Source organism: Bos indicus, chromosome 8 (assembly GCF_029378745.1).
Source record: "Bos indicus isolate NIAB-ARS_2022 breed Sahiwal x Tharparkar chromosome 8, NIAB-ARS_B.indTharparkar_mat_pri_1.0, whole genome shotgun sequence".
Lineage (NCBI taxonomy): Eukaryota > Metazoa > Chordata > Mammalia > Artiodactyla > Bovidae > Bos > Bos indicus.
The window spans coordinates 54557173-54629261 of record NC_091767.1 but is presented as its reverse complement, the minus strand read 5'-3'; the positions used below and the strand labels follow the sequence as shown (position 1 = coordinate 54629261).

Below are 72089 nucleotides of genomic sequence, written 5' to 3'. Positions count from 1 at the left end.
ATGGATGTGAGAGTTGGACTGTGAAGAAGGCTGAGCGCTGAAGAATTGATGCTTTTGAACTGTGGTGTTGGAGAAGACTTTTGAGAGTCCCTTGGACTGCAGGGAGATCAAACCAGTCCATCCTAAAGGAGATCAGTCCTGGGTATTCATTGGTAGGACTGATTTTGAAGTTGCAACTCCAATACTTTGTCCATCTGATGTGAAGAGCTGACTCATTTGAAAAGATCCTAATGCCAGGAAAGATTGAGGGCAGGAGGAGAAGGGGATGACAGAGAATGAGATGGTTGGATGGCATCACCAACTCAATGACATGGGTTTGGGTGGACTCCAGGAGGTGGTGATGGACAGGGATGCCTGGTGTGCTGCAGTTCATGGGATTGCAAAGAGTTGGACACGACTAAGTGACTGAACTGAACTGAAGAAGATTTTCACAAGTATTTTTATTGAAATTATGAAAAACAAAATATACAGTGGGCTAAACTGTGCCTTTCCAAAAGACACGAATCACAAGTACCCCAAAAAAGAAATGTCAGTGACTCTTATGTTAAAAGAAATTTCAAGTTTAAGAACAGTAATTCTGAATTCAGATGGAACAAGGCTGGAACCTTTCTTACTGACTTGGACAACTGCTGAACTTCTGAGCTTGAGTCTCATCATTTGCAGAAATGAAATAATAATATAATAAGAGCTGGGATGCTTGTAACCTCAAGAAACAGAACCACTAACCCAAAATAAATTAAACAATTAGAAGCATGACATTATATTCAGCTATGTCTAAAGGAAAAGGAAGAAACAGCCTCTTCTTGGGCTTCTTTATTTAGGATCACAGAATCACTTCAGAAACTCCAAGCCAACTCTCCTTCATGTCTCATTGTCCAGGATTGAGTAACCCTCACATTGCTGAACTAGTTACTACTTGTTGTAATGGAATTATTCTTGTATCAATCAAGCCCATCCCTAAAGATAGAGATAGGACAGTTTTCCTGAGATGTAGGTTGCAAAGAAGAAAGGTGGATACTTTTAAAAGCTGCAGTTCTATTAGGAAGTAAGGAAGGGAAATAGAGACTTGATAGATGTTCAGCAGTATCTCCTATGAAAATTACTTTATGCATTTGATACAGAGATGAAATGAGAAAAAAAATGCACCTAAAGTATTTTGTATAAGACTTAGTATATATCAGTTCAATCACTCAGTCGTGTCTGACTCTTTGCAATCCCATGGACTGCAGCACTCTAGGCTTCCCTGTCCATCACCAACTCCCAGACCTTGCTCAAACTCATGTCCATTGAGTCGGTGATGCCATCCAACCATCTCATCCTCTTATCCCCTTCTCCTCCCACCTTCAGTTTTTGCCAGCATCAGGGTCTTTTCCAATGAGTCAGTTCTTCACATCAGGTGCCCAAAGGACTGGAGTTTCAGCTTCAGCATCAGTCCTTCCAATGAATATTCAGGACTGATTTCCTTTAGGATGGACTGGTTTGATCTCCCTGCAGTCCAAGGGACTCTCAATAGTCTTCTCCAACACCACAGTTCCAAAGCATCAATTCTTCAGTGCTCAGCTTTGTTTATAGTTCAACTCTCACATCCATACATGATTACTGGAAAAACCATAGCTTTGACTGGATAATTGATAAATTATTGATAAATTCTCAGTAAATACTGGCTACCTAAAATTTTTCATTATTCAAAGACTTGACCTCTATATCATTCATGAGTTAGATTTCCCTCAGGCCTCTAATATCTTAGAAAAGAAAAAATAAATGTTAACCATAATAATAATGATAGTAACAGTAATTATGCATAGAGAGAATGTGAAAGTATATATCAGATCAGATCAGATCAGTCGCTCAGTCGTGTCCAATTCTTTTCCACCCCATGAATCACAGCATGCCAGGCCTCCCTGTCCATCACCAACTCCCGGAGTTCACTGAGACTCACGTCCATCGAGTCAGTGATGCCATCCAGCCATCTCATCCTCTGTCATCCCCTTCTCCTCCTGCCCCCAATCCCTCGCAGCATCAGAGTCTTTTCCAATGAGTCAACTCTTCTCATGAGGTGGCCAAAGTACTGGAGTTTCAGCTTTAGCATCATTCCTTCCAAAGAAATCCCAGGGCTGATCTCCTTTAGAATGGACTGGTTGGATCTCCTTGCAGTCCAAGGGACTCTCAAGAGTCTTCTCCAACACCACAGTTCAAAAGCATCAATTCTTCGGCGCTCAGCCTTCTTCACAGTCCAACTCTCACATCCATACATGACCACAGGAAAAACCATAGCCTTGACTAGACGGACCTTTGTTGGCAAAGTAATGTCTCTGCTTTTGAATATGCTATCTAGGTTGGTCATAACTTTCCTTCCAAGGAATAAGCGTCTTTTAATTTTATGGCTGCAGTAACCATCTGTAGTGATTTTGGAGCCCAGAAAAATAAAGTCTGACACTGTTTCCACTGTTTCCCCGTCTATTTCCCATGAAGTGGTGGGACCAGATGCCATGATACCAAAATATTAAAAATAGTTTTCTCTAAGAGGTCAGATCATAAATGGTTTTAATATACAATTTTATTTTTGCTACCTTGGTTTTAAGCATTCTATACTGAAAATATAGAATAGAATGAAAAATGGAATAAAAAATGTTTAAAAATGTTCATTTTCCTTCCTCACAGATCCTACAGTTGTGTGTATTAACAATTGGTCAGTTTATCAAAATGTTAATATATGTTTGTCTCCTCCTGATTTTCCTTTCCTATGTTTCAAGCAAATAGCCAGGTATTTAGTATTTCCTTACTCCAGCAATATTTTTTATGTAAAGCAAAAGCTACTTGAAGATAAAACTCTTCCTATCCTTTGTAAAATATAAAATTCTTCTCAGAGATTGTTTGTCTTCTAGATAAACCTCTGGCGACAGTGAGGGAAAGACGAATGTCTTTCAGAATTACTAGAAAAGATAAAATAATGTTAATCTCTTGGATTGTTGAAAAAGACCAAAGTGTAAGTCCCATGACAGCAGAAATCCACTATGGTAGCTTTTTGGAAGGTGTCCCAGAAGGAAATGGCTTTATGATGGAAGAAGGACTCTAGAAACAGCTCCCAGCCTCAGAATTAGAATCTATGCCTTAAGCTTGATCCTCTGAAACCACGGGGAACTGTGCCTTCACGTCAGGAGAGATAGTAGCATCCTGATGTTGGCTAATATATATAGCCCTATAGCTGATGAAAGGAAGGTCTGCTGATATTCTGGCCCCAAATACAACACTGAGATATAACCACAGTTCTGTGTGGGAAGTGTTAATACCAGTAATGTCTGAGATAGAACTTCATCTTAGACAAATGAGCGCTCAGAGTCACATTTCAGTTCAGTTCAGTTCAATTCACTTCACTTCACTTGCTCAGTCGTGTCCGACTCTTTGCGACCCTATGAATCACAGCACGCCAGGCCTCCCTGTCCATCACCAACTCCCAGAGTTCACTCAGACTCACATCCATCGAGTCAGTGATGCCATCTCATCCTCTGTCGTTCCCTTCTCCTCCTGCCCCCAATCCCAGTCACATTTAAGTTGATTTAAATAAAAAAGATGAAATTAGGTCTTATATAACTGGTTTTGAGAACTAAAAGGGATTCCTTTCATTTAAAGTTTTGTAACCTGGTTATAGAACTGGTGGAAAAAAACTGATCATCAGGTATATAACCCACTTGCCTTATGGATAAGGATGCTGATTCAGAAGGATGTAATATCTTGCCCATAACTGCACAATTTATTAGTGGCATTGCCAGGGCTGAAGCTCAGGTATCCTGACTCTCATTCCAGAGTACTCAGCATTACATTCAAATGCCTCAGACCCGACAAAGATAAGCTATAACAGAAAATGTGTGCATTCTTTTAATGTGTACATTCTCTTTTTTTTTTTTTTTTTTTTGCTAAAAGATTACTCACTACTCAAATAAAGTGCTTAAATTAGATCTATAATTGTCTGTCCTATGCTTTTGATGACAAAAGCATTTTCTCCCTGTTTGGATGTGATCTCATCCAAAGATCTCATCACAAAGATGTCACAGGAAGGAAAGGATATCATTGAATGCTTTTCATTCTGTCGCCAGTTCACTTTCCCCTTCCAGCATCAAATGGCCTCTTAGGAGATGTAGCTGCTCACAGGCTGAAACCACAGGAGCCAGACGCCTTTGCCTTCTATTCTGGGATCTGACACATAGACTCCCTCAGTGGCCTTGGTCAATCCCTCCACTTTCTTGCTTGGTTCATCCTGGACTTCACAGTAATACGGGCTGCAGAGGGGTGGTCAAGGGATAAGAGGTATCAAGAAGGGTTATATGCCATCTCCCTTTTGTCCTTTAGGCAAATACATTCTTCAGTGTTTAAATTAGAATGATCAGACAGGGATATTTGTCCCATTTTCTGGTTTTTGAGTAATCATTTTTTATGCACAACAAGAGTCAAAGACTTTGGTATTGGAAGGCTTTGTATATCTCAACAATCATTCAGATGTGTTCTACTTGATGGCACACCACATCTTTGATTCATATGTTGATTGTATGGGATCTGTTGTATGGCAAACTGTGCACATTTATCTCTGTTGTTCCAGAAGGCAGAGATAAGAGGAAGAGATTCAAGTTATTAAGCAGCAGAATTTCTTCAATATAGGTGTCTGACATTTACAACAATATTTATCATATGTTTCTCAAAACACTATCCCCTAAGTCTTATTTGGAAAATACCACATAGCATAGCACTCTTCTAGAAAATCACAATGTTCATGAAAATATGAAGGGCTCTAAGAAGTTGTATATAAGAAAGAAAAAAAAAATCCTGTATTACTTTGTCAAAGCCCATAACTTTGAAAACTTCTTTGACCATAGAACACATTTTTCCTTGAAAGTGTGTGAACCTTATTGATAAACTGGTTCTCTAAAAATGCAATTCTGGGTTGAAAAGGACTTTCTAAAAAAAGGAAGGAATTTTTGTCAGTAGAGTTTCATGTGAATGATTATATAACCAATTGCGAGGAAGTTTCTGGGGATTTCTACATTGGATAGGATAATGGAATAAGAGGCTTCTAAGATCTCTTTCAATTCCAAGCTTCAGTGAATCTACTCCACTCTCAATCAGTAGCATTATTTAGTATCTTTTGTGCCTCTTGTTCCTCTTATTAGACACAAAGAGTTGTATCTTTCTTGTCTACTATTAGACACAGATGCCACGAATTGTACTAGAAAGGCTCCTTAGGTTCCCTATTTCATCTGTGTGATAACTCTCAAAGGAAGGTATTATAATCCCCAATTTATAGATGAAAAAGCAACTGAATGTCAAAGAGTTTAAATAAATTGCCCAAGTGACGTATCAAGGATTGCAACCAAAGTCCAAGAGTTTTCTACTATGTAGTACACTTCCCTAAACAATACCCTTCGCAAAGGAGACCATGGCAGATATGATTGGACCTGGAGTCCTGATGACTCAAAGATATGAAATGATACTGTTGGCATTAGCCTTGTACTCATTAGCGATAATGTAAAAACAAGCCACTGTTCATGGTGCTAACTATCTTTTGCTTACACTTATTTGTCATCTCTGCTACTACTGCTAAGTTGCTTCAGTCGTGTCCGACTCTGTGCAACCCCATAGACGGCAGCCCACCAGGCTCCCCCGTCCCTGGGATTCTCCAGGAAAGAACACTGGAGTGGGTTGCCATTTCCTTCTCCAATGTGTGAAAGTGAAAAGTGAAAGTGAAGTCGCTCAGTCGTGCCTGACTCTTAGCGACCCCATGGACTGCGGCCCACCAGGCTCCTCCATCCATGGGATTTTTCAGGCAAGAGTGCTGGAGTGGGGTGCCATTGCCTTCTCCTAGATTTTAGCAAAGAGTAGTTTACTTATTTTGGATCCACAGCCTTTGCACTGGCTGTTACCTCTTTCTGGAATGTTTTTCACAGAGCTGACTTTTGCTCATCCATAGAGTCTCAAATCTCATGATCTCACTTCAGACCAGCTCTTCCTGCTTCCTGTTTTACTTCCTTCCAGGCATATGGAAAGGCTGTCCTTCCTGGGTTCATTAGGATTAGGTACAGCCATGGGCGCAGGGCTTGCCCATTAACTGTGGACAGGAGTGACGTGTCACTTTCGGATTGGAGTGTTAGTTGCAGACCCTCCAGAGTTTTTTGTGTTCCTTATAACAACCAACGATATTTAAGACAGTAGTAGTTGCTGCAACCTGGACAACAGAAAGACTGCGAGGAGCAGGGTCCCTTGCTGACCCACGATGGGAATGCAACATGAAACTGGGATCTGGAGGTTACTGCACAACCTAGCACAGTGCTTCTCAAAATACAGGTGCATAAAAATCACCTGAAGGTCTCCTACCCAGAGATAAATATTCAAAAGAGCTTGCAACTTTAGATCAAATTTCTAGTAGATCTTTAGAAATGTGGATTTCTGAAGTTTCTAGATGATGCTGGTGCTCCCAGGCCACACTTCAAGTAGCACTGACCTGCCAATTCTGACTCTCATAACTTCTAAAGTTGTTACGTCTCTGTTCTCCAGTCAGGTGCCATTTCATCACCATCTTCATTTGCTCCATGTATTATAGCTGCACACAACTATTATTATCTATTTGTTACCTTACATATCGTCTACCTCCTCCATTATGACATAAACTCCATGCAGATTGAAACTTTGTCTTTTTTTTTTTTTTTAACTGTGTATCACCCATATGCTAAACAGGGCCTAGAATTGTGAAATGAATAAATCAATTAGTCAATCAAGAAGCATGCTTTGAATGTCTACTGTGCATTTTAACTTCTGTTCAGGCTCTAATCTCCCAAGTACTTTCTTTTGATAGTAAAACATGGAATGGAATAAACATATGAACAGATTGGGCCAAATGAAGCCTCAACTCCATCCATCAACTTACAGAGGCAGAACCAATTGGAAAAGGCCACTAATTTAGGTTGCTTAGACTCTGAGTGTAAAATACCACTCTCCTTTGCCCCAACTCCAGAGCCATGAGGGTAAGTATATCCATAGAAGTAAGGACTGCAGGAAAGTTGGATTTTTCTTTTCATATTTTCCTTCCTCAGCTCTCCATGGGGAGGCAAGCCTGTGAGGGCACAATGCCGAGACTCAGAACAAGAGCGTTCCTCAGAATCCTGCCCCCTGGTAGCCTGCCTAATGTGTATTTAAATTACAGGAACTATTCATGAGCTTGATCAAAGTGACTTCAACCTATTATCATCACATAGTCCCTTGTCTGGGAAATAGATTCTTCCTGGGAACTGGGGAAGATGGCAAAGGAGAAACCAGGGTCAAGAAGAGCCAGCATGTGGGCAGTCCTTACCACTTAGGGGTCCACCTACTTCACAAACAGCACTACTTTCCAATATCTGGCACAGAGAGAATAGCATAAAAAGGCACAGAGGGAGCAACACAAAAAAGCCCAGAGCATGCTTACTCCTGGAGGTCTCTGAATCATTTCCTAGAATTAATGAGGAAAAATAATTTGAGTACCTACTACTCATAGGAAATATTTTCTAAAATTGGAATTAGAGATAACTTAAAGTGAGACACAGATTTGCATATAACGATATGTTTAGGGTTTTGCTTTAAAATACTCCATTTCTCTTTAATCACCTTCCCACCAAAAAAAGAAAAAAACAAAAAACAAAAAAAAAAAAACCCAAGGGAGCAAAAGAGAGAACAAACAGGATTGGCCATGAGTTGGTAACTGTTGATGCAAAGCAGATACTGAGGGTCAACTACGAAATTCTTTCTACATTTGTGTATATCTGGACATTTTCCATAACAAAAAGTTTTTTGACAAAGAGATTCTTATCCAGTGTACCACAAAGAAAAAAACCCCAATGTAACCTGCTAGGTGGGAAAACGAGCAGACAGTACATGGCAAAGGCAGCCTCGTGGGGTTCCTGGGATGGAAACGCATGGATATGATATGTTTTAACATCATTTACACTCTAAATGATAAGACAGTGTAATAGAGCAAAGTATACTTTCAACTGCCCGCATAGGAAGAAATTCATTTGTAAAGATTTATTGTCACTGGTGTTTTTTAATGCCTGATATTTTTGAGTTATATTTAGAGGAAAATTAAAAAGTGCTTCTTGTGCTGAAGGTATTTTACATGCTCCTCTAGAAGTGAGATTTTCTTGTTTCCTCTCTGCAATAAGTTTGGTGGGCAGAGTTTGAAGTTGAACTTTGGAAAGACGCATGGCAAGTGTGTTGTTCCTGAATTCTCACCTAAGATAATTAATAATGTAAACATTATTACAAAGATTTAATGTCAACTGCAAATTTTATTAAAAGTAACTTAAACCTAGATGGTGACTTTATATTTTTAAATTTTAAAAATGTTTAAATTGAAAAAAAATCATGAAAATGTAACAGATAAACAGATGTTGCAATTTAGTTTCATGATACCACATGCTTGCCTACCATGCCTCCAAATTGTCCAGGCTTTAGCCCTCAGTGGAAGTAGAGAGTTGCCATAAATTTATAAGCTGCCTTTCATAACTTCTTTGTGCCTGGGGAAGAGAACCAGAATGGGAAAGAAAGAGGCTGGTGCTAGGACCAGACAGACTCAGATTGGAATTCTAGCTCTATTTCTTCCTAGCTGTGTGACCTTGAATGGCTTATTTTACCTCCTTAAATCTCAGCTGTAAAACAGGGAATGATATTACCTCTTCATATCATTGAATCCTGGTAAAGTATTGATCAGAGAAGAATCTATGGTTTGGGAGGAGAGGAGATTATTCAGGAGAAACTTTGCAGGGCAGCCTGTCCTTAGCCGGACAGGGGGTGAGAAGGAGACAAAATAAGGAAAGAAAACAGGAAAACAGAGGGATAGTTTGCATTTGCATTCTTTTACCTCCAGAGGAAGAATAGACAAGATCAAAAAGACAAGACCCTGTCAAATTAAAGCTCTTGGTTCAGTCTGTACTGAACATACTCCAACACCCAGGTGCCCTGGCAAGATGCCTCTGATGCACAGTAATTGCATTATAATGAGGCATCCTGTGAAAATAAAATAAGCTATAATTAAAGGTGGCACCGGAGTCTATTTACCTCCACCTGGAAAAGAATCTGGGGAGAAGTTTGTGAATGTTATAAAGACAAACAAAATGAGTTATCTATTAAAATGTTAAAATTAGGCTATACATCTAGGAGAGAGCTTTATCTGCCATTTACCTGTAACTACTTCTACTGACAATGTTTAGTCAGCGTTGGGGAATAAATTTATGTTCTAGTGTCAAGTCTGTGCCACTGGCATTACTTAGAAGGAAATACCAAAAATAAGCAACCAGGAGCTCAAGAAAGAGGTTTCTCTCTCTCCTGGTGCCCTGCAAAGGATTCAGAACAATCTAGAGGGCTGGATGAAAACAGGGATAGATCAGGACACCAACAGTTTCAATTCCACAGAGCTGTTATGAAAATTAAATTTAATTAAACTTAATTTAAAAATGTATGTCATAGGATTACTACCACCATCATCTGTCACTGTCATCATTGTCACTGGCGCTACTGCTACCTTCTCAATCCAGGTAGTCTTTCTTCTGCCCAGATACTCTATTTTTTACCTTCGACATTAATGCCAACCTCAGCACCTCCTCACAGGCTGCAAAAGTAATGAAAACACACCCAAAACACTCAGGAACAATGGAGAACTACCAAAGACACGGCAAATGAGAGAATTTATATCACATTACTGAGAACAAAGTTTGCAGATTCATTCAGACAAATTTGTTTTCCCCAGTCTGGTTTCTTCCACCTATTCAGCTGCCTCCTCCTTTGCCTTTCCATAAACTGGGTCCAGCCTCCCCAGTTTTATTCCCATTCCCCAGGAGCCTTGGTATTTCTCTTTCCTTCCCTTCTCTTAGGAACCTCCACTGCTTCCTTCCTTTATTATGCAGAGCAAGCCCTCATTTGCCCAAACTTCTGAATCTAATTTGCATCTGGTTTCTTTGCTATCCAGCAGCAAAGAAAAGGTCTCCAGCAACAAGAGACTCTCTTTGAATTACAATACTTTAAAATAGAATGCTTCTCAATAGCAGCACTATTTACAATAGCCAAGACATGGAAGCAACTTAAATGTCCACTGACAGATGAATGGATAAAGATGTGGTGTAATATATAATATATGGAATTCCATATATTCCATATACATATATATACGGAATAGTACTCAGCCATAAAAATAATGTGGTAATGCCACTTGCAGCAACGTGGATGGACCTAGAAATTATCCTAATAATTGAAGTCATTACTAAAGGCTGCTGCTGCTGCTAAGTTGCTTCAGTCATGTCCGACTCTGTGTGACCCCATATACGGAAGCCCACCAGGCTCCCCCATCCCTGGGATTCTCCAGGCAAGAACACTAGAGTAGGTTGCCATTCCTTCTCCAATGCATGAAAGTGAAAAGTGAAAGTGAAGTCACTCAGTCACATACGACTCTCAGTGACCCCATGGACTGCAGCCTACCAGGCTTCTTCATCCATGGGGTTGTCCAGGCAAGAGTACTGGAGTGGGTTGCCATTGCCTTCTCCACATTACTAAATGAATTAATATCATCATTTATATGTGGAATCTAAAAAAAGAGATATAAACGAACTTATTTACAAGATAGAAATAGACTCACAGACATAGAAAACAAACTTGCAGTTTCCAGGGGGGAAAAAGAGTAGGGGGGAGGAATAAATTGGGAGTTTGGGATTAACAGATACACACTATTGCATATAAAAGAAACAAGAAGGTCTTACTGCATAGCACTAAAAAGGGAACTGGAAAAGAATCTGAAAATTGAATATATATAAAATGTATATATTATATAAGAATATGTAACATATATGTAACTGAATCACTTTGCTCTATAGCTGAAACAACACTGTAAAGCAACTACATTTCAATAAAAAGTAATAAAATAGTATGTTTAGTTTCATCATGTCATCATGTTAATTCTAATCTCATTCCACTAATCACTCAACCTTAGAGAGGATTCTTTCACTCTTCTGTCGTCTCCTTGTAACTACTTATTGAGAAAACTTTTATCTCCAATCCTATTCTAAGCGGTGTTCTAGGCCTGTTACAGCTTTCTCATGCTGTCTGTGTCAGTCTTCAACCATCGGTCCTATGGATTAACTTCCCCTCCATTCAGGGTGCAATTATCTAGTCTAGAGATTCAATCTCTGTCTTTAATTGTTGTGAGAAAAGCCAAGGCAAGAAAACTTGATAATGGAATTAAGATACTGCCAGACTTGAAACTATGCACCAAGTAAAGGCTTACCATTTTCTGTTTCTCAATGATGATCGATAACTTGGTGGCCTGCAACTAAATTTCCAAATACCAGCACTCATGTATACCAGTAGACACATTCACTTAAGTGTGCAAAACAGAAAAGGCAATCGTGAGGGCCCAAGTTGAGGTTGAGGAGGGCCGGCTCTTCTGAGTAAATACATAAATAAGTACTAGCCTGTAATCTATGCTAACAGATCTTATATATCTAATGTATGCCTTTAATAATGGCATTTATTGAATTTTATTTTATTTATCATCAAAACACAATATTCTTTCTCATGGAATCTCCGTGTCTTCTTTCCTTTCCCACTAAAAAAGATTCAATTCTAAACACAAGAGGAAGAAAAGGAAAAATGAGAACAGACACAACCCAGTCAAAAAACTTGGATTTATAGAGTTCAACCTTGAAAATAATTTTTTTTAAAACATCAAGCATGTGAGTTAAAGCTCCCACCAGGCAGCTATAATTTATACAGCAAGCACTTGGCAGGTAATCTGAGCGCATTGTGATATGGGCAGCAAGGAGACAGTCTCACAGAAAACCAGACTCTCTTTGTGACAGGCCAGGGGGTAAGAAGTACACTTACTTTGCAGCTATAATAGGGAGTCTCCTATTTAATGGACCTTCAAGAATAAAAGGAACAAGAAAGACCTAAGAAGAAAATGTGCATCCAACCAGAGTGTTAAGCATGAGCCCATGAAAACTAAAAAGCAAAGGGAGTTGGCCCCAAATAGTGACCTCCACCATGGTGACAAAATTGCAGGCAAATAAAGTACAAAAGAAAGAAAGTACAATTCAAAAGAAGGCTTTGATTTTTTTTCATGCTAATTATTTCATTTGATTATTCATTTTTCAAACAATTCATTGTTTTTGTTGGAAATCGGATAAATACATGTATCTTCAAAGTAATACTTATATTTTTATTTCTTGTTCAACTCCAAGCAATAAGGATTAATATTCTGTTTCTGAAGACTGATACTATATTTCACAGCTAGTCTTGAGTCAAACCACACTGCCCTAAAAAAAAAAAAACAAAAAAACTACTTCACACCTGAGTTTAAGAAAAAAGGTAAAACTCTCATACTTGCTTTATAAAGGAGCATAAAATAAGTTTCTCTCTCACTCTACTCTCAATGCTCCAAAGATAGTCACCTAAGTATAGGAACACTGGGGAATCCCTGAAATTGAGGATGAGACTCAAATGATACCAGCTGATTTCATGCAGGCAGTAACAATTATAAGCAGCAACTCTGAACCTGCATCCTATTTTCTGTTTCTATGATGACCTTGCTTAATAATGAATTCTTGATTAGCATTTCCCCTATTCATAAGCATGGTCTCTAACAGCAAGAAGTTACTCTCTCCTGTTCTGGTCACTGTTCTTTCACAGGACATGAGCTCTTTGGAGCACTGATGCCATGTAATTCTCCAGGTTTGTGATTTTTCTCCTCCCTTCTGCTCATTGCTTTTCTTGGAGGAAGGCAGCTGAAGGTTCTAGAGAACCAACAGGCAAGAATCAACCATTAAAATAAGGGAAGAACACCAAAAAAGGAGTCAAAGCTGTAGGTTCCGGGCTGTGCTTTAGCATCGACACAGCTGCATTACATGTAGGGTGCCAATCTGCACCACTGAGGGGGTAAAGGCTCTTCGCCTCAAACAAGAAAAAAAGGCAACAGCAAAGTTATTATCACAAATCAGATGTCATAAACTGGCAACCTGTACTCTTCCTGCGGTAGTGCATTTGGCCAACAAATATGCTAATTTTTTTAATCAGGAGTTTTCAAGTAATATTGCAGATTTACAGATTCTCTTGAAAATTTGCCAGATCAGTAAAAATGCAGATTTACTGAGTCTCTTGAGAATCTGTCAGATCTTATGAAATAAACCTACATTTGTGCTTGTTGAGAATTGTTGTTTGTCAAGAGAGTACAGGCTCTCCAATTTGCTGCATCCTCATCACTCAGAGATGATTCATCTATACTTATCCTAACTCACTTCCTTCCTTAGGTTACCTGCCTGGAAGGTGAATTAAGGCATTTCCATTGGGCTGCCTCTAATCTAGATGAGCCCAAGATAGGTAAGGAGGTACTGCAAGGTAACAAAGAACACGGAGCAACCACGGACACACATCAAAAGTTGAAGGCTTGCATGTGTAGGCACATTTACAAACGGATCACAGCTCCCATTAGTTAGGCAATCTCCCCCTCACTGCTGGATATACAATAGATAAATAAATAGCAAGAATACGTGTGTGATATATATTTAGATTGCACATTAGACTTTAAAATCTGTGCCTAACTGAATGCATTAGCCTGTGTTTTCTGTTTATGTCTCCACAATGCCATGGAAACACAGTGCAGCATCCTAATGGGTCTCTCCTGGCAATAAATAAACAAAGTCTTTGTCTATTCATGTTTCAATTTCTTTTTTTTTTTTTTATGTAATTTACAATTTCAAAAAAAGAAAACAGCTTGGTGGGTTTTTTTTTCCCCCTTACTGCCCCTTCCTATTTCCTCTCTTGCAAAGTACATCTGCAAGAAATGCAAAATGCACCTTCTAGTGGTTGCTGAAATCCACACCAGCATCGTCAGCACTCAGAGAATAGGATTCTCCCAGCCAGACTCATCTTTCCTCTTTATCAAATGCCATGATAATTAAACTTTGTAATGAGGTTCTTCAAGCATTTCAGACTAACCCAAAGAGCACTTAATATAGTTATTTAAGGTTGAAAGCTGATACAAAACAGACATAGAAGCTGGTAGGATTTGCTCCCGTCCTTCAGTCTAAAATGCAATATGCAGTCCATTTTCATAGAGATAGCAGCAAATCAGTCCCAGCCCTTAAATGGCTCCACTATGGCAGCCACACGCCGTCGCCTCCCTGGCTCCACAGCTGGCAGGAGTAGACAAGTCACTCCCCCACCACCATTGTCCTACTGTGCAAGGGCAAGGTGAAACACAAGCTCCAAGTGCCAGGGGTACCACGTCTCACAGGGCAGCTCTCTCCTGTCTGGCACCTGCTGTCCCCTAGCCGGCTGTAACCCAAGACTTCAAAAGGTTGATTATTATCTGCATGGAGAAGTGGGCAGATTTAATTAGGTTGCTCAACTCTGAAGAAGCCCCTGAACCCAGGTGCAGTGACCTCAGTCACAGGGGAAGAAGAGGTGGGCAGACCAAGTACTTCTCTGGCAAGAGGGCACGTGGGTTCCTGCAGGGACCTTTGCTCACTGACTTTAGAGCTTCCCCTTACAGGGTCTGACAATTCAGCTGGCAGTGTTCACTGTCCTGGAATCCTCCAGCTACATCCCAACCACAGACCACGTGCGGTAAACCTCAGGGCCAGGATCTGGCAAGCAATGTCTATTTTCATTACTCATGAAAAGCAGTCCATGGACCAGATTTCAAAGCATTCAGAAAATAGATCTGTCATAGCAGCTGTCCAAGAAGAGACTTTTTTCGTCTAGAATTGCCAGGTATTGAACTTTTAGTCATAAGGTAAAGTATCCATAGAAATGCCTTCCTTAGGTAGTAATCAAGTGTTTAAAGCCTTTATTTTTCTAAAGTGGCATGTAATAACCTATACAACCAAACTATATCTCCATGTCTTTTGCAAAATAACAATAATATTAAAATATAACGTTACTAGGTACTTGTCATGTGCTTCTGAGTAGTTTCTATTATTATCCCCTTATCACCAATGAACTAAAGTTTAAAGAGGTAAGTAACAAGTCCAAGGTCAGAATGCTAACAGCCAAGCTGAGACGAGAACCAGGTCATCTGACTGCAAAGCCTATATTTCTTCCACCTCCATTTTTGAGTATATACTATGATCCCTGCACAAGGCTGGGATGTTTCCTCCCTAGGATCTCAACTTGTGAATACCTGTGATTCATTTAATCCCCAGATGAAAACTCCATCAATACTCATTTTTCCTTTCTGTCTTGGGTTCCAAGAGAAAGAGCTGAAGGACTGCCTAGTTTTCTTTAAAAGGGATGCCAGTTTATGACAGTTTTGTGTCACTGTTTTGTATGTGCTGTTTATACTATTTCTATGCTCTGTTACTATTAGATGATCACTCTTCTCTTAAGCTCTTTTTGCTTTGCATCATGTTTATCTTAGAAGCAACTCCAAGTCATTTACAAATGAGCAAGGTATAAACAAGTAGTTTTGCTTTATTGTTAAAAATGTATTCTGGAAATACCTCTCATTCTGTTGCAGAAACCAGTAACTGAGAAACCAAGCACCACACTCAGAGAGTTGGAGAACGCAGGTTTGTTATGCTGGTGGGCCCAGAGGAGTTAACACTCCAAGCTCTGAACCCCAAACAAAGGGGTTACAGAGCTTTTATAGAGACTATAGTGGGCAACACTGGCTGTTAATAGGCTGGTATAACCTAAGGGGTTTCATACACGCAGGAACAGCAGTCAAGATGGGGAGGGGGATACCTGACCTTTACATGCACAGGCACGATTAAGCAGGTTTGCAGGGGCTGGACAGTTGCAAAGAGCAAGACAAGAGTGAGTGAGATAAGCTCCAGTTCCTAGCATTGTAAGTCCCCACTTTCTAAGCCTATGTGACCTATGGGATCCAGACTTTGCAAGGAGCAAGTTGAGGTACAGAGGAAGAAGGAGCAGGAAGTTATGTAAAATTTTAACTTTTCCTCTTCATCCCCCACTCTTGATGCTTCTATCACTTGTTGTAGAAAGCATTATCTCATGTTTTGGTAGGACACTCAGAGCTCCCCATCATTTGGGGGGCTGTATTGAGCTATTAGCATTTATAACTTTATGGATTTAATCCAAGAGGTCATGAACTGGGTAATTGTATTGAGACTACAAGGGCCAAACAAGAGCACCACAAAGCATGAAGAGAGGAACTATTAAAGGGAGAAGCCACAATGTCCAGCTCCAGGTATTTCTCCAATACACCAGGAATTAGCTAGTTTCTCTCTCCTTTTTATGATTTGTTCCCTTAGCTGTTGGGCCATGTCCCTGACTATTTCTGAATGGTTTACATAAAAGCAGCATTTTTCATTCAAGAAGAGGCAGAGTCTTCTCTTTTCAGCTGTCAGTAAGTCTGCTGCTGCTGCTAAGTCACTTCAGTCATGTCTGACTCTGTGCAACCCTGTAGACAGAAGCCCACCAGGCTCCTCTGTCCCTGGGATTCTCCAGGCAAGAATACTGGAGTGGGTTGCCATTTCCTTCTCCAGTCAGTAAGTCTAGCCCTCTCCTATTCTGTAAAACCACTTCAGCCAGGAAGTCTAGTTGGTCCTATAACAAAAAGCACAGCAATAATACTGATTAGGGATAGAGGCCAGGGTTGACAATGAAAATCCATTGATATTTCAATGGCTGAATCCTCAAGCTTCCATCGTGTGTTGACCGGTCAGCTGCCAGAGTGTGGCTAGTGCAAGGCTGAAGAATCCTCAAGCTTCTGCCGTGTGTTGACTAGTCAGCTTCTGGAGTGATTAGACCAGGGCTCTCGTCCTTCGTGGATGAGAGATGTTGTCTTTGGAACTGGACCTTGAGGAGGTTTTGGGGGTCCCAAACTGCTTTCCAGGTGTCCTCATCACAGGAAGCCACTGCCTTCTTGACTCAGGTGTGGTGGATCCAAGAGATGACACCTGTAACTTTAACAGCAGTCGGGGTTGCCAGGACAATTGTGTGAGGGCCTGTCCAAACTGGCTGAAGTGATTTTTGTTTTTGTTTTTAAACTTTAACCCATACCTCATCTCCTGGCTGATAGGGATGAACCCAACTGCCCAAAGGGGGTGTCCTTTCTGTCCTTTCTGATATGGCAGAAGACTTTTCCAGGGCCCGGAGGTGTTGGGACATCTTCAGGTCAGCTAGTTGTTGGTGGTCTCCCTTGAGCTTTTTTACACTGGGGGTGGTCTCCCATGTAAGATCTCAAAGGCAGAGTAGCCTGAGGACCTCGGGGTGCATTTATGGAGGGAGATGAGTCCACAGAATGATAAGACAGCTTGTTTCAGCGTTGTCTGGGCGTTGGCCAGGAGATATTTTTATCGTACTACTACTTGGAGAAACAAATTTAACAAGACAGTTAAAAATAATATGGCCCCAAGATTAATAGAAGTAGGAAAGCTGCTGAGGCGCTAGCTAGGAGAACCAGGTCCAGACATTGCTTCATCACATTAGTGTTTCTCTAGGTATGAGAAGATGCAAGAATTTGGACTCATAAAAATCTTTACCTGAAAACATCTACCTGAAGGTCTGTTTTTCTGGGTTTTTCCCTTATTTTTTTGTCTCTACCTTGAGCTCCTTTCAAGGGGGTGTTGAAGGTCAGCATCTTGTAGTGGTCATGATTTAATCTTTGTAGAGACAGCTGGCAAGGGCCAACTTCCAGTCAGCAGGGCCCCTTCATAGGCACATATTTGACCGTGTCTTGGGGGCATTTCATGGTAATTTTGTCCCACGGTTCTAGGACGACTCATTCCCTGGCTTAACAAAGATTCCATTGACAGGCCATTCAATGTGCTGTCACTAGGCCGTGTAAGTAGCAAAAGTCTCTGGACCATACCTGTCTTGCCTCCTGGTCCAGGAAAATATTTCCTCTTGTTGCTTCTTCCCATATCTAGAGTTACATTATTATAATTATTGATTTCAAATGGAACTGCATATCAGCATTTTATCACAGGCTCAGTCACACATTTGGTAACTTAAGAAATAATCTTCTGAAGTAAGCTACATTGAAAATAATATAGCTAGCAGTTATTAGTAAGGTCACAAGCAAGAATTTAAGTCAAGAACTTTCATTGGGTGTAGCCCGGTATACCCCAGGTCATCTGACTCAGTTAAATGATTATAGCCAAGTGTTAATCTCCTGGTTGTACATCATGAAGCATCTGACCTTTATTCAAAGACTGGTTATTGAGATAAGCTTTAGAAACAATCTTAGAGTGTCCATTTTAATTACTTAATTAAACCTTTTAGCAATATAACATAACAAGGAACTATTTCAGAAGGGAGTCTTAGTAAGCACAGACCTTAATTAATAAAACTAGTACTTAATATTCAGTGAAACATCATTTTTTTTTTTTTTGAGAACTCATTGTGAGGGCATTAACACTGAAGTCAGGGAAGGCTTTAATCTATCAAATAAAAATGAGATCTTTCAGGGAGCCAGGAAAAGCCAAGTGACCAACTTGGATTTCCCATAGCCCTGGCTCTTTGATTTTTAGCTGTTGTTTACCCATTTTTAGTTTCCTGATTTAGGAGCAGACTATTGCCATGTTTTAAGGACATCAAGATAGCAAAAGTCTAACTGTGAGGGGTTATATTTTGTAGAAGCAGAATGAGCTTTGTCTATATGTACCATAATCTTAAATAATGTATTTACTTTAACAAATTACCAAAAAGATCTTTAAAATAAATATAAATCATTTAAAGGCAAAGAAATTCATAATCTGTTATCAAAAGCTGCATTCTAAGAAAACTTTGTTCTCTAAACAGAAAGAAGACCAAATTCCTGTCTGGTACCAGCTTACTGTTAATAACAAAATTTGTTTATCTGCTTAATCTTAGAGAGTCTTTTCCATAAATTTTGAAGAACTAGCAGCGTTCTTCTAAAGGCATGAGAGTCAAACCATAGAAGGCATGTTTAAAATCTGATTCTATTGCAATTGACAAAGAAACCTGGTCATAGTGCTTTAATATGATAACTAGAATTATAATTGATATATTTTATCAGGGCATATCAGGTCTATATGAATTTCACATAATTCTAGGATATCTATATTAGTAACACCAGCCATACAGTATAACCTGAAAAGATTTATCACCCCTTAAGCAGTACTTCCCATGTAATTTAACATGTCCAATGAACCTGTAGCTTAATAGCTCTTTGGGATGTCTCAGGGGCCCTCTGAAGCATCCCAAAGTTAGCTAGAAGTCAAGTTATTTAGGAAGCTTTGTCAATAAATATCAAAAGGGTTTATAACACTCAGGTAGGGTCATATAAGTTACTGTGAAATAGTTATTTACTTAGCCAAAGTTAACAAAATATTTCAAAGGTAAATATAGAACAGATCAATTAAGAGGTAAAGAAACTTAAATCTATTATTAAAAGCAGTTCAACATCTGAAGAAAGTGTGTCCTCTTAACAGAGAGAAAGGCTGAATTCAAGTTTTGTACCAGCTTACTTTAAACTCAGGTAAACTTAATTAAATTTATTTTAAGCTTAGTCCTAACCATGCACAAAACTTTTCTAGGGTCCACTTTCCACAAACCTTTTAATCACTTTCTGTAATAGCCACCTGTAAGTCAGACCTACTTTCTTTTCCCTTTATAAAATGTAATTTTATTTTTTATATCTTTTTTATTAAAAATATACTTTCTTATTAGATTAGAAAACAAACATTAATACTAGATATTTAATATTGAATATTTCTCAGTTGACGTGAATCTGAAATTTATTTAGGTTAATTTTTCTTGTGTTTAGTATTGTTTGATTTGCAAGCACTTCCTTTTCTTTAGGCCAATTAAATTAGAACTCATTTACAACTTCAACAATATTATTAGAAAAAAACAAAAGACATACACTGAGACATACATAAATACAGACAGACAGACTGACAGAGATCTTATAGTTTTCTGTTTGAGATTTAAAATATCTCTTTCACCCCTCTTTTTCCTTTTGCTTAAAGTTCTAATTTGCCCATGGCTGAGGTCTCAGACAAAGTTGGCTGTGTATTTCAAGGACACGGAAAGGGTTAACTTCAAGCTTTTTTCCTAGGCAGGCCTTTTAACAAGCTAGCTGTTTTTAATTGCATATGCAAAAAGAATTGGTTTTGCAGTTTCCAAAAAGAAAAAGTTTTCTCACTCTGTTCAGTCAGCAATCACACACTCACAATCATTCAGAGGCTATCACAATGCCTCCCTTCTACCAAGTCCCCAGGTTTCCTTAACGATTGCTCCCTTCCTTGGAACTCCAAGGAGGTTATCAGTCACAATGCCTCCCTTCTCCCAAGTCCCCAGTCCTCCCTATCTGATGCTCCCTTCCTGGGAGCTCCAAGGAGATGACCAATCTCCTCTTCTACCTGTTGGGGTAGGACCTGACTGGGGACTGGCCCCAGGGCCTTACCTGATCCTGTGGCCATTCCTAGTGAGTGGGTCCATCCCTCCAATGAGTACAGTTGGGGCTCGACTGTCCGGAGAGTCAGAACACTGGTCTGAAAGAGAATGCAGAATACTGTTAGTGGCGTGCATCATTCGTCTCAGTGTTCCTTCGCTCCAGCCCAGCCAAGCCACCAGTCCCATGGCTCAAGGGGCTGGCATGATTGGAATCTCACTAGGGCCTTGCAGAAACCAGTAATCAAGAAACCAAGCACCACACTTGGAGAATTGAAGAACTCAGTTTATTATGCTGGTGGGCCCAGAGGAGTTAACACCCCAAGCTCTGAACCCCAAACAAAGGGGTTAAGGAGGTTTAATAAACAGACTATAGTGGGCAACACTGACTGTTAATAGGCTGGTTTAACCTAAGGGGTTTCACACACGCAGGAACAGCAGTCAAGATGGGGAGGGGGATGCCTGGCCTTTACATGGACAGGCATGATTAAGCAGGTTTGCAGGGGCTGGGCAGTTGCAAAGAACAAGATAAGGGTGAGTGAGATAAGCTCCAGTTCCTAATATTGTAAGTCCCCCCTTTCTGAGACTGTGTGACCTATGTGATCCAGACTTTGCAAGGAGCAAGTTGAGTTACAGAGGAAGAAGGAGCAGGAGGTTATGTAAAATTTTAACTTTTTCTCTTCAACACAATTATGCATTAAACACAATAGAGTTGGGGAGAATAAGACAAGGTCAGATGATTCAAAAGCTCTGAAGTATTGTACTGAATGCCCTGTTCCAAACAACAGTGATACGAGCACAATTCTAGCTCAATTACCTTTCCTCAGGGACCCTCAGGCCTTACCTTAGCTCACCTTTCCTTTGCATATTTACTTTTTGGGCTTCTATTTTCTCCTTCAAGATGTCAGCCTTTGACAATGCTCTGTTCTACCAAAGACTAACTTCACTAAAACTCCAAATATAATTCAACTGTAATGGTCTTTGTCAGTCTATTTTTTTAGAGGGGGATGTGGAAGGGTGTTAACACAGACAGAATTATTTTCACAGCTTTTTCATCTGTATTTGCAAGTTTTCCTGAGAGCTTAATTTTGAAAAAGTATAGTGGTTCTATACTATAAAGCCAGACACTTTTTCACTAAAGGAAAGAGCATCTATGTATCGAGGGTTTTTTTAATTTTTTTCCCTTAAATTCTTAACACATTCCTAAAGATTTTACTTTTATTGAGAAAAAGCTTGCTCTTTGCTTCAAAATATTAACATACTAGGGAATATACCATATAAGCCAACTAGACTTTTGAGTTATTCTGAAAACAGGGACATATCTATGTTTTATGGAACTCGAAGCTTCTAGACTTTTGAGATCCTTATTTAAGAAAAAGAATACAAAGTTATAAATGTAAAATTTGCTTGAAAATGGCCATTTATAATACCAGGCAAATAAATCACAAGAATTTATAAGTTTTTAATTCCTGATAATTATCAGTAACTTCACAGATCTAGAAAAATTATATAATTTTACTAATTAACAGCCTGGACCACTTCTGTAATACTGTGCTAATTGTATTTTTGTTTGTGTCCACTTTCTCTTTGCATGCCAAAAAATTTAATCTTTTCTTTAGAGAAAATAAAGTTCAGTCCCTCTTCAAGCAAGACTGGACAAAATTTGATTTTCCTTATTGAAAGTTTATGAATATTTTTTTCAGTCCCATAGTTTGTTATTGTAATGTCTTATATATGTTTAGGATTCTTGCCAACTTTGGGGAAATATAAAATGTTTTTATCCATTTAGGACGAAGGGCTCTTCAGGTCTAACACACTATGATGACTCAAATATTCTTGGAATTTTAAACATCCATTATTAAGTTAGTTGTCATCTCTCTAGTGCCCGGATTATGAGTATCATGTTATCTTTGTCAATGATCACCTTTTGTGTCAAATCAGCAGGAAATTTAACAGTTCTCCAATGTGTTCATATTATTTCCTCCTGGATTATCAAACAACTCAAGAGCCAAGTCATTAATTTAAAGAAATTATCTCTAGCTCTCATTGAATTGTTCCTGTCAGTGTTTTCTAGATCTGATCCACCCAGTTCCCAAACCTCACTGGTTCTTTACAAAGGCACTAACTCCCAAACTTCAGCTATTGCATATTTCAAAGAAAAGCCTAACAGGGAAGAGCATGGAGAGGGAGGAGAGACAGAGAGAAAACTTAATTTATGAAGGTTAAATTATGTACTTTATTTTACTAAGTGTTATAAAAACACACCATCATGTGAACACAAAACTTCTTAACTTAGGGTAAATTTGTCTCTGCTGACATCATTTCTTATTTATCAGTTGCATAAGAACTACTTTACACTAAATAAACCTAAGTTGTAGTCAAAAAAATTATATCAAAAAAGTGAACTAACAATAAATCAACACATGGCATATCACCATAGTTATGTCCTTTACTAATACAAAAACTATAAGAAATAAATCTTAATGCCAACTACTAATTAGCTCATTAACAAGAACAACAAATATAAAATCAAGATTTTGGCTAGTTAGTTAAGCAGGTTGAGAGGGTTCATTCAGCAATATGGGTTTTGAAACTCAGATTAGCCCTTTAACTGAACTGTACAACTATTAAATTAATTTGTGTGAGTTTACTAATATAAGTTGGAACAGGGGATAGATTTGACTAAAACCTGAGCAGATAGCTGTGTGGGTAGTAGAATCTGACATATTTTGGGAAAATCTCTCTCTCTTGACTGTCTGGACTGAATTTGCTTCTTAACTGTAGACATGCTAGAAATCAACTACAAGAAGAACACTGGAAAATTCACGGGTTACAGAAGAAATCAAAGGAGGAATCAAAAAATACATTGAGACAAACAAAAATGGAAATACAATGTATCAAAATTTATGGTATGAAACAAAAGTAGTTCTAAGGGGGAAGTTCATAGAAATAAATGCCTACCCCAAGAAACTAGGAAAATCTAAATAAACAACCTAAATTTACACCTTAAGGAACTAGAAAAATAAGAATAAATAAAGCCCAAAATTGGTCAAAGACATTAAAAAAGTTTAGAGTAGCAATAAATTAAATAGAGACTAAAAAGATAACAGAAAAGATCAATAAATGAAATCTTTTAAAAAGATAGGAAAAACTGATAAATCTTTCACTAGACTCACCAAGGGAACAAAGAAAGAACTCAAAATAACAAAATGAAAGAGGAGATATTGCACCTGATTACCACAGAAATACAGAGGATCATAAACGATTACTATGAACAATTATACATCAACAAATTTGATAAGCTAGAAGAAATAAATTCCTAGGAAAATGCAACCTTCCATAACTGATTCAAGAAGAAATAGAAAATCTGAACAGACCAGTTACTAGTAAGTAGATTGGATCAGTAATCAAAAACCACCTAACAAACAAAGTCCAGGACCAGATGGCTTCACTGGCAAATACCAAACATTCAAAGAATTAATACTAATCCTTTCAAACTCTTCCCCTGCAAAAAGAAGATGGAACACTTCCAAATACATTTCACAAGGCCAATATTAGCCTGATATCAAAAACAGACAAGGATGTCACTAGAAAGAAAATTACAGACCTACTAATATCCTCAGTGAACACAGATTCAAAAATTCTCTACAAAATACTAGAAAATAAAATTCAATAGTATATTAAAAGGATCATACATCATGATCAAGTTGCATTTATCCTTGGGATGGAAGGATGGCTCAATATCTGTAAGTCAATCAATGTGATCACCACATTAATAAAATGGAGGATAAAGATAATATGATCACTTCAATAGATAAAGAAAAAGCACTGGACAATATTCAACATTGATTTATGATAAAAACTCTCAGCAAAGTTGGTATAGAGGGAATGGGCCAAAACATAAGAAAAGCCATACATGACAAGCTTCAAACTAGCATCATTCTCAATGGTGAAAAGCTGTAAGTTTTTCCTCTAAGAAAAGCAACAAAACAAGAATGCTTACTTTCACCACTTTTAATCAACATAATATTAGAAGCCCTAGCCAGGGTAATTAGGGAAGAAAATGAAATAAAAGGAATCCAAAGTGGAAAGGAAGAGGTTGAACTGTCACTATTGGCAGTTGACATAATATTATATATAAAAAACCATAAAGACTTCACCGAAAACTGTTAGAACTAATAAAAGAATTCAGTAAAGTTGCAGGATACAAAATTAATATGCAAAAATCTGTTGCATTTCTGTACATTAATTTTTTAAATTATCAGAAAGAGAAATTGAGAAAAAGTTCCATTTATAGGTATATCAAAAAGAATAGAATACTTAGGAATAAATTTAACCAAGGACATGAAATACCTTCACACTTAAAACTATAAACCATTATTGAAAGAAATTAAAGACAATACGAATAAATGGATAGTCCATACTCATGGTGTAGAAGAATTAATATTGTTAAAATGACTATACTAGCCAAAGCAATCTACAGATAAATGCAATCCCTATCAAAATACCAATGACATTTTTCACAAAACTAGAACAAACAATATTACAATTTATATGGACCCACAAAAGACCACAAATAGCCAAAATGATCTTGAGAAAGAAGAACAAAGTTGGAAGCATCACACTTCCTGATTTCAAATTATATTACAAAATTTTAATAATCAAAAGAGTATGGTTTTGGCATAAAAATAGACACAAAGATTAATGGAACAAAATAGAGAATTTAGGGGCAAAAAAACTCCACACATACACAGTCAAATGATGTACAATAAAAGAGTCAAGAACAAACATTGGTAAGTTCTCTTCAATAAATGGTGTTGGGAAAACTGAAAAGCCACACGCAAAAGAATGAAACTCAACCACAATCATATATTATACACCAAATTAACTCAAAATGTAGTAAACCCTTGAACATAATACCAGAAAACACAAAACTCCTAGAAGAATACACAGGTAGTAAGCTTTCTGATATAGGTCTTGGCAATAATTTTTTAATCTGACATAAAAACAAAAGTAGTAGAAGAAAAAATAAACAAGTGAGTAAACATCAAACTAAAAAAGCTTTTGCACAGCAAAGGAAACCATCAACAAAATGAAAAGTCAACCTACAAAAGTGAGAGAAAATATTTGCAAGCCATGTATCTGATGAAGTTAATACCCTCCCTCATATATTAAGAACTCATACAACTCAATAGGAAATAATCTGATTTAAAAATTTGCAGAGGATCTGCAAATATCTGCAGATATTTTTCCAGAGAAGACACACAGCTAGGCAACAGATACAAGAAAAAATGCTTAACATCTTTAACTATCAGGGAAATGAAAATCAAAACCACAATGATATATCACTTCAGTTCTGCTAAAATTATTACCAAAAACACACACAAAAAAATAACTAAGTATTGGTTGGTAAGGATGTGAATAAAATGGAACCATTATACAATGTTGGCAGGTATGTAAATTAGAACAGCCACTATAGAAAACAGTATGAAAGTTTCTCAAAAAATGAAAAATAGAACTATCACAACACAAGAGAAGACTCTACACATGGATATCACCAGATGGTTAACACCGAAATCAGATTGATTATATTCTTTGCAGCCAAAGATGGAGATGCTCTATACAGTCAACAAAAACAAGACTGGGAGCTGACTGTGGCTCGGATCATGAACTCCTTATTGCCAAATACAGACTGAAATTTAAGAAAGTGGGAAAAAATCACTAGACCATTCAGGTATGACCTAAATCAAATCCCTTATGACTATACAGTGGAAGTGAGAAATAGATATAAGGGACTAGATCTGATAAACAGAGTGCCTGATGAACTATTGATGGAAGTTCATGACATTGTACAGGAGACAGGAATAAAAACCATCCCCAAGAAAATGAAACGCAAAAAAACAAAATGGGTGTTTGAGGAGGCCTTACAAATAGCTGTGAAAAGAAAGGAAGCAGAAAGCAAAGGAGAAAAGAAAAGATACCCATTTGAATGCAGAGTTCTGAAGAATAGCAAGGAGAGATAAGAAAGCCTGCCTCAGTGATCAATGCAAAGAAATAGAGGAAAACAACAGAATGGGAAAGACTAGAGATCTCTTCAAAAAAATTAGAGATACCAAGGGAATATTTCATGCAAAGATGGGCTCAATAAAGGTCAGAAATGGTATGGACATAACAGAAGCAGAAGATATTAAGAAGAGGTGGCAAGAATACACAGAAGGACTGTACAAAAAAGATCTTCACGACCCAATCAGGAAGGTGTGATACTCACCTAGAGCCAGACATCCTGGAATGTGAAGTCAAGTGGACCTTAGGAAGCATCACTATGAACAAAGCTAGTGGAGGTGATGGAATTCCAGTTGAGCTATTCCAAATCCTAAAAGATGATGCTGTGAAAGTGCTGCACTCAATATGCCAGCAAATTTGGAAAACTCAGCAGTGGCCACAGGACTGGAAAAGGTCAGTTTTCATTCCAATCCCAAAGAAAGGCAATGCCAAAGATTGCTCAAACTACCACACAATTGCACTCATCTCACACGCTAGTAAAGTCATGCTCAAAATTCTCCAAGCCAGACTTCAGCAATACGTGAACCGTGACCTTCCAGATGTTCAAGCTGGTTTTAGAAAAGGCAGAGGAATCAAAAATCAAATTGCCAACATCTGCTGGATCATCAAAAGAGCAAGAGAGTTCCAGAAAAACATCTATTTCTGCTTTCTTGACTATGCCAAAGCCTTTGACTGCATGGATCACCACAAACTGTGGAAAATTCTGAAAGAGATGGGAATACCAGACCACCTGACCTGCCTCTTGAGAAACCTGTATGCAGGTCAGGAAGCAACAGTTAGAAGTGGACATGGAACAACAGACTGGTTCCAAAGAGGAAAAGGAGTATGTCAAGGCTGTATATTGTCACCCTGCTTATTTAACTTCTATGCAGAGTACATCATGAGAAACGCTGGGCTGGAGAAAGCACAAGCCGGAATCAAGATTGCCAGGAGAAATATCAATAACCTCAGATATGCAGATGACACCACTCTTATGGCAGAAAGTGAGGAAGAACTAAAGAGCCTCTTAATGAAAGTGAAAGAAGAGAGTGAAAAAGTTGGCTTCAAGCTCAACATTTACAAAACTAAGATCATGGCATCCTGTCCCATCACTTCATGGCATATAAATGGAGAAACAGAGGAAACAGTGGCTGACTTTATTTTTCTGGGCGCCATAATCACTGCAGATAGTGATTGTAGCAATGAAATTAAAAGACGCTTACTCTTTGGACATCACCAGATGGTCAACACCAAAATCAGATTGATTATATTCTTTGAAGCCAAAGATGGAGATGTTCTATACAGTCCACAAAAACAAGACCGGGAGCTGACTGTGGCTCAGATCATGAACTCCTTATTGCCAAATTCAGACTTAAATTGAAGAAAGTAGGGAAAACCACTAGACCATTCAGGTATGACCTAAATCAAATCCCTTATGATTATACAGTGGAAGTGACAAATAGATTAAGGGACTAGATCTGATAGAGTGCCTGATAAACTATGGACAGAGGTTCATGAGATTGTACAGGAGACAAGAATCAAGACCATCCCCATGGAAAAGAAATGCAAAAAACCAAAATGGCTGTCTGAGGAGGCCTTACAAATAGCTGTGAAAAGAAGAGAAGCGAAAAGCAAAGGAGAAAAGGAAAGATATAAGCACCTGAATGCAGAATTCCAAAGAATAGAAAGGAGAGATAAGAAAGCCTGCTTCAGTGATCAATGCAAAGAAATAGAGGAAAACAACAGGATGGGAAAGACTAGAGATCTCTTCAAGAAAATTAGAGATACCAAGGGGAATATTTCATGCAAAGATAGGCTTGATAAAGGACAGAAATGGTATGGACCTAACAGAAGCAGAAGATATTAAGAAGAGGTGGCAAGAATACACAGAAGAACTGTACAAAAAAGATCTTCACGACCAAGATAATCATGATGGTGTGACCACTCATCTAGAGCCAGACATCCTGGAATGTGATGTCAAGTGGACCTTAGAAAACATCACTATGAACAAAGCTAGTGGAGGTGATGGAATTCCAGGTGAGCTATTTCAAATCCTGAAAGATGATGCTGTGAAAGTGCTGCACTCAATATGCCAGCACATTTGGAAAACTCAGCAGTGGCCACAGGACTGGAAAAGGGCAGTTTTCATTCCAATCCCAAAGAAAGGCAATGCCAAAGAATGTTCAAACTACCACACAATTGCACTCATCTCACACGCTAGTAAAGTAATGCTCAAAATTCTCCAAGCCAGGCTTCAGCAATATGTGAACTGTGACCTTCCAGATGTTCAAGCTGGTTTTAGAAAAGGCAGAGGAACCAGAGATCAAATTTCCAACATCCGCAGGATCATGGAAAAAGCAAGAGAGTTCCAGAAAAACATCTATTTCTGCTTTCTTGACTATGCCAAAGCCTTTGACTGTGTGAATCACAATAATCTGTGGAAAATTCTTCAAGAGATGGGAATACCAGACCACCTGACCTGCTTCTTGAGAAACCTATATGCAGGTCAGGAAGCAATAGTTAGAACTGGACATGGAACAACAGACTGGTTCCAAATAGGAAAAGGAGTACGTCAAGGCTGTATATTTTCACCCTGCTTATTTAACTTCCATACAGAGTACATCATGTGAAATGCTGGACTGGAAGAAGTACAATCTGGAATCAAGATTGCTGGGAGAAATATCAATAACTTCAGACATGCAGATGACACCACCCTTATGGCAGAAAGTGAAGAGGAACTAAAGAGCCTCTTGATGAAAGTGAAAGAGGAGACTGAAAAAGTTGGCTTAAAACTCAACATTCAGAAAACGAAGATCATGGCATCTGGTCCCATCACTTCATGGGAAATAGATGGGGAAACAGTGGAAACAGTGTCAGACTCTATTTTGGGGGGCTCCAAAAACACTGCAGATGGTGACTGCAGCCATGAAATTAAAAGACACTTACTCCTTGGAAGGAAAGTTCTGACCAACCTAGATAGACTTTGCCAACAAAGGTCCGTCTAGTCAAGGCTATGGTTTTTCCTGTGGTTATGTATGGATGTGAGAGTTGGACTGTGAAGAAAGCTGAGTGCCGAAAAATTGATGCCTTTGAACTGTGGTGTTGGAGAAGACTTGAGAGTCCCTTGGACTGCAAGGAGATCCAACCAGTCCATTCTAAAGGAGATCAGCCCTGGGTGTTCTTTGGAAGGAATGATGCTAAAGCTGAAACTCCAGTACTTTGGCCACCTCATGCGAAGAGTTGAGTCATTGGAAAAGACTCTGATGCTGTGAGGGATTGGGGGGCAGGAGGAGAAGGGGACGACAGAGGATGAGATGGCTGGATGGCATCACTGACTCGATGGATATGGGTTTGGGTGGACTCCGGGAGTTGGTGATGGATAGGGAGGCCTGGTGTGCTGCGGTTCATGGGGTCACAAAGAGTCGGACATGACTGAGAGACTGAACTGAACTATTCCTTGGAAGGAAAGTTATGACCAATCTAGATAGCATATTCAAAAGCAGAGATATTACTTTGCTAACAAAGGTCTGTCTAGTCATGGCTATGGTTTTTCCCGTGGACATGTATGGATGTGAGAGTTGGACTATAAAGAAAGCTGAGTGCTGAAGAATTGATGTTTTTGAACTGTGGTGTTGGAGAAGACTCTTGAGAGTCCCTGTACTACAAGGAGATCCAACCAGTTTATCCTAAAGGAGATCAGTCCTGGGTGTTCATTGGAAGGACTGTTGTTGAAACTGAAACTCCATACTTTGGCCACCTGATGCGAAGAGCTGACTCATTTAAAAGACCCTGATGCTGGGAAAGATTAAGGGCAGGAGGAGAAGGGGATGACAGAGGATGCGATGGTTGGGTGGCATCACTGACTCGTTGGACATGGGTTTGGGTGGACCCTAGGAGTTGGTGTTGGACAGGGAGGCCTGGTGTGCTATGGTTCATGGGGTCGCAAAGAGTCGGACACGACTGAGCCACTGAACTGAACCTAACTGATGATGTAGCAATTCCACTTCTGGGTATTTATGTGAAGAAAATGAAAACAATAACTCACAGAGATAAATGTACTCCCAGTTCATTCCAGTGCTATTTACAATGGGCAGTATACAGAAAAAATCTAAATGTCCACTGATGGATGAATGGATAAAGAAAATATGGTATGCACATATATATAGTGGAATAGTATTCAGCCATTAAAGAGAATGAAATTTTGCCATTTGCAACAACATGGATAGAACTTGAGGGCATTATGCTAAGTTACATATGCCAGACAAAGACAAATACTATGTGATCTCATTTATAAGTGGAATGTAAAATAACAAAAATGAAAACTAAAACAAAAAACAAGTTCTTAGAAAACAGACTGATATTTGACATTGGTGATGGGTGGAAAGTGGCGTGAGAGAAATGAGCTAAGGGGTTAAAATGGACAAACTTGTAGTTATCAGATAAGTCATGGGAATGTGATATACATCGTGGTGACTATAGTTAATAATACAGTTATCGCCTATTTGAAAGCTACCGAGAGAATAGACCTTCAAGTTCTCATTGTAAGAAAAAAGAAAATTGTAGCTATGTAAAGTGATGGATGTTAACTAGATTTTGGGGTGATTATTTCACAGTGTATGTAAATATTGAATCATTATATTATACACCTGAAATTGATATAATGCTATGTACCTTTTATTCCTCAATATTAAAAATGCAAAAAAACCAAAAAGTATTTATATTTAAGAGTTGGTTATTTTATCAGGGAAAAGTCACCAATTTAAAGTTCTAAGCAAAAGAAACTTATGAATAGCAAGCTTCAAATGAGAATGGTAACCAAGAAGTTCTGTCGAATGAGACTATTCTGAGCAGCAGGCCCTGCTGTGAGCTGAAGTGGTCCAGGGTAGTCATATGAATTCAAGAAGACTTTGGGTATCTCTGGACCAAATGCAGATGGAACCCATTATTCTAGTAGTTAAAGGAACCATTGAAAGTGAAAGTGAAAGCCGCTCAGTTGTGTCTGACTCTTCGCGACCCCCATGGACAGTATTCTCCAGGCCAGAATACTGGAGTGGGTAGCCTTTCTCCAGGGGATCTTCGCGACCACCATGGACTGTATTCTCCAGGCCAGAATACTGGAGTGGGTAGCCATTCTCCAGGGGATCTTCCCAACACAGGCATCAAACCTGTGGATACTTTGCAGGTGGATACTTTGCCAGCTGAGCAACCAGGAAAGCCCAAGAATACTGGCATGGGTAGCTTATCCCTTCTCCAGCCACTCTTCCTGACCCAGCAATCGAACCAGGGTCTCCTGCATTGTAGGCGAATTCTTTACCAGCTGAGCTACCAGGGAAGCCCATTAAATGACAACAAAATTGTTTCAGTTTTGTTTTCCAGAAATGTTTTCTGCCTGTAATAAAATAGGCATAATGAAAGCAATAAAATCTTGGAACACAGGTTCTTTATAGTACTAAGACTTTACTATTCAAACTGTAGTCCACAACCAAGCAATGCCTGGGAGCTCATAAGAAATGCGGAGTCCCAGGGCCCACTTCAGACCTTCTAAATCATACACATGTACATTGGTGGTTCATAGCACCATTAAAAATGGTAAAGCACTAGTCTTTTTCCAACAGTAATGGTCAGTGGGACTTCCAAGTCAATGACATTTTACTTGAATTAGAGGTGTTTTTATCAGATTGTGAAAATAATATATGCTCATTGTAAAAACGACAACAAAAACACAAAGATACTGCAAAATGTCACAAAATTATGAAGTGAAAATCACCTAGAGAGCTGTCACCAGATAAAGTCACCATTTGATGTAGATCTTTCCATCCACTTTCTATATGTACTACAAATTAAAAATAAGGTAATCTATATGTGCTGCTTACAATCTGCTTTTTATACTTTAGCAGTAATATGAAGACATCCTTCCATGTCAATAAATGTATCTCTAACCCATCATTTTAATTTTCAGGGATTATCCTATTTAGTACAGTGAAATGTATTTCAAAAGTCTCTTATTGTTGGACAAAGAATATACATATACTATTTATTTAAAATAAATTCCTCAAAGTAGAATTTCAGAGTCAAATGTTAGACACATTCAAATCTTTGTATGCTCTGCAAGACAGCCTTCCAAAAATGTGAGTTGTATCAATTTCTGCAATCTTTGTCAATCTGATAGGGAGATAACTGTATCTTATTGTTGTCAAATGCTTTTAAATCATATCCTAAATTTAAGTGCTGTAGAGGTGTCTTCATTCTGTGTTTTCAATATTAATTAAAAACATAATAGTGTTCGGTAATCCATGTCCTTTGTATTTTCACATTAAGTAATATTTAACTGTGTACCTATTCAGAAAATTGGTAACTTGAAAGATAAAACCGTAGGATGTGATTCAATCTAAATTTTCCAAAATGAAAAGTTGGATTACTAAGTTACCACATCACTCTCAGTTCTCTTTCTACCTATGGGTACCTTTCAAGTTTTCTTTGTGAATATCTCTTTCCATGCCCACTAGTTAGTTATATGCAATGCTATCCCCCAAATAGATTCAGCATTTGTGTTCTCACTCTAGGTTGAATACCTTCCAGGTCATTGCATTATCTACATGTTGAGAGCATCTGCATCTCTAGCCCAGATTGAAACAGTCTTCCTAGCTTTATTTCTTAGTTAGCAACAATCTTCTCTATGTTTTAACACTATACAAAATTGTTTTCAAGACCCAGCACAAAGATCACTACTTCTTGAAACTCTGCCTGAGCACCCGGCAGATGCTTTGATTCCACTCTGCACTGCCCAGGTCTCCATCACTGCCTCATTGCAGAGTATGACTGTGTATGGGTGGGTAATTGTTGAGTCTGTGCCCTCTTCTAATGGACAGAGCTTATTTCACCACCTCCTGTTCCCTCGAGTACCAACACTAAACCTGGCATAAAGTAAATAATCCAAACCACTGATGAGCAATCTATAAATGAAGCTAGAAACTGCTTCCTAGTCACCCTCACTCCCAGTTAACAAGAAAAAAACTGAGGCCAAACAAATTATAGAAACGAAAGAACAAAACTCTGGGTAAAAACATTTTAGAACATTTAAAACATTTAGGAAAAAAAACCATTATTTGCTGACTAAATAATTGTCTTAATGAAAGCACTTAATTTCTGATAAAGAATATAAATGAAGAACATATTTTCAGAGAATAGAAGAATGCCAAAATTTCCTACCTATAGTTCCCCATAGTTAAGGCTGAGGAAAATCAAGCATTTTTCTTTTCTTGCTTTTCTTCCATTTTTCAAAAACACCAACCATTATTTAAAATTCTCTGCCTATCACTCAAAGAAACAGAGACAGTTGTTCATTCTGAGTTAGGTTTTTGCTTATCTGACCAGCAGGGTCAGGATAATAAATCACTCAACCCCTAGGGAATAAAGAAATGCTTAATGCATTTGTGCAGTTACCAAAGCAGGGGGGGAGAAAGAAAAAAACTTTCAGGATTCAATTCATTTTCAAATATTGCACAGTACTTATGAAAAGGCTGCATGAAGATCATATATAGGTGAAGCAGATGGAAGGGAAAAAACCCAGAGAAGTGGCATTTCCATTGGAGAAAAATACATGGTCCGTTTTTCAAATATCCCACAATAAGAACCTTGTCTTTTATCCTTCCTGTAAACAAATGCTGTACATTCTGCCCAACCCCACCAGGAACCCTCTGGCAGTTGGCTGGTAGCACCTTTTGCTTAACTAGTTGCTCAGAGAGTGGGAAAGAATCTGCCTGCAATGCAGGGTTGGGGATATCTCTTGGAGAAGGAAATGGCAACCCACTCCAGTATTCTTGCCTGGGAAATCCCATGGACAGAGGAGCCCAATGGGCTACAGTTCAGAGGGTTGCAAGAGTTAGACACAGCTTAGCAACCAAACCCTTGCCACCACCCTTTGCATTTATGATGGTTGTTGCTGCTGATCAACCTGAAGACAACCAACAACAACCACAGGCATCTCTCACAGGCTTTTCTTGATGCAGAAGCCATAAGCAGCCAGGCCAAAGGTCCACTGCTCTGCTATGGAGCACCAGGCGGGATGTGGGGGAGTTTAGGAAAGGACAACACAGTTCTAGCAACACTTTATGTCACTATTCTAATTCTACAAAGGCCAGAAAATGCACTAGGCTTTGTGTCCAAGAGTCCTTCAAGAAAAGAACTAAGGTGAAGCTATTGAATAATTTAAAGTTTCTTATCTGAGGTGAGGGAAGAACTGCTTCACTGAGTATTCATCACACAGAACAACCTACATTGTAATATTGCTTAAGTATCAGAGTATAAATTGTCCAAAAAACTTAGAAAAACAGCTGACACTTCCATGAAAATATTTACTTTGAATGAGAGTAAAATAGTTTTCCCTGCCCTACTCCAGACCTGCTGTGTGATCTTAAGCAAAACACTTAACACTTCTGTGTCTCAGGTAGCCTGTCTGGGGAAAATAGCTTTTGTCTCAGCTTCAGCCTAAGAACTAGTGAGAATATCCCACTCCAGAATCAAAGAGATTACACACAAGATACAAATTATATATGTAGCAAGGAAACATATGTGAAGCTCCTAGCATTGTGCCTGGCACAGTTATTTAAGAAGTATTATTTACATCCCCTTTCTTCACCAGAGAAAATTAAATATCTTTTGTGTCCAGTTAAGACAAAATAAGTTAGAATAAAATTAAGAATTTTCCCCCCAAAGACATGGTATCATTCTTCCCTTCATTTTCACCTTTTTCTAATATATATCTGTGCACATGCAACACTCATCACTATAGAAATAATTAAAGGATTGCTGTGTGCACCTACATGTGGAGATTAGCAGCCTATTATAGAGGAGTCTATTTTGAAGTCATGTTAGAAATTCTGTCACCTCTGAGCAGGAACTTGAGATGGAAGACCCAGAATTACCCTACATGGTAGGACTTGGGTCTAGGTATGCTGCAGTTTTGCCTCAGCTTGCCTGACATCCAAGCATATGACAACATTTTTGCTTCTTTTACAAGATTTCCTGGAGCTTGCACTCCCTTCATGATCTTGGCAGAGATTTCGCTGCTGAAATAACATACAGAATCCTCACCAAAACCGTGTGCTGCTGAAATGCCAGAAAACTGCCGGCGTGGGCAAGATCTGAGAGTGACAGTCACCACCTCCTACCTGGCCAACCTTGTCTTCCCATAGTTTCCCAAAGGGTTCTTGGAGGGAGTGTTATTTTTCCCCCTAAAGTAAAAATGCTTCTTGAATTCCCTGAATTATTTCTAGAATATTTTCTTACCTTCTATCTATGAGCAATGTCTATAAATGACCTTGCTCAAAAACGGACTGGTTTCAGAAAAATTCTTATAGACCATCCCATCCAAATCAGAAACCCTGAATGTAACTTACTTTCATGTCTTTAATGTTAAAATTAAAATGCCCCTCATACTAATGTTAACCAAGTGCTTTTAGTCTTTGAAATCCAGGACCAAACGATTGTCCGGTCTATTCAGCCAATATCAATTTCCCATTAAGAACAGGATCAATTTCCCATTAAGAACAGGAAGTTGAGTCTTTTTTACTTTTCACTAATGTCAGTCAGTGTTAGCGGTGGCACTAGTGGTAAAGAACTCGCCTGGCAATGTGAGAGACATAAGAAAAGCAGGTTTGATCCCTGGATCAGGAAGATCCCCTCGAGGAGGGCATGGCAACCCCCTCCAGTATTCTTGCCTGGAGAATCCTTGGGCAGAGGAGCCTGGTGGACTACAGTCCACAGAGTCACAGAGTCAGACACAACTGAAGTGACTTAGCATGCAACATCAGTCAGCACATGAATACCTGACCCATACTTAATAAACTCAAAACTTAACAGAATCATATTCCTTCTAAAGATATTGAATTAAGGTTTCCACCAGCAGATGTTTACTGAGCACTTTCTATGTGCCAAGGGCTGTTCTTAATGCTAGAGATCTGGCCGTGTATATGACACTCTCTGCTTTTCAGGAAACTTCCATCTCAGTGAGCAGAGATAGACAATAAATCATAAATAAATAACACGCCAGAGTGGTCTTTATTCCAGATGGGATCAGGGAAGGAGTGACATGTGAGCAGATTCCTAAAAGGAACAAGAAAGCAAAACTTTAGATATCCAGGAAGAGGCATTCCAAGAAGAGATTCTGCAGCAGAAGCCAACTTAGTGTACTTCCCTGAAGCAAGAGGTCAGGGGTCTAAAGCAGAGGGAAAGGAGGTCAGTGAGAGAGGGGAAAATCAGAGAAACACTCAGGGCCACAATATGCAGGGCCAGTAAGGTCACAACAGTGACTTTGAAAGAAATTCTGAGTGAGATGGGAAGAGAGGACTCAGAAAAGAAGAATGAAACAATATGACATATATTCTTAAGGATAACCCCATCTGGTGTGTGGAAAACATATCTCAAAACTGAGAGTTGAACAAAAAAGAGCAGTTAAGGCATGTGCTTCATAGGAAAGTCCGGATGGAGGGGGTGAGAAACGATCACATTTGGGATGTGTTTCAATGTATTTCACATCCAACTAGAGGTGGAATATGAAAAAAAAAAGTGAGAATTAAGAATGACCCCAAGGACCTTGGAAGGTAGAAGAGAGCTGCCTTTTACCAAGAAGTAGAGTAGGCTGGGATTGGGGCAGGAGAATCACAAGCTCAGGTTTGAGCATATCACATCCGAGCTGCCTATTAAAGATCTAAGTAGCTAAACATGTGAGAATGACACACAGAAGAGATTTCCAGGTTGTAAAGGTAAACTGAATAGCACTTGTTGGCTCCGGAATGTATCATAATCCAACTGTGCCGGCCAGCTATTTCTATAACAACAAACCAGTCCAAAACTAGATGGCCCACAACAAAAAACAGTTATTTTTCTGGTTTATAGGTCTGTAGGTTGGCAGGGAAGACTATCTCAGGCTGCAATGTGGTTGTACTGGGTTAGGTTTAGCTTTGCTCTGAGTGTCTCATTCCTAGATTTATACTGCAGGAGCCAAAGACAGGATGGGGCATGCCCTTATCAAGATGATAACATGAACCAGAGACAGCCGGAGGAAACATACAATGCCTTTTAAGGATTTGTCACAGAACCAGGTACACTATCACTTCTGCCCATATTCTAAATGGGACCTCACTCCAGTGTTCTTGCCTAGAGAATCCCGTGGACAGAGGAGCCTGGTGGGCTGCTGTCCATGGGTTCGCACAGAGTCGGACACGACTGAAGCGACTTATCAGGCATGCATGCATTGGAGAAGGAAATGGCAACCCACTCCAGTGTTCTTGCCTGGAGAATCCCAGGGACAGAGGAGCTGGTGGGCTGCCGTCTATGGGGTCACACAGAGTCAGGCACGACTCAAGTGACGTATCATGTATCAATGCAAGTCACTTAGTGAAACCCAATATCAATGGGACAGGGTAGCATACTTGACATATAATCACAGGAAATACAAAATCACACAACAAATTGTATATATATATTTCTAATTGGATATGTATATTTCTAATATAGGGAAGGCCTGAAGAATTGGAACATGGTCCAATTCACCTTTCAACTCATACTGTACCCTTAGCTACACCTACAGCTCATGACAAAAGACATTTTTAAGATTCTGTAAACTCTCAACTCAATGAGATTCCTCAAATGTCTATTTTTGAAAATCATTTTACAAATATATTTGAGGCAATTATACTTGGATTTTTTCACTAACAGGAAAATAGGCTGGCATTTTCTAATAACATGGTAGACTTCATATTTTAAATGTCATTTCTTTAAAAAAAATATCTTGATCACTGCTTCTCAAACTATTAGCGGGGGGGCATGGTGGGGACAGACACTAGTTCTTCATTTCAACAAACCAGAGACCTATATATATATTTTTAAATACAGTAAAATTAATTGCTAAGTTTGACATTTTCAAAAAGAAAAGATATACAAATTTCAAGTCCATGTTTTTTGGAAAGTACCTGGTTGCATTGCTATAAAAGCATCTAAATAAATACTTATTCTTAATTTTTGCACCTACCTTGCTGAAGATAACAGCATATAGAACAGCATCAGCCCATGGACCACATTTTGTTAAGGCACTGTCCTAGATGATTTCATCATAACCAGGTCCTTTTGCTCCCAAATTTTATCATTACTGAATAATAGCAGTTTGAACACAAAACTAAGTTGCTAAAAATCTGAAATTGGATTTGACTTGTACCCAAGTTTACTCAACTACTAATTAAATTTGTTAGGCTTTTTTGGTCTCCAGGATTCCATGCTTCACTTAATAAGTAAAAAAGGAAAAAAAAAATAGGGCTTTGTCAAATAGCCATATCCTACTTTATGATTTTTACTATGTATTTCTTGACTCTTATGGCAATGCCTTTTAGAATTTCCATCCATGCTGTACACACACAAATTACTAAAATCTCCTGGCCACATCCTGAGGCTACCTTAATTGACTGTTACCAAGCTGTGCTTTTTAAATGTTCCAGCATTTGATCTTTTAAAAATGCTTCTGAGATTTAACTGGTGTCAAACTGGCTGGTCTAATTTCCTGCAATGTCTTTAGATCCTTTTTTAAAAGTAATTGGGTGTTGAATTAGGGCTTTTTCTTTCTTTCTTGAGGGATCAGTACTAAATTTAGTTAAGTTCTGACCAACAAAAACTAAAAAATTCTATTCTGTCCTATGAATTTCCTGCACCTTGACTTGCTATCTCTCCAGCTGTACACTACCCTAGAGTCCAGAAAAAATTAAGCCATGCTTGTTGAGCCTTACTGAAAGGGGGCCAAGTGGACCTAGAGGCATCTCAGTTCAGTTGCTGAGTCATGTCCGACTCTTTGCGACTCTGTGGACTGCAGCACGCCAGGCCTCCCTGTCCATCACCGACTCCCGGAATTTACCCAAAATCGTGTCCCTTGAGTCGGTGATGCCATCCAGCCATCTCATCCTCTGTTGTCCCCTTCTCTTCTCACCTTCGATCTTTCCCAGCATCAGGGTCTTTTCAAAGGAGTCAGCTCTTTGCAACAGGTGGCCAAAGGATTGGAGTTTCAGCTGCAACATCAGTCCTTCCAATGAATATTCAGGACTGATTTCCTTTAGGATGGACTGGTTGGATCTCCTTGCAGTCCAAGGGACTCTCAAGAGTCTTCTCCAACACCACAGTTCAAAAGCATCAATTCTTTGGCCCTCAGCTTTCTTTATAGTCCAACTCTCACATCCATACATGACTACTGGAAAAACCATAGCCTTGACTAGATGGACATTTGTTGGCAAAGTAATGTCTCTGCTTTTGAATATGCTATCTAGGTTGGTCATAACTTTTCTTCCAAGGAGTAACAGTCTTTTTACTTCATGACTGCAGTCACCATCTGCAGTGATTTTGGATCCCAAAATAATGAAGTCTGCCATTGTTTCCACTGTTTCCCCATCTATTTGCCATGAAGTGATGGGACCGGATGCCATGATCTTATTTTTCTGAATGTTGAGCTTTAAGCCAACTTTTTCACTCTCCTCTTTCACTTTCATCAAGAGGCTCTTTAGTTCCTCTTCACTTTCTGCCATAAGGGTGGTGTCATCTGCATATCTGAGGTTTTGATATTTCTCCTGGCAATCTTGATTCCAGCTTGTGCTTCTTCCAGCCCAGTGTTTTTCATGATGTACTCCTCAAGAGGCATCTAGATGATGCAAATATCAGATTTGAAAATGGGAATGCTGAATCTTGTCTGAACAAAGAACAGCATGCAGGAGCCCTTCATGTGGTAAAAGAGGAAGATAAAAGAGTAGTGAGATTAATATTAATGATGAAACAATAACACCTTTCCAGAAATGTTCTCAGAAGAGCATGGACAATGCCCATCCAACATACCATCATCAACTGAGCCATTTGGACCCTACACTGCCGAGGCAACACGAAGAAGCATTCAAGAGTTGAGGCAAAATTCTCAACTGTTCCTAAGCTTTTATTGTTGCTGTTGTTACTATTATTATAATCATCATCATAGTTGCTAATTTAAAAGCCAAATAAAACTCATAAATATTGAATCATTTCTATTCTCTCTTGGAAATTCTTTCTTCTCAAATGGTAATGAATAGCCTAAACTCAACTTCTCTGGAGCAAGAAACTGTTTATTTGAGGTCACATTTACGCAATGCCAACATAGCAATTGCTTACTCAAAGCAATTGAAGAAAACGTAAAATCAGTCTGCAGCTGAGCCAAACTGTGCAGTCAATTCAGACAAAAGAGTCCATCCTATAAACAATGGCAACACAACCTTTATAACATGATGTTCTCATTCATTATACTATTCTTGCTGCCTCATTTGGGGCAATATCTAATTTACATTTTATCTCCCAGAGAACCTTGCATTAATAGGAGCCCAGGTAAATGCTAAACAAATTATTTAAAAATTCATTTGCATTTTTAAAAGGTGTTTAAAATATTTAACCAAAATAGTGCATTTGTAGTTAGAAATCACCTTAAGAAAATATTTAGACATTTTGTAGAATCAAAATGCTAAAAAGTTATATTCAGTTCTTGGCTTTACTTAGAATGATAACAATTGTAAACGTCAACTCCTCCATCTTAGCTTAGTCAGATTTGCCTCAGAGACTAGGCAGAGAGACTAGGCCCTTCCTCCTCATCTGCCGTCAGTCAAATTTTTTAGCTCCTAACACAAGGAAGACGTGCTACACTCTATGGATCCCTTACATTTAGATGAACCAGGAAATGCTGGTTTATAAACTCTGCTCCATGATGTTTTGTGTTAGATACCACAGAGAAACTCAGAAAAACTGAAACACCATATTTTAAAGTATAATTTTACAATCTGCATAAAATATCAGGTAACAAAAGAGCAGACTACATTCAAAATATAAAATAGGAACAATAACCAAATGTTGTTGAGATGGCACTATATGTTTACATATATATAAGTTGAGACCTCTCAGTTCAGTTCAATCACTCAGTGATGCCCGACTCTTTGGAACCCCATGAACTGCAGCATGCCAGGCCTCCCTGTCTATCACCAACTCCTGGAGTTTACTCAAACTCATGTCCACTGAGTCAGTGATGCCATCCAACCATCTCATCCTCTATCATCCCCATTTCCTCCAGCTTTCAATTTTTCCCAGCATCAGGGTTTTTTCCAATGAGTCAGTTCTTCGCATTAGGTAGCCAAAGGATTGGGGTTTCAGCTTTAGCACCAGTCCTTCCAATGAACACTCAGGACTGATCTCCTTTAGAATGGACTGGTTGGATCTCCTTGCAGTCCAAGGGACTCTCAAGAGCCTTCTCCAACACCACAGTTCCAAAGCATCAATTCTTCGGTGCTCAGTTTTCTTTATAGTCCAGCTCTCACATCCATACATCAGTTCAGTTCAGTTGAGTTCAGTCACTCAGTCATGTCCGACTCTTTGCGACCCTGTAAACCACAGCACACCAGGCCTCCCTGTCCATCACCAACTCCCAGAGTTTACTCAAACCCATGTCCATTGAGTCGGTAATGGCATCCAACCAACTCATCCTCTCTCGTCCCCTTCTCCTCCCACCTTCAATCTTTCCCAGCATCAGGGTCTTTTCAAAGGAGTCAGTTCTTCGCATCAGGTGGCCAAAGGATTGGAGCTTTAGCTTCAGCATCAGTCCTTCCAATGAATATCCTGGACTGATTTCTTTTAGGATGGACTGGTTCCAACCAGTCTCCTTGAAGTCCAAGGGATTCTCAAGAGTCTTCTCCAACACCACTATTCAAAAGCATCAATTCTTCAGTGCTCAGGTTTCTTTATAGTCCAACTCTCACATCCATATACAACTACTAGAAAAACCATAGCTTTGACTAGGACCTTTGTTGGCAAAGTAATGTCTCTACTTTTCAATATGCAGACCTCTACTAATAGAATATATTAATAGGAGCAACTATGGATCTTTTCTCAAGAAAAGATCCCAGTCAGTCTAAGAATGTTACTGTATTAGTCTACCCAGGTTTTCATAACAGAATACCACAGACTAGGTGGCTTAATGAACAGAAATACATTTTCTCACAATCTTGCAGGCTAGAAATCCAAGATCAAAGTGTCATCAGTGATGGCTTGTAGTGAGACCTTTCGCTGACTTGTACATGGTCACCTTCTATGTATCCCCACATGCCCTATTCTCTGTGAGCACAAGGAAAGAGAGATCTATTGTACTTCTTCCTGTTCTAGTAAGGATACCAGTCATATCTAATTCAGGCTCCACCCTGATAAACTCATCTAATGTTACCTCCCTAAAGCCCCAATCTACAAATACAGTTACACTGGGATATTATTGACTGAGTTGTGGCCCCTCCACACCAAATTCGTATGTATTCATACCCATAACGTTTGTAAATCACAAAATGTAAAAACAATGAGTGTATTTCTTTAACAAATGACATTAAGGAAACTGTTTTAAAATGGCAACCCACTCCAGTATTCTTGCCTGGAGAATCCCATGGACAGAGGAGCCTGGTAGGCTACAGTCCACAGGGTCACAAAGAGTCGGACACGACTGAGCGACATCACCTTCTTTCTTTAGACCACATCAAATTCTAAACAGATTAAAATTAAATCACAGGAAAGAAGGAATAGTATTTATCACAACTAAGATAATTAAAATAAAAGGATAAATTAGAAAAGATAAAATGGGTAAGATTAAGAACATTAAAACATCTGTGTAATAAAAAAAAATGCAGCAACATTTAAATAAAAAGGAAAGTAATAGATTGGTGGAAGTGTCACAAATAGGAAAAGGGATAGCAAAAGAATAGAGAAAATGTATTTTTATATATTATATACTGATATACAATGTATAAAGACCAATAAGTTATTTAAGTTGCTAAGATTTCATTAGAGAAATACCTATGAAAACAAAATATGAGATATCATACATGAAAAAAATGTATCCCATTTGTCCAAAAAAATAGAAAAAGTCATAATAAACATTTCTATCTGATAAATAACCAGTTTTTTAAGAAATCTAATGCTGGGGATTCTGAAAGAGATGGAAATACCAGACCACCTGACCTGCCTCTTGAGAAATTTGTATGCAGGTCAGGAAACAACAGTTAGAACTGGACATGGAACAACAGACTGGTTCCAAATAGGAAAAGGAGTACGTCAAGGCTGTATATTGTCACCCTGCTTATTTAATTTATGTGCAGTGTACATCATGAGAAGTGTTGGGCTGGAAGAAGCACAAGCTGGAATCGAGATTGCCAGGAGAAAACCAATAACCTCAGATATGCAAATGACACCACCCTTATGGCAGAAAGTAAAGAGGAACTAAAAAGCCTCTTGATGAAAGTGAAAGTGGAGAGTGAAAAAGTTGGCTTAAAGTTCAACATTCAGAAAACTAAGATCATGGTATCCGGTCCCATCACTTCATGGGAAATAGATGGGGAAACAGAAACAGTGTCAGACTTTATTTCTGGGGGCTCCAAAATCATTGCAGATGGTGACTGCAGCCATGAAACTAAAAGACGCTTACTCCTTGGAAGGAAAGTTATGACTAACCTAAATAGCATATTCAAAAGCAGAAACATTACTTTGCCAACAAAGGTCCGTCTAGTCAAGGCTATGGTTTTTCCAGTGGTCATGTATGGATGTGAGAGTTAGACTGTGAAGAAGGCTGAGTGCCGAAGAATTGATGCTTTTGAACTGTGGTGTTGGAGAAGACTCTTGAGAGTCCCTTGGACTGCAAGGAGATCCAACCAGTCTGTTCTGAAGAAGATCAGCCCTGGGATTGCTTTGGAAGGAATGATGCTAAAGCTGAAACTCCAGTACTTTGGCCACCTCATGCGTAGAGTTGACTCATTGGTAAAGACTCTGATGCTGGGAGGGATTGGGGGCAGGAGGAGAAGGGGACGACAGAGGATGAGATGGCTGGATGGCATCACTGACTCAACGGACGTGAGTCTGAGTGAACTCTGGGAGTTGGTGATGGATGGGGAGGCCTGGCGTGCTGCGATTCATGGGGTCGCAAAGAGTTGGACACAACTAAGCAACTGAAGTGAACTGAATGCTGGAAATAATGCAAGAATCTTGTTCTAAACATTACTACAAACTATGCAAATTTTAAGTTTTTAAAAGAAACATTTGGGAAATACATATCAAAAGTGTTAGAAATGATTCCCATCAGTTGAACTCAATCATACATTCTTTGGAAAACATTGCTATTAAAAACACCAAAAAGCTACACAATGATGTGCCCTACCTCTGAAGGGGACACTTCTTGCACCTGCCTAGCCACTTGTAATACTTAATTTCATGTACCACCTTGACTGGACCATAGAATGTATAGATATTTGGTCAAATATTAATCTGGCTATTTCTGTGACAGTGTTCTTGGATAAGATTAAGATTTAAATCAATAGATTAAGTCTTTTTATTGTTTTCTGGAATGTGGGTGGGCTTTGTCCAATCAGTTGAAGGCCTGAATAAAATAAAAGGACTTATTCTCTCCGGGGTAAGAAGAAATTCCCTGTTTAATAGGCTTTAAACTGGAACACTGGCCTTTTTCCTGCTTTTGGACTTGAAGTGGAAAATCACCTCTTCCTGGTCTCAAGACTGGTACAACACCACTGGTCTTTCTGATTTCCAGGCCTTAGGACTCAGAACTAAGTGTCAGCTCTCCTGGGGCCCCATCTTGGTGACCCACCCTGCAGATCTTGGGACTTGATCATCTCTAAAATTATGTCAGCCAATTTCTTACAGTAAATCATAGATAATAGGTAGATATATAGACAGATAATCTTACATTCATTCTGTTCCTAGAAAACCCTAACTAATACACCACCATCTCTACTCCTTCTTTGCCAGACAAAATTCATGGTGGTTTGGGGAGCAATGCACCCAGCCCTAGAAAAAAAGTTTGTCCAAGCCAATCATGACAATCCTGTTGTTCTTTATAGAGCTGAGACTTATTTGGACATATCACATGATTTTGGACATTAAAACCTCAAGTGAACTCTGTTGAAAGCTTCTGAGAAGGACTTTTCTCTTGAAAAGAGAGAACCATGATGAAAGGCTCATTTTTCCTCCCACTCTATTCTATCCAGTTTGGAGGCTGCCCTGTAATGATATGATATTCAAAGCAGCAGCACTCATCTTGTGATCATGAGGAAAACAATCACACACACACACACAAAAAAACTGACTCAGGTCCAAAGTAACCTACTGGTCTATTATATAAACAGCAAATATCAATATAATATAGCTTAAGTCATAACTAATGAGGTTTTCTCTTAATTTCAGATACAAATATCCTAAATTTTATCATATATTTACTTCACTTGCTTATTTTTAGTGTCCAAAAAAATACAGTAATTATATAAACTACAGGAGAAGAATAATACAAACTAAGCAAAAGATATTAAGAAGAGGTGGCAAGAATACACAGAAGAACTATACAAAAAAGATCTTCGTGATGCAGATAACCAAGATGGTGTAATCACTGGACTAGAGCCAGACACCCTAGAATGTGAATTCAAGTGGGCCTTAGAAAGCATCATTATTAACAAAGCTAGTGGAAGTGATGGAATTCCAGATGAGCTATTTCAAATTCTAAAAGATGATGCTGTTATAGCGCTGCACTCAGTATGCAAATTTGGAAAACTCAGCAGTGGCCACAGGACTGGAAAAGGTCAGTTTTCACTCCAATCCTGAAGAAAGGCAATGCCAAAGAATGCTCAAACTACCACAAAATTCTACTCATCTCACACACTAGCAAAGTAATGCTCAAAATTCTCCAGGCCAGGCTTCAACAGTACATGAACCAAGAACTTCAAGATGTTCAAGATGGATTTAGAAAAGGCAGAGGAACCAGAGATCAAATTGCCAACATCCATCAGATCATTGAAAAAGCAAGCGAATTCCAGAAAAACATCTACTTCTGCTTTATTGACTATGTTAAAGCCTTTGACAGTGCAGATCACAAAAAACTGTGGAAAATTTTTAAAGAGATGGATATACTGGACCACCTTACCTGCCTCCTGATAAATCTGTATGCAGATCAAGAAGCAACAGTTAGAACCAGACAGGGAACAACAGACTGGTTCCAAATAGGGAAAGGAGTCTGTCAAGGCTATATATTGTCACCCTGCTTAGCCAGGCTGGATGATGCACAAGCTACAATCAAGATTGCCGGGAGAAATATCAATAATTTCAGATATGCAGATGACACCACCCTTATGGCAGAAAGTGAAGAGGAACTCAAAAGCCTCTTGATGAAAGTGAAAGAGGAGAGTGAAAAAGTTGGCTTAAAGCTCAACATTCAGAAAACTAAGATCATGGCATCCAGCCCCATCACTTCATGGGAAATAGATGTGGAAACAATGGAAACAGTGAGAGAGTTTATTTTTGGGGGCTCCAAAATCACTGCAGATGGTGACTGCAGCTATGAAATTAAAAGACACTTCGTCCTTGGAAAGAAAGTTATGACCAACCTAGACAGCATATTAAAGAGCAGAGACATTACTTTGCCAATAAAGGTCCATCTAATCAAAGCTATGGTTTTTCCAGTAATCATGTATGGATGTGAGAGTTGGACTGTGAAGAAAGCTGAGTGCCAAAGAATTGATGCTTTTGAACTGTGGTGTTGGAGAAGACTCTTGAGTGTCGCTTGGACTTCAAGGAGATCCAACCAGTCAATCCTAAAGGAAAACGGTCCTGAATATTTATTGGAAGGACTGATGCTGAAGCTGAAGCTCCAATCCTTGGCTGCCTGATGCAAAGAGGTGACTCATTGGAAAAGACCCTGATTGTCAGGGGTCATTCAACTTTAAGGGATCCAATATGTTTTCTTCCTTTGTGTGCCATTTCTCAAGGACTCTCTGTTCCTTATCAGTTCCTAGAAAATGGGAACGAGCAGAGCTGCATGTAGTTCTCAGGACTGAGATCATGGGAAAGGACACCTGCTTGGATTCCCTTCAGTGACTCTCTTCAGTGACCTTGTACTTAAAGGACTATCCATTTTGTTGCAACTGCTGAAATTTCATTCTTCTTAATGGCTGAATAATCATTTTATTGAAGATATATTAGCATGCATTTCTGTAAATAAAGTACCCTTGTTTCACTCAAGACTTAGGTCCCCTGCATCCTTATTCTCGTTGACTCCAGTCCCCAAGTCCTGGTCTACGAAGACCATGACACCTGATGCTGGGGAAAAGTGAAGGCGGAAAGAGAAGGGGATGAGAAAGGATGAGATGGTTGGATGGCATCACTGACTTGATGGATTTAGTTTGAGCAAGCTCCAGGTGTTGGTGACGGACAAGGAGGCCTGGCGTGCTGCTGTCCATGAGGTCGCAAAGAGTCGGACACGACTAAGTGACTGAACTGATAACTGATCATATGTCAGCTCAGTGGGACATTATCGAGGCATTATAAAGGATAAATAATAAAACCATGCAGCAATATGGCAAAATGCCTCTCAAGTAAAAGATGTTTATAAAATAATGCTAAATATTGCTCAATAAAAATAAAATAGGAAAAGCATTGCAAATACATAATGCGACCATAAGTCCATAAGTCAAGTGTAAAAAGACAAAATTGCATAGTGTTATAAACTGTGTTAGTTAAATACAATTTGTTAAATGTATATATTTTGAATAGAATTTCTATACCATCAAAGCATATGATAATATGGTTTGGATATACATCAACCTCATAACATGAGAGTCTTTGTGAAGAGTTTGAAGAGACTGAGTCAGAGTAGGGTTTCAAGCAAACATGAGCATTAACACTTATTCATTTTAAGTGATAGACACTTAAGTCTGTCATTTTTATTTTGTAATTTTCTCTATTAAATATTTAGTAAGCTAATTATAATGTAAATAGCTAAGCAAGCATGGATAACTTTTATGTATTATTGCAAATAAAGACTTAGTAATTTCATTTCCTAACATTAAAAAAACTTAATTACAAGCTAATATTTTTAAACTATTATTCAAAATACATATCAAAAGTGTTTTGTTCTTTTCTGTGTCTAGACAGACTTCCTTTGTTTCTTTAATTCACACAGACCGAACAATTTTTTTTTTTTTTTTTTAGATATTTGAAATACAACTTTATTCTGATTCTAAACAAAAAGGAATGGGAATGACAGTAACAAACAAGATTCCACCTCTCAATATTGTCATATGACTACAGCAGTCTTATATTTGAAACTCAAGGAGGAAACAACTGTGTCCCAAAACACCTAAATATGCAGGTCCAAAAAATGAAGGTATTTTTTTTTTTAACTGACCCATTCACTCCAAAGCCTATCCATCTCCTTCAGCATCCAGAGATTAAGCACATGTTCTGCTTAGCTATATAATAAAGTGGCAAACACACCACACCACTGACATCACAGGACAGTTGCCTATAAAACTCGCCTTCTGACGCTGGGCCCCAGCTTCACTTTCTCACAGGTCATCATCTTCATCCGGGAGAGCAGTTGTCTGAGCAGCCTCTGAATCGTGCTCATACCGTGCTGCCAAAGCGAGGTCCATGACCACCTCTGGCGGGGCAAGAGCAGACACGGCGACAAATTCCAAGTTAGGGTCTCCAATCAGTTTTCTAGCAAGTAAGAAGAAGGGCTTTTCAAAGCTATAGTTACTTTTGGCAGAAATGTCATAGTACTGAAGATTCTTCTTTCGGTGGAAGACGATTGACTTTGCCTTAACCTTTTTGTCCTTAATATCCACTTTGTTGCCACACAACACAGTTGGGATGTCCTCCCACACTCGTACCAGATCTCTATGCCAGTTAGGCACATTCTTGTAAGTAACTCTTGATGTTACGTCAAACATTATAACGGCACACTGAACTTGTATATAATAGCCATCTCTCAGTCCACCAAATTTCTCCTGACCAGCTGTATCCCATACAGTGAACTTAATCTGTCCTCTGTTGGTATGGAACACAAGAGGATGGACCTCAACACCCAAGGTAGCTACATACTTCTTCTCAAATTCACCAGTCAGACGACGCTTCACGAATGTAGTTTTTCCAGTACCACCATCACCAACCAAAACAAGTTTGAACTGAACTTGGGGTTCTCCTTGGGCAGCCATCATGATGTTACTTCCAGAAGCATCTCTGTGCCCGTCTGACTGAGCCAGACTGAACAATATGGTCACATATAGCTTACATACTGTATATCTAGCCTCAGAAGGAGAGGGAGAGAGGGGACGAGAGAGTAAATTTCTTGACCTCCAGTGTGAAATTTCCTAGGAAAGAAATTCAATTAGACTGACTGGATCAGGAGTCTTAAGATGAGCCCATACACTGCGGCAAAAACTTTGGAGTCACACAAAAATAATTCGAAGAGGTGATATTCTTGAAAATGTTACTTCTTCTATTCCTTTCTGGTGAGTCATAGAGCTTTATAAAGGCTCTGACAAGAACTGCAACAAAAAAACTTAGTAATTTTGTTTAAAAAGAATGTCCCAATATTATGTGACCATGGAAATATTTTCGAGGAACAACTATTATCTGCAGACACTTTGGGAATCACTGCACTTTACTGTTTGCATAAACCTACATTTCAGATCAGAAGCACTATGCTTCTGTAGGAAATAAAATTTTTAAGAAAACAACTGTACCACAAATCATTTTTGTTAATAATTGCTCTCTACCACATGTAGAAAGCTCTTTAAAGTAAAATTGCCCAAATAATTTTTCTACTGAATGTGTAGGAACATAGGATAATCTTTATTTAATATAAAGCTTGCTATACCTCCCTTTCTTTTCTAGTAGCGGTTCTCTTATTGTTGGCAAAATTATAAAGAACACAGACATGAATTTCCATCCACTGTACCAATAAACAGGATTCAGAAGGGACCTAAATGCAGGAACTAGAATCACGCAGTAATTTCTCAGTGAAGTTGATATAGAATTTAGACTTCAGAGTGCCTATTGGTATTAACTGCAGATTCTACTGTAAAATAACAATGTCCTTTTAGTGCTTTCTTCTGCTGTCAAGTTTATATTTAAAACTTATATAGAGCTTCCACATCTTTCAAGTGATGAATCAGTGTAGACTTTAGCTTTGCTTTGCACGGGTGGCCAACCAATACATTTAGCTCTTTATTCCTAGGGGGAGTCTCCAGTCACTAACTTTATTACAACACTTAATTGAAAATGTGTAATTTTGTCTCCAAGTTTCAAATTGTGTTTTATTAATAAAAATTATTTGCTGTTCCCTGTAAAGTTATTTGAAGCCTGAGATAATTACAGAATGACAGAACTATCAAGCACATCGAGAGGTCACATAGCCCATGTTCTACTCTCAAAACAGATCCATGCCTTAGCTAAGCAAGGTATATTTCTAGTTACTGAGCCCTAGAGGAAATGATAATATATTTTCCAAATGTAGTAAATCCATGTTTGAAAATATTGACCAATCAGTACGGCCTGTCTTTATACTGAGTAAATAGAAGCCCTGCAATCTGATAGGAGACCCTTTTCCACACCCTAATCTTTCTTTCTACCAATCTTTCTAAGGGCTTGGGAGTTCATACTACTAATTCAGTTTTCAGAGTACCCGGGCTTTTCTTTCTTGAATCAAAGTCACTCATCTAAAACCTAATTGTTATAGCTATCTTTGGGTAATGCTACCATTCTCCTGAACACCTAAACTTAAACTTGAAAGTCATATTGGACGCCTTCCTTTCCCTTCAGTCACACATCCCATCAGTAATAGTCTCATGATGTCTGTTCCCAAAGTGTCTCCTGGTTACCATTTTTTTCCATTTCTACTGACATTGCCCCATTACAGTCCAGATCCCCATTGCTTCTCATTTCCTTCTCACCTTTATAACACTTTCTAACTGGGGCTTACACCAGCGGCAGATTGAATTCAGATGTATATAACACAAAGCAGCCATATATGCAGCATCTTTGAAAAAAGTGGGAATTCTTTTTCTCTCACCTGACAGTAAGATTGGCAGTAGTCATCGCAAGAGGGTGAAACAGTTCCATGAGGTCACGAGAAACCCAAGATACTGCTGGCTTTCCATACTTATATTCTTAGAGTATTTTTGCATATGTGTTAGCCGCTCAGTCGTGTCCAACTCTGCGACCCCACAAACTGCAGCCCACCAGGCTTCCTTTTCATGGAATTCTCCAAGCAAGAATACTGGAGTGGATTGCCATTCCCTTCTCCATAGAGTATTTTTAGAGCAGTTGTATTGCCTTAGGCTGTCTCCTAATTTTAAAGCACATTCGCAGAACACCCACCCTATGATTTCAGCTTACATTACATCGGCCAAAACAAGACAGTGCTGCCACTTGCTTCAAATAAGGATGGTAAATGTGGTTGCATTTTTTAAATTGTTAGTTTCCTGTCCAGGCTGCTGTGTCACCATCCATAACAAAACTAGAGTCCTGGAAGCAAGAAAGCAATGACTGTCAGGTAGGGGATCCGGAGACTTTGCAACAGCACCCTTGTCTTCAGACTTGCCAGGGTTATCATGGATCTGACTGCCAGACTGATTTTCTCAGTTGTGCTCAGAAGAGTTCCTGATCACTCCTATTCTACCTCCCCTTAATGAAACTCTAAAGACAGCAACACAGACAGGAATTTTATTTCACACATCTCTGTGCTAAACTCTTGAAGCATATTACCTCATTTAATACCAACACATTCCCTGGAAGACATATTATCCCCTTTCTACCAAGAAGACACTTGAGACTCAGTCTAAGAAACCTGCTCAAGTTCATACTGCTAATAAATAAGTCAAGAGTCAACTTCAGGACCATGGCCAAGAAGAGGCAACACATGTGTTCTTCTTATTGTGTCAGGCTAATGACCTCTACTCGGAGAAGGCACTGGCACCCCACTCCAGTACTCTTGCCTGGAAAATCCCATGGACAGAGGAGCCTGGTAGGCTGTAATCCATGGGGTCACAAAGAGTCAGACACGACTGAGCGACTTCACTTTCACTTTTCACTTTCATGCATTGGAGAAGGAAATGGCAACCCACTCCAGTGTTCTTGCCTGGAGAACCCCAGGGACAAAGGAGCCTGGTAGGCTGCTGTCTATGGAGTCACATAGAGTTGGACATGACTGAAGTGACTTAGCAGCAGCAGCAGCAGCAGCAGCAATGACCTCTACTAAAGCACCAAGCTTGTGGTCTGAAATTTTCTATGGTTATTTTTATTCCAAGGAGCTTATTGTATGGATCTTCCTAGTCCCTATATCTAGAAAAGGCATCACCAGCATAAACTGAATGTCCTCTAAAAAAAAAAAAGGACAAATATCTCTGTAACTCTAAATATTTAATGGTATATCTGGAGATTCTGCTTTGAGGACATTTTTAATTCTGTTAACCTTTGTTTAGTCTACTATGACTCATCATTTTATGGATTAAAGAGTTTCAGAATACCATTTTAAATAGCACTCTTAGTTTTCAAGAAGAATAATACCATGAAGATTTTTTTCTACTTTTTATTAAGAAAATTTTAAAACTTACTGAAAAGTAGAGCAGAGTATAATGAACCGTGTATGCTCATTGTCCATATTTAACTATTCTTAACATTTTGTAACATCTGCTTTAAGTATTGCTTTGATGCAGTGGTAAAAAGTAAATAAATATGACATTTCTTTACCTATATATGTCAGTATGCAATGCTTAAAAATATAAATTTCTTAATAAAAAACCCAGGTTGTGCTAAACTTTCACTGTTTCTCAAAGATACCGATTTGATCAAACTATAAACAAGTACCACATGGATTTTGCTTTGCATTTCGTTATGTCTCTTAAGACTTTTAATCTAGAAAATTCCTCTCCTCCTCCCCCCTCATTCTCCTCACAACAATAATTTTTTGAAAAGATTAGGCTAACTATCCTTTAGAATGTCCTGTTTTTACAAATATATAATTGCTTCCTTTTTTAACTATGTGTCCTGTGCACTAGAGTTGAGGTCTAAAGTCTTCATTCAATTCAGGTTACACATCTGTGGCAACAATGCATGAAGACAGTCTTTATTATAAAATAGACTGACAAAGCCATAGACCTTCTGCTGTAATACACTGAACAAAAGTTTTGTATGTTACTTCTTTTAAGAGTCTATAGAGATAAATTAGGAGTTTGAGATTAGTAGATACACAGTACTATATATAAAATAGATAAACAAGGACCTACTGTATAGCATAGGGAACTATATTCAGTATCTTGTAATAACCTATGATGGAAAAGAATCTGAAAAAGAATATATATATCTGAATCGCCTTGCTATACATCTGAACCTGACACAACATTGGAAATCAGTGTAATTCAATTTTAAAAAGAGAGTCTGTGGCAATAATAGCAGGAACAAGTGGCCATGATTGCAAATGTTTTCATTTAATTAGGGAATTGTTTCTATCTTTTTCCTACGTGAATAGAATTTCTGAGAATGTGTGTGTATTTTCCAAGCACTGCAGTATACCATAGATCTCAATCTTATCTGTTCTCCTCTGTAACAAGTTGCCTCAAAGAAAAATAAAAGAAAAAAAAAAAGGTAAAGAAAACAAAATTCCCATCAAGTATTATCTTCCTATGTGATCATTTATGACAGCTTGGGAATGAGATTGAGCCTAAACTGCCAACAGCTACATTTCCATAAGTGAAGACCCCACGCTGATTGCCAGCGGCACACCAGTACAATAAAAAAGGAAAACAACGTGACCCGCTCACACAACACAAAGCGTCTTCTCCAGCTTGCTTTACTTAGTCTCTCTTACAGTGTTGTGGAAACAACAGTTCAATTCTGGTTGAAAGGGTTCTTTTATTACAACACGATGCAACTTTTCTCATAGTGACTTGTGTATAAATGGTAGGCCACAATCTTTTAAAAACATACTACCCACATTCCAGATACAGCATTAATAACATCCAAGTGAGAAACATGGAATGGCTAACCACAAATGAAAGTCTGACTTGTGACAATGGGCTGGCAGACGATGGTGGGGCACAATGGCTTTCTGAGTGCATAAGGCTTTCTGTCTCATAATCACTGTGTATCAGAGAGGTTGCTGTTCATATTGTGACCTCACAGGTATTTCAGAGTGTTTTGCTCATACTAGTTACTTGGGATATCACTACTACTAACAAATTATAACAGTTAGCATCAACCTAGTGCTTACTGTATGCTTGGCTACTTACTTAGCATTGATACTGTGTAAGCATTATCTCACGTTTCATTTAATCCTCAAAAAAAGACAAGGCAATTACTCTATAAATATTATCATACTCTTTTTGCTAGAAAGAAATTAGGACTTGAACTCATAGAAACAGAGTAGAATAGTGGTAACCAGGGGTTGGGTAGGAGGGGAAATGGAAATATATTAGTCAGAGTACTACTACTTTTAATTTATAACATGAACAAGTTCCAAGGATCTAAGGTATAGCATACTGACTGTAGTTAAAAATACTATACTCTACTCTATTGATACTATGCATAAAATAGATAATTACAACCTACTATACAGCTCAGGGAACTCTATTTAATGCCCTGTGGTGACCTAAAGGGAAAGGAAATCCAAAGAATAGGGGATATATGTAAATATAAAGCTGATTCACTTTGCTGTATAGCAGAAACATACCATGTAAAGCAACTATACTCCAATAAAAATTAATTAAAGAAAAGAAAATTCTAATCAGTATTCCTCTTGCTAAAAAATACTGTATTATATTCTTGGAAGTTTTTAAGAAAGTAGATCTTATAAGTTCTCACCAAAGGAAAAAAAAAGTAAATACATTGAGTGAGGGTGATTAATATATTAATTAATTTGGTTATGGTGAATATTTTATAATGTATAGATATCACATATCATCACATTATATATTTTAAATGTATACAATTCTATTTGTCAATTATATCTGAATAAAGTTTCAGGGAGAAAAGTAGGACTTGAAAAGTAATAGTCAAACCAGTCCAATTCCCAAAACTATGCTGTTGAAACTTCTCAGAGTTTCTCTCCTAAGTGATATCATGGAAGAGATAATGAACACAGTTTCTGGTCTAAGAAGGTATCACCTATGAATTCTCCTGAGACCAGAGAGAAAATGAGTCTGCCTCTTTTTCCATACTCACTTATTTGACCTTGTCACCCAGAGGTCATCATCCCCATGCCCAGAGACTGCAGATGGACAAAGTAAGTACTCATTGCTAAGGTGGTGTAATCAGGCTATTTTCATCAGCTTCCAGACTAGAACAGCCCAAAGTGAGAACACTTTCTCTTGACAGAATCACCATGGATGCTCACCTCCCCCTGACCTCAACACCTTTCAGAGTCAACATCTAAGTTCATGTACCACAAAGGAGGAAAGAAACACTGGCGGATCTGAACAGATGCTGTTAATACAAAAGCAAAAATGTAACATGTTTCCAATCATTTGATGACTGAAACAACCAAAAATTTCATATCTGTGGAAAAACATGTAAGATACAGATAAAATATAACAAATATCTTCTTAAATACATGCCTGAATTCATACACACACACACAATTATGTAAGAAAAAGCTCCAGAACAAAACACAGAGAAAGTACTGATTATCAGAGCCTAGATGGTTATGGATGGGACATGAGATTAGATACCAGTTTAATTAACCAGAGAACTTGCATTTTAGAAGCCATATAAATAGGATATAAAATTTAGGTCATCAAAAAGTAGGGGGCTGTAGCTGAGAATTCCATCTAAAGCCAGAAGCTTAGAACTCACAAGAAGTGAGGTCTACCAACAAACCCAAAGAGATGACAGTAAAGTTTGTTTCATGCTAAACTCTCAGTGGAAAAACAAGCCTACTCTGAGAACTCATATTCACCCATGTGTATTTTGGGTATGAATTTCCACTCTGTGTGAATTAATACCTCTTGTTAAAACTTGTTCTAACTCCAGTTAAGATTTAAGAAACTCAGACAAGAGATGGAGAAGAGGTGGACAACCAGTGCTCAGAGTTTGGCAAACTATCTTCCTGCTTGCAACCAAGCAGAGATCCCAGTCAGCATCTCTGCTCATCTGCAAAGCTGATTTGGTGAACCCACCTGGCTAGCTCAATTGGCAGTTCTACTGATTAGGGCAATCAGCCAACAGTCCATGCTGTCCAAAGGACATGTTCTGTGGGCCTGCCTGGGAAGGGAAGCAAATGTACAGCCCTGCCAAAGTACTGAGCATAACCTCAGTCCCACCCAAACAGAAATCCTAGCCAAACAACCTGGAATATCCTATGGTCCTACACAAGCAGGAGACCAAGACAGAATCTCTGCCCAAGAGATATGTTGAACATATCCTTTGGCCCTGGGTAGTCTCAAAACCCAACTGATGGTACCAACAACTTCTGAGCCCAGCCTACAGTCCTGCCTGATTGCTGAATACAGCTTATAGCTTTGCCTATGCAGGGGGGAAGCTTTGTCAGCAGGATGGGTGGGGGTGGGAAGTAGTTGGGGATGTGGGGGCTGGAGGGTGGTCCAGAGAGTGACCTCCTCCCTATCCCGTGGCATAATCTACAGTGCCATCCAACCCAACCAGGAACCTTAGATAAGGATCCAGCCTGACAGCAGACCATCAAATCTATGAAATACAATTGGAAGCCCTGCCTGGACAGACAGCCAGGCCAGCCCCTCACCAACAGCACAGTGCATCTGAGCCAGCAGCCTACCAAATCACAAAGCCCAGCATGAGAACCCATGTAACTTCAGAGCAAAACCTGCGGCCTTATCTGATTATGCAGCACAACTTGAAGCCTCAAACAACCATGAAACCCTGCCTGCTACCATTCCTGAACACACAGTCCATCCAGCTGTGGTCAGGGAGCACAGCTCAAGGCACCACTCAACCAAGAGAGATTGCAGTGCTCTAACAGGTGTACCCAATCACAGAATCCAACCAGGGGCACTGCTGTAACAGGGGACACAGTCTGCAAATTCACTCAACCAGAGGTGATTTCAGAGTCCTCCTAGTGTCCCCATTTAACCTCAGAGCACAATCAGTAGCTCTGCCCAAACTGGGGGCTTACCCAGTGGTCTCACTTAGATGAGGAACCTGCCAAGAGAACCTCCCCTACCTCAGAGCACAGGCAGTAAGTAGCCTGGCCCAACCAGAGGCCCTCCTAGCAAGCCCTGCCTACCCATAGACACTACCAACAGACCCATCCATTACTTCAAGTTGATCTGATGGATGAAGGTCTTTCACTGCCAATACAAACATATAAATTCTAGAAAAGGAGACCATTTAATTATATGTGACAATACCGATATAAGGATAGAATGATCACAAAAAATAAGGTAAACAAGATACTGTCAAATGAAATTATAATTAAGTTCCAATGACTGACCCTAAAGAAATGGGTATTTATGACCTGTTTGACAAAGACTTCAAATAGTCCTCTTTAAGAAGTTTGGTTAACTATAAGTTTACAAATTTCAGTTCAGTTCAGTCACTCAGTCGTGTCCTACTCCTCACGACCCCATGAATCGCAGCACGCCAGGCCTCCCTGTCCATCACCAACACCTGGAGTTCACTCAGACTCATGTCCATCGAGTCAGTGATGCCATCCAGCCATCTCATCCTCTGTCGTTCCCTTCTCCTCTTGCCCCCAATCCCTTCCAGCATCAGAGTCTTTTCCAATGAGTCAACTCTTCGCATGAGGTGGCCAAAGTACTGGAGTTTCAGCTTCAGCATCATTCCCTCCAAAGAAATCCCAGGGCTGATCTCCTTCAGAATGGACTGGTTGGATCTCCTTGAAGTCCAAGGGACTCTCAAGAGTCTTCTCCAACACCACAGTTCAAAAGCATCAATTCAGTCTGACACTGTTTCCACTGTTTCCCCATCTATTTGCCATGAAGTGATGGGACCGGATGCCATGATCTTTGTTTTCGGAATGTTGAGCTTCAAGCCTACTTTCTAACTCTCCACTTTCACTTTCATCAAGAGGCTTTTGAGTTCCTCTTCACTTTTTGCCATAAGGGTGGTGTCATCTGCATATCTGAGGTTATTGATATATCTCCCGGCAATCTTGATTCCAGCTTGTGTTTCTTTCAGTCCAGCATTTCTCATGATGTACTCTGCATAGAAGTTAAATAAGCAGGGTGACAATATACAACCTTGACGAACTCTTTTTCCTATTTGGAACCAGTCTGTTGTTCCATGTCCAGTTCTAATTGTTGCTTCCTGACCTGCATACAGATTTCTCAAGAGGCAGGTCAGGTGGTCTGGTATTCCCATCTCTTGAAGAATTTTCCACAGTTTATTGTGATCCACACAGTCAAAGGCTTTGGCAGAGTCAAGAAAGCAGAAATAGATGTTTTTCTGGAACTCTCTTGCTTTTTCCATGATCCAGCAGATGTTGGCAATTTGATCTCTGGTTCCTCTGCCTTTTCTAAAACCAGCTTGAACATCTGGAAGTTCACGGTTCACGCATTGCTGAAGCCTGGCTTGGAGAATTTTGAGCATTACTTTACTAGTGTGTGAGATGAGTGCAATTGTGCAGTAGTTTGAGCATTCTTTGGCATTGCCTTTCTTTGGGATTGGAATGAAAACTGCCCTTTTCCAGTCCTGTGGCCACTGCTGAGTTTTCCAAATGTGCTGGCATATTGAGTGCAGCACTTTCACAGCATCATCTTTCAGGATTTGAAATAGCTCAACTGGAATTCCATCACCTCCACTAGCTTTGTTCGTAGTGATGCTTTCTAAGGCCCACTTGACTTCACATTCCAGGATGTCTGGCTCTAGGTCAGTGATCACACCATCGTGATTATCTGGGTCATGAAGATCTTTTTTGTACAGTTCTTCTGTGTATTCTTGCCACCTCTTCTTCATACCTTCTGCTTCTGTTAGGTCCATACCATTTCTGTCCTTTATCGAGCCCATCTTTGCATGAAATGTCCCCTTGGTATCTCTAATTTTCTTGAAGAGATCTCTAGTCTTTCCCATTCCATTGTTTTCCTCTATTTCTTTGCATTGATCACTGAGGAAGACTTTCTTATCTCTTCTTGCTATTCTTTGGAACTCTGCATTCAAATGTTTATATCTTTCCTTTTCTCCTTTGCTTTTCGCTTCTCTTCTTTTCACAGCTATTTGTAAGGCCTCCCCAGACAGCCATTTTGCTTTTTTGCATTTCTTTTCCATGGGGATTATCTTGATCCCTGTCTCCTGTACAATGTCATGAACCTCATTCAATAGTTCATCAGGCACTCTATCTATCAGATCTAGGCCCTTAAATCTATTTCTCACTTCCACTGTATAATCATAAGGGATTTGATTTAGGTCATAACTGAATGATTTAGTGGTTTTCCCTACTTTCTTCAATTTAAGTCTGAATTTGGTAATAAAGAGTTCATGATCTGATCCAGTCAGCTCCTGGTCTTGTTTTTGCTGACTGTATAGAGCTTCTCCATCTTTGGCTGCAAAGAATATAATCAATCTGATTTTGGTGTTGACCATCTGGTGATGTCCATGTGTAGAGTCTTCTCTTGTGTTGTTGGAAGAGGGTGTTTGCTATGACCAGTGCGTTCTCTTGGCAAAACTTTATTAGTCTTTGCCCTGCTTCATTCCGTATTCTGAGGCCAAATTTGCCTGTTACTCCAGGTGTTTCTTGACTTCCTACTTTTGCATTCCAGTCCCCTATAATGAAAAGGACATCTTTTTTGGGTGTTAGTTAAAAGTTCTTGTAGGTCTGGATAAATTAGGGAAATAATGTATAAATAAAGAGAAAGAAATGATTTAAAAAAAGGATTCCATGGCTGAAAACTACAATGACTGAACTAAAAAATTCAGTAGAGAGCTTCAACAGCAGACTTAACTAAGCAGAAGAAAGGATCAGTAAATTCTAATATAGGTCATTTAAAAATTTCAATCAAAGGACCAAAAATAAAAATAAAAAAAAGAATGAGAAACTGTTAAGAAAGCCTCTGAGCCTTATGGAACATCACAGAAAATTAATATATGCATTATATGAGTCCCTGAAGAAGACAAGAACAAGAAAGGGACAGAAAGTCTATTTAAAGGAATAATGACTGAAAAATTCCCAAACACGGGGTGAAAAACAGATTCCTGAGGCCCAAAAGATCCTAAATATGTTGAACCCCAAAAGGCTACAACAAGGCATTATAATTAGATTTAATTATTAAAAGTCAAACCCAAAGGGGAAATACTGAGAACAGCAAGAGAAAAGCAACTTGTCACTTATAAGAGAGTCACCCCAATGCCATAAGATTATGAGAGACTTCTCAGAAGAAACTTCCCAAGTCAAGAGAGAGTAGATGACATGTTCAAAATACTGGAAAAAAAGGCTCCACCTGGCAAATACTATACCTGGCAAATGTGTCCTTCAGAAATCTTCCCTATTCCACTGTCTCTATCTGCTAGCCTATAACAAATCACTCTTCTGATTTTGCATACATTTTTGTCAATTCTCACACTTTATTTCATAAACTGTGTTCATAAGCAATGTATAATATTTATGCATACCTTTAAATTTTACATAAATGCTATTTTAATGTAATTTTTCTCACTCAATCTTATTTCTTAGACTTTTGTCAAATTGATATACAGATTTAATTCATTCCTTTTATCTGCTAAACAGGACTGAACTGCATGGCTATACCACAAATTCATTCTCACATTAACTGAGATTTAGATTATTTCTAATATTTCTGCCATCACAAAAGAACTGTAATCAAGATCCTTGTCATAACTACTTGCAGAGCTATATGAAAGTTTTGCTAGGGTTGTTGTTGTTCAGTCCCAAGTCCTCTCCGACTCTCTGTGACCCCATGAACTCTGGCACTCCAGGCTTCCCTGTCCTTCACTATCTCCCTGAGTCTGCTCAAACTCATGTCCATCAAGTCAGCTAGGGTTAAGTAGGTATTTTATTTTTCCCAATTTGTGCAGAAAGGGGCACTAAGGCTTAGTTGAATAATATGTCTAATTTACATAGATGTTGCATGAAAAAGCCTGGATTCAAATTAACATCTGATGCCTTTAAATTCCATTCCTTTTCCTTCTTTTTTTTTTTTTTTTTTCTTTTAACAGTAAGCAACATTCTTTCCCTACAAAATACAAAACAATGCTGGGACTCCCATTTGTGTCTGATTCACTCTATACAGAGATACTAGGGAATCAACACTAGACATGCCGTGTTTTAGAATTATGGTAGCAAAATAAAATAAAACCTCTATGAAACTAAAAGTTCAGTCATGGCTAATTTCAAAAGAGACACAGCCAAGCATATTTACAAATAACAAAAGTATCAATCTGTCTCTTGCTGTATGAGAGATTAAAGACAAACCATTGAGTACTACGATGGTTAATTTTATTGTCAATTTGACCAGACCATGGAAGCACCCAGACATTTGGTCAAATGTTATTCTGGGTGTTTCTCTGAAGGTGTCATGGATAAGAGTAACATTTAAACCAGCAGCCTAAGTAAAGCAGAGTGCCCTCATTTTGTGCGTGGGCCTCATCCAATCAGTTGAAGGTCTGAATGACACAAGTAAGGGGGATTTTCTCCTGTTTCACTGTCTTGAGCTGAGACATAGTTTTGTTTGTTTCTTTCTTTTCCCTGTCTTTGGACTGGAATCACATAATAGCTCTCCTGAGTTTCCAGCTTGCCAAGTACAAATGTTGGTACTTGTCAGCCTTCACAATCACATGAGCCAATTTCTTACAGTAAATTATTTGAGATACATGTATATATTTTATTTCTTTGGAGAACCCTAATTCAAGTACCATTGTTTTGAGGGTTAAAGCTGATGAGTGACTACAGCTAGATGTCTGAAATCAATAAAAAAGAGTTGAAGGCAAAGGAGATGTAAGAATTTCACTTACATTCAAAGAACTTCCTTCTCAAAGTGTGAAAACTACCTAATGTCACTAAATTCATAGCAAATCTTGCTTTAAAATAACTATAGAGAGGAGAAGGAGAAGCAAATTTAAGACCCAGCATCATGCTTTAGTTCTACAGAACTTTATTAAATATTGTTCCACTCCAGTTTTCATAAGAAAGGAACACTTGCTGGATAAACATAGTAGGTTAGATCAGGAGAGCCTTTCCCATCCATATTTAACATGAAGTGACAAGAAGATAGGCTTTCCAAAAACAGAGGATTGGTGAGTATCCAATTCATTCACCAGCCTCCAGGAGCCTGGCTGCTGCCCAGTTTCGGATAGCAAGCCTGCAAATAAGGTAAGACAGTGGGAGTTACCCCTGACCCTGGGGAAGAGAGAGTGTGGACTGACCACTATTATAACAACTATGAGATAAATGGATAAGAAATGAAAGTGCAAAAGATCTTATAGGAATTACAATCTGGAGCAAATCCTGTAGCATTTGGGATGCTTAGCAGAACAAATGGGTGACATTTAATCTGTGTCTATATTAGAAAGTCTTAACTCAAAAAAAAATTAACTTTTAACTTAATGCTGCATTTAAGCAGTGCACATACACAAAAAACGTTTGGGGGTTATTGTTATTTTTGTTTGAAACATTATTTTTGTTCCTGTTGTGATTTCGTGAAAACAAATGGCAGTCTGACAATTAACAGCTATTTCTGAATATGACTTTTACTGAAAGAGAAACGCTTCCCAGACTGGAAAATAATACATTTATAGCATGGAAAACTATATATTAAGTTGGCCAAAAAAACTATATATCGGGTTTTTCCATAAGATGGCAAGAAAAACCTGAACGAACTTTTTGGCCAACCCAATAAAATAATGGGCTTGAAAGAAAAGGATTTGTATCTGTTTTGGCACTTCCTATTTGTAGTGTCAGCTTCCCTGGTTCAGTGGTTCAGTTGTTAAAGAATCTGCCTGTGACACCGGAGACTCGGGTTCGATCCCTGGGTGGGGAAGATCTCCTGGAGAAGGAAAGAGCAATCTACTCCAGTATTCTTGCCTGGGAAATTCCACTGACAGAGGAGCCTAGCGGGCTACAGTCCACGGGGTCACAGGAGTCAAACATGACTTAGTGACTAAACCACACCACACCATTTGTATCATCATAGCCAATAATAACACTAAAAAGAAGGTACCATTTATTGGGAACTTACTATTGGCAGCTCAGTACTATACATATATCACATTAATTCTTATGACAACCCTATGAGCTAACCAATATGACAATCCTAGAGGCTCCAAAATCACTGTGGATGGTGACTACAGCCATGAAATTAAAAGACACTTGCTTTTTGGAAGAAAAGCTATGACCAACCTAGACAGCATATTAAAATGCAGAGACATCATTTTGCCAACAAAGGTCTGAATAATCAAAGCTCTGTTTTTTTCAGTCATCATGTATGGACATGAGAGTTGAATCATAAAGAAGGCTAAACACCAAAGAATTGATGCTTTTTAACTGTGGTGCTGGAGAAGACTCTTGAGAGTCCCTGGGACTGCAAGGAGATCAAACAAGTCAATCCTAAAGAAAATCAACTTTGACTATTCATTGGAAGGACTGATGCTGAGGCTGAAGCTCCAAAACTTTGGCTATCTGATGAGAACAGCCAACTCATTGGAAAAGACTCTGATGCTGGGAAAGATTAAAGGAAGGAGGTTAAGTGGGCAACAGAGAATGAGATGGCTGGATGGCATCATCGACTCAATGGACATGAATGTGAGCAAACTCTGGGAGACAGTGAAGGACAGGGAGGCCTCGTGTGCTGCAGTACATGGGGTCACAAAGAGTCAGACACAACTGAGCAACTGAACAACAATTGAGTTAGATACTATGATTTGCTTTGTAATTATAAATAAGGAAACTGAAATTCACAAAGATCAAATGCATTTCTTTCCCAAGATCACTTAGCTTTTCAGACCTTGAGTTTCTTATCCATAAGGTTTAGGAGAATTGGACTAAACCCCACAAAACTTATTTCAGCTCCAAAACCTACAGTTTTCTTTGAGGGGCTCTTAGAAAAGAAGGACTCTATCATTATTAACATTCCCCACCATGTTCAGCACAATTTATACATTGCAATCTCCAACAAGTATTTGTTGAAAATGGCCTAGCTTCATTAAAACAAAATCAATCCATAAGTTTTACAGTTTTTATTAAACCAAAAATATAGTGAGTGATTACATTCAAGGGCTTTGAATAAGCATGCACTTCAAAGTTAAAGAAATATTCACAGTACACCAAGTAAGATGCAGGATACAATTACGACTTTATAATATTTTCACTTATTCAGGGGTACAGTTGTGATTCACTTACAGCAGAATTCTCTTAGAAAAGAGTATTGGAGTATTGTCTATAGCCTTTTTTTGTTTTAATGTTTTGCTTTGGGTGTTCAGCAAACAGAACTAGTGGCTTTGTTAATATTTCTTTTTTTTTTTTTTTTTCTGAGTAGATTTAGGGACCTTCATTAGGAAAGCTTTGGCCTTGATTCATTTGTTATTGTCATTCTCCACTACATTTAAGTCCACTAGGACCCAACTAACAAGGTGCTGGATTTATTTGGGAACATGGAGTACTGAGCAATGACCTGAATGTGATACATAATCCTCGAGGAATGGAGGAGACAGAGCCATTGAAAACCAAAACCAATGTCAACACTCTGTGAAAAGAGTGATAAAAGTACAAATCTGAAGTTGTCTGGAAAACCAAAAGGTAGAGTCATAAAACCAAAAGGGAAAACAAAATATGTTTCCCAGCACTTGATGTCCGTATGATGGAAAGACAAAACACCAAAAACTTCAGAAAGTAATGAGAAATGATAGATACATAAAAAAGAAACTAGAACAAAAATGAGTAAGAGAGAAGCTCTAATTTCAGAGGGTGTTGTAATTCTAGCACCACCCCATCAGTGGGACCATGATACAGTACATACTATGTATCCAAAAAGAAAGAAAAGAAAATTTGAAAATGGCATCTGAATTAGCTTTATAACCTACTATATATTAAAAAGAGAAATAAAGAAAATATTATTTAATTATACTATTGGATGCATTCTTTATAACATATTGCTTTTTCAGTTTCTAAAACTCTTTTGCAAAAATGTAATTCTAACATTTTATTTACCAGTACAATTTTCAGAGTCATTCTAATCCATCTGCACCATGGCTAAATAACAAAGAAAATAATATCATTCAATTTGCAAATACAGTAGTCCCCCTTTATCTGTGGGCATACATTCCAAGAACCCCCAGTGGATTCCTGAACTGTGGATAATACCGAAATCTATCTATAGTAGGTTTTATCCTATATGTACATACCAATGATAAAGTTTAATTTATAAATTAGGCACAAAAAGAGATTAATGAAACTAGTAATAAAATAGAACAACTATAACAATATACTGTAATAAAAGTTATGTGAATGTGATCTCTCTCTCTGTCAAACTATCTTACTGTACTGTACTCACATTTTTTTTTACATCCTGTCTGGGATGAAGAGGGATGGCTCAAAATTCCATCACTACACAGAGCAGTGTGTACAACTTAAAACCTGTGAGTTGTTTATTTTTGGAATTTTTCATTTAATCTTTTGAACAGGGATTGACCATGGGTAATTGAAACCACAGAAAACAAAATGCTAGGGAGGGGAGGCAGCTACTGTATACTGAATACACATTGCTCAGCATCTTGTAAGCATTGGGAATAAAGAGATGAAATTTCACATTACTGCTCTCAAGTAATTCCCAATCTGTCTAAATAGGGGAGACAGATAATTATAAACTGTTAATTTCAACACAATTTTAAAAGTGCAGTGATAGATGGGACATGGTATCATAACCAAGTTTGGTACCAAGAGCACTGAAAGATGTAGAGACAATCTGCTACTTTATTTTTCCTTTTAACCTTTGTAAAGACATTAAGATCTTTACAGCTCTCCATCATGTGCTAAGTATTGCCCTACATGGTTTACATGTATTAACTTTCCCCCAATCTATGAGGTAGGGACAAGTATTAGTTCTGCTTTATTTAAATGAGGAAACTGAAGCACAGAAAGCCAAAATGCCCCAGAGCGCTCAGCAAGTAAATAGTGGTGACAAGTTCCTAACTCATAGCGGACCCACAGTCTGGGTGCCTGACCACTGCTCCATAATGCCACCCCTGCCTTCTCTGTGGCTTTTTGGTAACCAAGGGGATCAATGATGTTCACTAACTGCATGACACCACTGCCATTAGGTGGTGGGGGTCTGTGAACCTTCCCTTTGAATATGAGCAGGTTCTGTGACCACTTTGACCAACAGAATACAGCAGAAGTGACACGTGCCAGCTTCCAGGTCTTAGGAGACCGCTGCTGCTGCTAAGTCGTTTCAGTCGTGTCCAACTCTGTGTGATCCCATAGATGGCAGCCCACCAGGCTCCCCCATCCCTGGGATCCTCCAGGCAAGAATACTGGAGTGGGTTGCCATTTCCTTCTCCAATGCATGAAAGTGAAAAGTGAAAGCGAAGTCTCTCAGTCGTGTCTGATTCCTAGCGACCCCGTGGACTGCAGCCTACCAGGCTCCTCTGTCCATGGGATTTGCCAGGCAACAGTACTGGAGTGGGGTGCCATTGCCTCCTCCCTTAGGAGACTAGAAGCTTCCAGTTCCTCTCTTCTGGGATCTTCACTACTAAGATGTTTTAAAGTCAAAGGCAAACGTGTTATAAGGAATATATTCAAGAGTAGTGAGCCCTAAGATGTCATTAAGAGATGAGTATGCCCTGTTGAAGAGACCACAAAAAGAGATGCTGCATGTTTATGAGACCAGGTGGAGAAGGGGAGGAAACAGCTGAGTCCGGCTTTCCGGTGAGCCCCTCCAGGGCAACAGGAGAAGCTTTCTTAATTCCTCCAGATAATCCCTAACTTTTGCTGCCTGTCACTGAGTGAAGCAACAGTTAGAACTGGACATGGAACAACAGACTGGTTCCAAATAGGAAAAGGAGTACATCAAGGCTGTATATTGTCACCCTGCTTATTTAACTTCTATGCAGAGTACATCATGAGAAATGATGGGCTGGAAGAAACACAAGCTGGAAACAAGATTGCTGGGAGAAATATCAATAAACTCAGATATGCAGATGACACCACCCTTATGGCAGAAAGTGAAGAGGAACTCAAAAGCCTCTTGATGAAAGTGAAAGTGGAGAGTGAAAAAGTTGGCTTAAAGCTCAACATTCAGAAAACAAAGATCATGGCATCCGGTCCCATCACTTCATGGCAAATAGATGGGGAAACAGTGGAAACAGTGTCATACTGTATTTGGGGGGGCTCCAAAATCACTGCAGATGGTGACTGCAGCCATGAAATTAAAAGATGCTTACTCCTTGGAAGGAAAGTTGTGACCAACCTAGATAACATATTGAAAAGCAGAGATATTACTTTGCCAACAAAGGTCCATCTAGTCAAGGCTATGGTTTTTCCAGTAGTCATGTATGGATGTCAGAGTTGGACTATAAAGAAAGCTGAGCACTGAAGAATTGATGCTTTTGAACTGTGGTGTTGGAGAAGACTCTTGAGAGTCCCTTGGACTGAAGGAGATCTAACCAGTCCATTCTGAAGGAGATCAGCCCTGGGTGTTCTTTAGAAGGAATGATGCTAAAGCTGAAACTCCAGTACTTTGGCCACCTCATGAGAAGAGTTGACTCACTGGAAAAGACTGATGCTGGGAGGGACTGGGGGCAGGAGAAAAAGGGGAAGACGAAGGACGAGATGGCTGGATGGCATCACAAACTCGATGGACATGAGTTTGAGTGAACTTTGGGAGATGATAATGGACAGGGAGGCTTGGCATGCTGCGATTCATGGGGTCACAAAGAGTCGGACACGACTGAGCCACTGAACTGAACTGAGTGATCCCAATCAGTGCAAAGTGGATCAGAAGCTGATCACTGCCCAAAATGCTAACCCTCAAAATCATGACATGTTTTTAAAAAAATGTTATTTTAAATGACTGAGGTTTGGAGTTGTTACTCAGCAATAAATAGAAGAGCGACACTGGCTTGGAAGTGAACATAAAGTAGGACATGAGGGAAATATGGAAGAAAGGCAGGACACTGGGATCTGGTGCCCCACTCTTCCCACTAATAAAAGAGGAATCTTTGGAATCAGTCAGGGATTTGAGAAAGAGTTCATGTAAGAGAAAGAGATCACCAGAGAAAGCATATCTTTGCATCTAGTGGTTATTTTAATCTAAACTTTTCTACCCGTGAGTCTTTCCTATTGTCCTTAAGCCTTCCATACAGTTTTATAAAATGCTGTTTCTAGATTAGAGCAAAGGAAAAAGTACAGAAGGCCAGGGAAGAAATAAGCAAATAGACACACCATAGCCTTGACTAGACGAACCTTTGTTAGCAAAGTAATGTCTCTGCTTTTGAATATGCTATCTAGGTTGGTCATAATTTTCCTTCCAAGGAGTAAGCGTCTTTTAATTTCATGGCTGCAGTCACCATCTGCAGTGATTTTGGAGCCCCCCCAAATACAGTATGACACTGTTTCCACTGTTTCCCCATCTATTTGCCATGAAGTGATGGGACCAGATGCCATGATCTTTGTTTTCTGAATGTTGAGCTTTAAGCCAACTTTTTCACTCTCCACTTTCACTTTCATCAAGAGGCTTTTGAGTTCCTCTTCACTTTCTGCCATAAGGGTGGTGTCATCTGCATATCCGAGGTTATTGATTTTCTCCTGGCAATCTTGATTCCAGCTTGTGCTTCTTCCAGCCCATCATTTCTCATGATGTACTCTGCATAGAAGTTAAATAAGCAGGGTGACAATATACAACCTTGATGTACTCCTTTTCCTATTTGGAACCAGTTTGTTGTTCCATGTCCAGTTCTAACTGTTGCTTCCTGACCTGCATACAGATTTCTCAAGAGGCAGGTCAGGTGGTCTGGTATTCCCATCTCTTGAAGAATTTTCCACAGTTTATTGTGATCCACACAGTCAAAGGCTTTGGCATAGTCAAGAAAGCAGGAATAGATGTTTTTCTGGAACTCTCTTGATTTCTCCATGATCCAGCGGATGTTGGCAATTTGATCTCTGGTTCCTCTGCCTTTTCTAAAACCAGCTTGAACATCTGGAAGGTCATGGTTCACATATTGCTGAAGCCTGGCTTGGAGAGTTTTGAGCATTACTTTACTAGCGTGTGAGATGAGTGCAATTGTGCAGTAGTTTGAGCATTCTTTGGCATTGCCTTTCTTTGGGACTGGAATGAAAACTGCCCTTTTCCAGTCCTGTGGCCACTGCTGAGTTTTCCAAATGTGCTGGCATATTGAGTGCAGCACTTTCACAGCATCATCTTTCAGGATTTGAAGTAGCTCAACTGGAATTCCATCACCTCCACCAGCTTTGTTCGTTAGTGATGCTTTCTAAGGCCCACTTGACTTCACATTCCAGGATGTCTGGCTCTAGGTCAGTGATCACACCATTGTGATTATCTGGGTCATGAAGATCTTTTTTATACAGTTCTTCTGTGTATTCTTGCCACCTCTTCTTAATACCTTTTGCTTCTGTTAGGTCCATACCATTTCTGTCCTTTATCAAGCCCATTTTGCATGAAATGTTCCCTTGGTATCTCTAATTTTTTTGAAGAGATCTCTAGTCTTTCCCATTCTGTTGTTTTCCTCTATTTCTTTGCATTGATCACTGAAGAAGACTTTCTTATCTCTTCTTGCTATTCTTTGGAACTCTGCATTCAGATGCTTATATCTTTCCTTTTCTCCTTTGCTTTTCACTTCTCTTCTTTTCACAGCTATTTGTAAGGCCTCCCCAGACAGCCATTTTGCTTTTTTGCATTTCTTTTCCATGAGGATGGTCTTGATCCCTGTCTCCTGTACAATGTCACGAACCTCATTCCATAGTTCATCGGGCACTCTATCTATCAGATCTAGGCCCTTGAATCTATTTCTCACTTCCACTGTATAATCATAAGGGATTTGATTTAGGTCATAACTGAATGTCTAGTGGTTTTCTCCACTTTCTTAAATTTCAGTTTGAATTTGGCAATAAGGAGTTCATGGTCTGAGCCACAGTCAGCTCCTGGTCTTGTTTTTGCTGACTGTATAGAGCTTCTCCATCTTTGGCTGCAAAAAATATAATCAATCTGATTTTGGTGTTGACCATCTGGTGATGTCCATGTATAGAGTCTTCTCTTGTGTTGTTGGAAGAGGGTGTTTGCTATGACCAGTGCATTCTCTTGGCAAAACTCTATTAGTCTTTGCCCTGCTTCATTCCGTATTCTGAGGCCAAATTTGCATGTTACTCCAGGTGTTTCTTGACTTCCTACTTTTGCATTCCAGTCCCCTATAATGAAAAGGACATCTTTTTTGGGTGTTAGTTCTAAAAGGTCTTGTAGGTCTTCATCGAACCATTCAACTTCAGCTTCTTCAGCGTTACTGGTTGGGGCATAGACTTGGATTACTGTGATATTGAATGGTTTGCCTTGGAAATGAACAGAGATCATTCTGTCGTTTTTGAGATTGCATCCAAGTACTGCATTTTGGACTCTTTTGTTGACCATGATGGCTACTCCATCTCTTCTGAGGGATTCCTGCCCGCAGTAGTAGATATAATGGTCATCTGAGTTAAATTCACCCATTCCAGTCCATTTTAGTTCGCTGATGCCTAGAATGTCAACATTCACTCTTGCCATCTCTTGTTTGACCACTTCCAATTTGCCTTGATTCATGGACCTGACATTCCAGGTTCCTATGCAATATTGCTCTTTACAGCATCGCTCAGTTGTGTCCAAATCTTTGCGACCCCATGGTCTGCAGCACGCCATGTTTCCCTGTCCTTTACCATCTCCTGGAACTTGCTCAAACTCATGTCCATTGAAACAGTGATGCCATCCAAATAGCATGAAGCAAATGCCCTATAGATCTTAAGTCCGACTGCCCAGGGTCAAATTCCAGGTCTACAAATTCCTTGATTTATCTCCTTGGACAAATTACTAAAACCCTTTCAGTCTCAGGTGTGCCATCTATAAAATTAGAGTTAGTACTGAGTCCTTTATGCCTTCTATCTCTGTCATCAAGGGAGAACAGGGAGCCTCAGAATCCTTTCTTGTCTTTGCTCTCAACACTGACAGCCTTACTACGGATATTTGCCTTGAGTATCAACTTGGTTTGAGGAGAAGGGAGAGAAGGGCTTAGAAACCCAGAAAGTGACTCAAATGCCACCAGACAACAAGCATTTTAGGAATACAGCATGTCTTGAGAAAATACCAGAGGTAAGAGGACCGCAGCATGTCTTTGGAGAACCATGAATAGATCAAAATGATATTATATCTGGTGTGCAGAGTAGAAGGCATAGGGAGTGGAATGGATAGAAGAATATGAGTTGGAGAGACAGACAAGAGCCAGGTCATGAAAAGCCTTTATCTCCCACACCAAATAGTTTGGACTTTGTCACAAGAGCAAGAGGGGAGTAATTATAAAGTCTGAAGTGGTAGACACTTTATGCTTATCACACACTGACATTTAAAGTTCATAAGAAATTCACAAGGCAAATAGGGAAGGTACTGTTATTCCATCACAAATAAAGAAAGTGAAGGCTAGAGGTATAGCCACTAAGTACTGGTTTGTAGTCTTCTTGGGCCCAAGCAGCCTGAGGCAGAAAATAAAGTGTTGGCGGTAGGAGCAACTTAGCAGATACACATGTAAAAAGAAGGTTACTTGATAAGTCCTTTTTCCTCACAACCCTGGAATTTCACTGTAGGGAAAATAAACAATAAATATATTCCAGG

General features: G+C 39.0%; 1 protein-coding gene across 1 annotated transcript; it reads right to left on the bottom strand.

The window, feature by feature from the left end:
* Window positions 1-48503: 48503 nt before the first annotated feature.
* On the bottom strand, window positions 48504-49539 carry LOC109562689 (GTP-binding nuclear protein Ran-like). Its single transcript, XM_019965708.2, has one exon. The coding sequence runs from the start codon at window positions 49503-49505 to the stop codon at window positions 48852-48854; it is 654 nt and encodes a 217-aa protein (XP_019821267.1). The 5' UTR covers window positions 49506-49539; the 3' UTR covers window positions 48504-48851.
* Between the last annotated feature and the right edge of the window lie 22550 nt (window positions 49540-72089).

What these genes read in the sequence shown, in the direction of transcription:
- LOC109562689 (XM_019965708.2), bottom strand. Translation starts at nt 49,505, where the DNA reads ATGATGGCTGCCCAAGGAGAACCCCAAGTTCAGTTCAAACTTGTTTTG.